This window comes from Arachis hypogaea, chromosome 12 (assembly GCF_003086295.3).
Source record: "Arachis hypogaea cultivar Tifrunner chromosome 12, arahy.Tifrunner.gnm2.J5K5, whole genome shotgun sequence".
NCBI classification, from domain to species: Eukaryota; Viridiplantae; Streptophyta; class Magnoliopsida; order Fabales; family Fabaceae; genus Arachis; species Arachis hypogaea.
In genome coordinates this window covers 108,681,990-108,754,078 of record NC_092047.1, presented here as the reverse complement: position 1 = coordinate 108,754,078, position 72,089 = coordinate 108,681,990, and the positions used below count along the sequence as shown (strand labels likewise).

At 31.0% G+C, this 72,089-nt stretch overlaps 3 protein-coding genes, 2 long non-coding RNA genes and 1 pseudogene across 8 annotated transcripts; 3 read left to right on the top strand and 3 right to left on the bottom strand.

Moving 5' to 3' along the window:
- Nucleotides 1–677: 677 nt before the first annotated feature.
- Nucleotides 678–3,524, bottom strand: LOC112728167 (uncharacterized). 3 transcript variants are annotated; one of them, XR_011868872.1, is made up of 5 exons: nt 3,140–3,524; nt 2,847–2,923; nt 2,139–2,594; nt 1,050–1,111; nt 678–955 (listed from the first exon to the last, which is right to left on the bottom strand). XR_011868872.1 is itself a non-coding variant. In XM_072209683.1 (3 exons), exons 1-3 carry the CDS (start codon nt 3,330–3,332, stop codon nt 2,466–2,468), a joined length of 399 nt encoding a protein of 132 aa, XP_072065784.1. In that variant the 5' UTR covers nt 3,333–3,524; the 3' UTR covers nt 678–2,465. The 3 variants fall into 3 exon arrangements, 1 of the variants encoding a protein (XP_072065784.1); XR_011868871.1 differs by having other exon boundaries at nt 1,050–2,594; XM_072209683.1 differs by having other exon boundaries at nt 678–2,594.
- LOC112728166 (stem-specific protein TSJT1) lies at nt 1,320–3,524 on the top strand. The gene is made up of 3 exons (XM_072209684.1): nt 1,320–1,374; nt 1,482–1,722; nt 1,849–3,524. The coding sequence occupies exons 2-3, from the start codon at nt 1,543–1,545 to the stop codon at nt 1,981–1,983; spliced, it is 315 nt and encodes a 104-aa protein (XP_072065785.1). The 5' UTR covers nt 1,320–1,374; nt 1,482–1,542; the 3' UTR covers nt 1,984–3,524.
- Nucleotides 3,525–8,700: 5,176 nt separating this feature from the next.
- On the top strand, nt 8,701–9,614 carry LOC112729401 (uncharacterized). The gene is made up of 2 exons (XR_003166518.3): nt 8,701–9,136; nt 9,432–9,614. It is a non-coding gene; the product is annotated as an uncharacterized lncRNA (long non-coding RNA).
- A 4,300-nt stretch (nt 9,615–13,914) lies between these two features.
- Nucleotides 13,915–15,126, bottom strand: LOC112730500 (DEAD-box ATP-dependent RNA helicase 36-like; annotated as a pseudogene).
- Nucleotides 15,127–29,564: 14,438 nt separating this feature from the next.
- On the bottom strand, nt 29,565–47,853 carry LOC112728165 (uric acid degradation bifunctional protein TTL-like). 2 transcript variants are annotated; one of them, XM_025778206.3, is made up of 7 exons: nt 47,542–47,823; nt 47,271–47,458; nt 46,903–47,117; nt 30,668–30,893; nt 30,439–30,540; nt 30,225–30,351; nt 29,565–30,073 (listed from the first exon to the last, which is right to left on the bottom strand). In XM_025778206.3, exons 4-7 carry the CDS (start codon nt 30,878–30,880, stop codon nt 29,751–29,753), a joined length of 765 nt encoding a protein of 254 aa, XP_025633991.1. In that variant the 5' UTR covers nt 30,881–30,893; nt 46,903–47,117; nt 47,271–47,458; nt 47,542–47,823; the 3' UTR covers nt 29,565–29,750. The 2 variants fall into 2 exon arrangements, 1 of the variants encoding a protein (XP_025633991.1); XR_003166152.3 differs by lacking the exons at nt 29,565–30,073; nt 30,225–30,351; nt 30,439–30,540; nt 30,668–30,893 and adding an exon at nt 40,309–40,601 and having other exon boundaries at nt 47,542–47,853.
- A 699-nt stretch (nt 47,854–48,552) lies between these two features.
- On the top strand, nt 48,553–54,305 carry LOC140177118 (uncharacterized). Its single transcript, XR_011868870.1, has 2 exons — nt 48,553–48,691; nt 54,102–54,305. It is a non-coding gene; the product is annotated as an uncharacterized lncRNA (long non-coding RNA).
- Nucleotides 54,306–72,089: the final 17,784 nt, after the last annotated feature.

The following is a 72,089-nucleotide window of genomic DNA, read 5'->3' as shown; positions in this document are numbered from 1 at the left end:
CATAGGGTGGAATGGAGTTTTATATAAGATATTTTAAAGAAAATGGGTTTCTGCTAGAAATGAATTAGCTGGTTAAAGGAGCGTGTGATGACGGTTTCTTATTCTATTACTATAGAAGGATAACCTCATGACTTTTTCAAGCCATGTAGAGGGTAGCGTCAATGTGACCTTCTCTCACTACAAGAAAAATCACTTTTAGCAGCCATTTATTTTGCTTTTAGCGGTAATAAAAATAGCCGCTAATACATTTACCGGCAATTAGACATTAGCCGTCTTATGCTTTGCTGCTAAAAGGTTTTAGCGGCAATTATAACATTTGCTGATAAAGACTTTTTTAATGGCCGCAAAAAATATATAAATTTTAGCGGCCATTTTCTTGGCAATTTATATAGCCACCAAAAGTAATTCTAAAATTGCAATGTATTCATTTTTAGTGGGCATTGTTATTGCCGCCAAAACTCATTTTACTGGCAATTTATATAGCCACTAAAAATAATTCTAAAATTATAATGTTATTCACTTTTACCGACCATTACTATTGCCGCTAAAATCTTAAGACTTTTTTTAGTTATATTATACTCATTTTCTTATAAGCAATGAACTACTTTTTTTAGAATCTCAATTATTTTTGCTAACAATTATTATTATTATGAATAATATAAATATAGTGAAATTAATTACTACAAAATGAGATATTTTATTAAACTCAAAATATTAATACATAAATTTCTCTTGAAAAGTAATAAATCATGTTACAAATCTAAACAACAAAAAATATTACAAGCCTATAAACTCAAAATGAGATTCCAACAGAGTTGCCATCTCCCCTTCTATCTCAACAGTAAGATCCATCATCCTTTCCTGACGATCAAATTTTCCTCCACATTTCATGCATTTTATCTACAAAGTATGAGGTGCATGTGTTTACTCTCTATAATTCATAAGGAAAAAGACCCTGCAACATTTGTAAATGTAAGATAAAATTGCACAAGGCACAAAAGAACATATAAAAATAAACAAAATAAATAGAAATTTGTTCAAGAAAGAACCTTGTCACTGTGAAATAGCTTCTTAACATTTGGTTGAACTCTTAGTATTTTCTCCTCCAGAACTATTTTTATGTTACAAAACCAAACACAAATACATTTGGTAATATGAATGAATTATACATTAAAAGAGAGAATAATATATGTACTTTTGGCAAGGAAGCCAGTGGCTCCAGTGATGAGAATGGTCTTATCCTTAACGAAGTGGAGTATGCTTCCCAACTCCATTATTGAAACAGAACAAAGAGAGCGAGAAAAATGTATGACACGTTGGACATGATGCTTTACTAGCTTATTCCCCTCTAAACCAGCCCTCCATTCATCAAAGGTATGTCTCAAAAAAAGAAGAGAAATTACTACCTTTAAAAAATTCATGGCAAGACATAATGATTTAGGATGTGTACGTTTGTTTCAACTTATGTTGCATTGTGACAGGTTGTTTAGTGGTGTGGACAACATATACTGTGTGTTCTTGGGGAGCTTGCACAACCTTAGCATGCTGAACAAGCAATATGGGCTATCAAAGGGAACCAATGAGGCAATGTTCATCTTTGAAGCCTATAGGACCCTCCGTGATAGAGGTCCATACCATGCTGATCAAGTCCTCAAGGAACTTGAGGGCAGTTTTGGATTTGTCATCTATGACAACAAGGATGGAACTGTTTTTGTTGCTTCTGTGAGTTTTCATGTTCCTTTAATTTCTGAGCCCTCTAAAATATTAAGTAGTAGAAATGTGTGATTTTGATAATATAGTGGTGGTACTAATTTGCTGACACATGTTGTTTTGTGTTTGAATATATAGGGTTCTAATGGCCAGATTGGACTCTATTGGGGTATTGCAGTTGATGGATCAGTAGTTGTTTCTGAGGACTTGGAACTTATCAAAGCAAGTTGTGCTAAATCTTTTGCTCCCTTCCCAACTGGTATGCAAATTTAGCTAGAATGCAAAATCACTTGTATGTTGTTGTCACTAGTTATAAAGTAAATAAAAATTGTACATCTAAATAGTTTTGAAATAAAGTAATTAAACAAATAAAATTTACTCAAAACCACTTAATTTTGAACTAATTTGTGCCGGTAAAATAGTCGTACCTGTGCAACATAGCGTGTTGGTACTTCACAACAAGATTTCCCGAGTCCAAGAGCTGTGCAGTTAAGTTATTTGAAGTTTGGAGGGATGAAGATATGTTGGATGACCAAACAACACTAGTGTTTGCGTCATTGAGAACTTAAAGAATTCCCTTGTCACTGAATTTCAAGAGTCCGGACGTGCTTTGAAGGGGTCTTTCTCTATTGGCCACCCACGCTACTGTCGGGTTTCTTGATGCATCTCTGTACCACACACCCAAATACCGACTTGTACCAGTTTTAGGATTGAAGAAACCCAGTTCAAAGCTTCCATCAACTGAAACTAAGGTCTCACCATCTCTCATAGATTGACCCGTTCCCAACTGATATGTTGAAGTGGAAGTTCTCACGCAAGACACTAGAAAGAACCAAATAATTAACATACTGAACTTGCCTACATAACTCAGGAAGGATACGAACCTATTTTGATTTAATAAAAAGTCATTATTCAATAAGAGTCAGGTAAACAATGATGAACATTAGCAAATAAAATGCATGATTGGTGAGTAAATAATAAAATTATAATAATGTAACATGAAAGAACTTCAAAGTTTCTAAGTTTGGAATTTCCACCTGCAGGAAAGAACCAAATACAAACTTTGTTACTCCATAAATATAAATTATCTTATTTGTTGCAATAAGAACATATCTTGGGAGCACCTCTACTATTACCATCTCTGCCTCTGCTAAAACGCCCTCTTTCCCTACTATTATTTCCAGTGTTGAATTGATACACATCTCTGCTAAAGCTGCAATTGGTAAAATTTTTCATGTTCAAAAATAAAGCAATTTCCCTGAGTTTCTCACAACCGCAAATTTGAAATCCTATGTCAGTTGCACAATTAACACAAGTATTAACAAAAATTAGCAGTAGCATCTTCAAATTTGAAAGCTAAAACACTCAAAATTGCTGACAAATAAAATTGGGAGAGAGAGAGAGAGAAAGGAGAAGAGAACTGCCGAACCTTTTCGCGAACATGCAGCGCCGGAATTGGAGGAGATGCAGAGAAGGAGGAGCTTGGAGAACAAGAGCTCAATCTTGAAATTTTGCAGCGAGCATCTGGTTAAGAAGCTCCTCAACCTTCGCGTTGAACTTCCTTGTCGCCATTGACTATGCTTTTGAAGATGAAAGTGATGCCGGTTCCACCGTTGCGACATAGATCTGAGACGAACGAAGAAACGAAGACAGCAACGCGGATCTGAGGCGGAGGATGAAAATAGGAACAACGATGCAATTTGAATGATGGACGATTGTCGGTGATGGCAAGGTCTGCGGCGGTGGTCTGCGATGGAGGGAATGCTTGAGGTTGTGCCGTTGTTGGGTGGGAGAGTCTTTTACTATGTGTTGGCAAATGGCAATTGATGAAAGAAGATGATAAAAATAAAAATAAAATAAAAAATTAGTGGCAATAATGATAATTGCCGTTGTTGATGGGAAAAAATTAGAGTTAAAATAGAAAGACAGTAATAATTTAGTGGCAATAGTAATAATTGCCATTATAAAATATAATAATAATGGTAAATGTATAATTGCCACTAAAATATAACTTAAATAAAATTAATGGTAGTCATTGTATTATGGCCACTAAAAATTTGTCACTAAAACTAATTTTTTTAGTAGTGTCTCTATTTATTTCTTTTTTGCATAAATAGCCTGATCCATCTACTCCATAGAGGAGAACAGAGACACAAAATTGTGGGTTTGAGACTAAATCGCAAATGTCCTATTATCAACCATCTTTTCTTCGCAGATAATTCTATACTATTCAGTTAGGCTATAGAGGAAGCTTGCCATAACTTAATGAATGTCTTACACACGTATTCATTACTCAGTGGTCAGATGGTCAATCTTGAAAAATTCTCTGTGTTTTTTAGCCATAACACACCATCCAAAGTAAGGCAAAAGTTAGCAAGAATCCTTAGTGTTCCTCACGTGGGTAATCAAGATAGATATCTCGGATTACCAGCTGTAATAAATAGGACGAAGAAGACTACCTTAAATTATGTTAAAGATAAGGTTTCTTAGAAGCTGTAACATTGAAAACAATCACTGCTATCAATTAGTGGGAGGGAGGTCCTTATAAAAGTGGTGGCAACAGCCATCCCTATTTACACTCTTAGCTACTTTAAACTTCCAGAGACACTGCTGGAAGAGATTCACCGGATGTTGTTATAGTTTTGGTGGAGTCAGAGGGATATGGAGAGGAGGATGCATTGAGTAAAATAGAGTGTCATTTGCAGACCAAAATCTCAGGGAAGCCTGAACATTAAGGACCTTAGAACTTTCAATCTAGCTATGTTGGGCAAGTAGGGATGGAGATTACAGACAAAGCCTAACTCGCTGATTCACAAAGTCTATAAAAGCAAGTATTTCAGATATTCTGATTTTCTAAGGACTGTAATTGGAATTAACCCTTCATGGGGTTGGAAGAGAGAAAAGTTAAGAAAAGGGAGTGAAATGGAAGATAGGTAATGAGCACTTTGTTTGGATATGGGAGGATCTATAGATCAAGAATCAGTCAGTGCTAGCTACCCAAACAATTCTAACCAGGGACCCACAATTGATATGGGTTAATCAACTCATAACAGAAAGAAGACAATGGAACCAGCAACTCATAATATATCAGTTCAGTTTAGAAATATCACAGATTATCCTACAGACTGAAATTGATGAGGGGCAAGATTTTGTTATCTGGCCATGGATGATGGGAGGAAGCTACACAGCAACTTCAAGATACGAATTGGCCCACCAATTTTATCACAACTAATGCATACTCAATGTCAGCAGAAGAAGCTCTAGATTAGAACACTATTTGGAACCTGAAAGTACAACTCGAAATTAGAGTTTTTTGTGGAAAGTAATGGATAGGGAATTGCTAGTGAGCCAAAGGATCCACGAAAGGATTAGCACTATTTCTCCATATTGCTGAAGATGCAACTTAGCTGAAGAATCTGTTCACTATTCTTTGATTAGCTATATGCAGTCTCAAAGTGCATGGCTCTGCTCTGGAATTGAAGCCCCTAAAATACAAAGCGACCAAGAAACCTGGTAATGGTGGTCTGAACTAGCCGAAAAGATGATGTACAAAAGGAACAATCAGATGAAGACGAGAGAAGCTACAATTTGATATGGAAAATTTAGAAGGCGCGTAACAAATTCATTTTTGAAGGAGAAGCTTTAACCGGATATCACGTTTGAAAATTGGTTAGGAAGAGTGCAATTGAATTTCAGAACTCCTTAGGTTTGTGAAAAGCAAGTCGAAGAAGCTGATGGATGGAACAAGAACTTCGCTACTTGAACATTGCACCTAGTTACTTTATTCTTATTTATTCCTATTTTGGTTGTTCCATTATGTCTAAAGCTATGTTGGGAATCCCCTTTTTGTCATCATGTGAGGTCTAGAGAGTAGACCCAAAAATTTTATTTTCATAGAATGAAAATCTATTACCTTGGATTAAAAAAAAAAAAAAACAATGAACTCTAAATCTTTGTTAGATGATATAAGCTCTAATACTATATATTATAAAATTATTTTTTAAAAAAGTTTAAACTTAAAAAAAATACATAAATAATTATATATCTATCAATAATACAAATTGTTCCATATCTAATTTAGTGACCTAGCCCCATAATTAATAATCTCTATAATTTTTTTTGTGGATATCTTTCCTCCCTTGTTCTCTCCTATTCCTCTTCAGTTTATACTCCTCACTTAAAACTCGTTAAGATTTTATTGATAGATTTGATTCATGATTTCTCCGAGTCAAACATGAATTGCTTAATTATTAATTAGAATAAACATAATCAATGTGTAATTAAGTAGGTCTAAAAATATTCTTAGCCTATGATACTATTGAAAGTATTCTTTTGCTCTGACAATATCTTTTTCTGAATTCCTTCTTGATTATTACTGTGAGGTGGTCGAGCAAATGGACCTTGGACCTTTACTATTAGACTCCTTAGGAACAAATTTTATCAAGCTATGTTTTCAAAATATATATTATAAATAAAATAACGGGCAAATCACTATATTAAACTATGGTGAGGAAATATTTACAAAAGTCAGCCAAATTAAAAACTGGTTCATGAATTAACCAAGAGACATTTGTATATAGTTCGAATCTATCTAATTCGAATCATACTTATTCGAATTACACACACGCACACACCCATTAATTTGAATCAACCTGATTCGAATTACACCGAAGCACGCATTTCTAAGTAATTCGAATCTGACTGATTCGAATTACACAAAGATTAATTCGAATTATACTGGTTGGAATTATACAGGGCCAGGCGTGTATAAATATGGCGTGAATGTGAATTGATCTCATTAGAGTGTGAAAATGGCTAGTGAGGAGAGTTTTGTAGTGTTGGTTCATCACAGAGGATCGATTAAGAGGAAAACACGATCTGGTGTGAAGTTCACCGATAAGGATCCTCTCAGTATTTTTATGAGGTCTACGACGAGCTATGATGACCTTGTGAATTCTATACTCCAGAAACTTGGTCTGCAAGGCGTAAAATGGGTTAAGAAGTTTTTTATCGCATTCCGATCTCAGTGCTGCAAGATATCGTGAAGTATGATTGTTTCACGATCGGTAGTGATGAGGATCGGACTTGCAGGTCATGTTTCATTGTCATCGGCAGTTTCCTGAGGTTAGGACACCTGAGCTGTTGGCGAAGTTGGTTGATGTGGTATCTAGCTCGGGGGGTTCGAACCGAAATACCCACACTATATAGGCACAGTAGCCGATTCTAACTCCAGACCTGTTGGTGCATCTTCGTCCGTCCCTGTGAATGAATCTCTGGTCGAGCCTGTCGCCTCCCCGTCGTTCGCTGTGAATAAACCACTTGCAAAACCACTAACAAAACCCCTAACAAAACCACTAAAATAAACCACTAACAAAACCACATACATTGTCACTAACAAAACATAAAAAATCGGTCACATACAAACTTTACCAACGTCACTTACCATCAAAACCACTAACATAACGTATATAAACAAATGAATAAGTTACTTAATCCCACTTTAAAAAAAAAATACGTACTAAGCTTATCGTTGATGACCCCGGCTATATGAAGAACATCCTGCTTGAGCCTTTGTTGGAGCGAATTTGGGTCGTTTTCCTTGAGATTTGGTGGGGTATGATAATGGAAAAGTGGTTCGAATGAGGTTGGTTCGAACTCCTTTTATAGCCGAAGCAAGTGTAATTCGAAACACCCCAATTCGAATTACTACTAGAGCCAAAAAATGAGTAATTCGAATTAGCCAGATTCGAATTACTTAGGAACGCGTGCTTGGGTGTAATTCGAATAAGGTTGATTCGAATTATAGGGTGTGTGCGTCTGTGTGTAGTTTGAATCAGAATGATTCAAATTACATGCAAATAGAGTTCGAATTAGGTAGATTCAAATTATATAGAAATGTCTCTTGGTTGATTTATGAACCAATTTTTTATTTGGCTGATTTGTGTAATTTTTTACTCTCCTTGACTTATTTAAGTGATTTGCCCTAAAATAACTATTAATTAAGTAATAAGACCTATTGCAGTTCCGTTATTTTTTCTTGAAGGTTAGATCACACTAGAAGTAGAGGAAGGAAATCGAGAATAGGTCCTCTCAATTTTTTATTTTATTTAACCGGATAAAGTATTATTTTTTATTATATATTTTATAGATGAAATAAACAAAATATAAAAAAAGTATTAAAATGTTAAAAATTACACTTTACTTTTTTAATTGAAAAAAAAATGAGAGAGTTATTCTCGAAGAAATTCTACTTATGCTTGGGAGTCTGGTGAGGGCCTCTTAGCGTGCTCCCCAAGTCGGCTGAAACTGTTTAGGCCTAGGTCATGAAGGTGCTTTTTTGGAGCATTTATCAGATTTGCCGAGGATCATTTCGTAATAGTTCTAATGTGAGGTGTCCGAGCAAATAGGTCTTGAATTATTTTTTGTTATTAGACACTAGGAATAATACCTATTGCCTTATATTTTCAAAAATATATGTGAAAAATAAAATAAGTGTTAAGTAATATTTAAAATAAAAAATTATTCACATGAAAATAACTAAGCAAATAAGAATAATATAATTATAATGGTTATATCTCTAATACATTCTTTCAAATAATTTTTTTTTTAAAATTTGATTAAAATTTTACATAAACTTTTTTTTTCTTTTAATTTGTTTTATATTTACTTCCTTTTTTATTGGAGTCTAACGATAACTGAATTCTAGATTTCTTTATTATAAAAATTCTGATATCAAATTAGAGATTAGTTTTTCAAAAAATTTAAGTTGGTAGAATGGAAGGAGACTAATAAATAATTATATGTCTAAAACACTTCTCATTTTCAGTTAATATCATATTTTTAAAAAAAATAAATTGTAACTTTCATTTTCTTGCACCGATAAAATTTTATATTTATCAACCTTGTGTGATATCCAATATGCTATATAAGTTTTGTCACATTAAAACAACATTATTATATAACAATGACCATTTCTCAAAATGTATCGAATTCAAGAGGCAATCAAGCTTAATAAAAATAATAAAAATATATATCCTTCAAAAATAACTCTTCGTAAAACGAGGGGAGACAAACAATATTCTACCTATTCTAAAATCATATTGCGTATATAGCATTAAGAAAGATCTTAGGCCTGTATATGGCTGCATAAAATCCAGTCTTTCATAAATTTGTAGTTCAAATAAAATAAAAGAAAGAAACATATATATCATATATGGCACATGCATTAATATCATTGTTGATTATTGGAATTATTATTTGTACTGTGTTTATTGAATCTCAATCGTCTAATAGTCCTGTTCGTGAGGAGTTTAGGATTAAAAGGTGTATTGAAGATTGCAAATATCGCTTTAAACCTAGTATTGTACTAATTGGGGACTGCATTAAGAGATGTAAAGCTAGGTTTGAGGAGAAGACTTAGTCTGTGGTAAGTATATATACGAGTCTTTATGATTTTTTTTTTATTTTCTGAATTTGAGTCTTTTTGAGACTATATTAACGTATATATAAATATATTATGTATGATAAATTATTTTCCACATTTTTATGAGTATAGAGTCATTAATAAGTCAGGACAAAAAACCCTAAAATATTCACCTAAATTTGTAAAATAGAAATTTAAGCAAGTCATGATGCGCAAAATAGCACCTAACAATATGTGAAGTTATTATTTGCTGCAGGCATGTCAAAATTGAAATTTAAATAATTTTTTTATTAAACAGAAGAAGATTAATTTGAGCAGTTCGACCAGACCAGAAAATCATGATTCACATTTTTCAAGCCTCTGCAGTATGTATGTGTATGCAGTGCATATATATAATTAGCCCTTGAAGACTGAGAATTGTACAATTCAATACAATAAACTTGTAGCAATAATATTTCAGCATAGTTTCATTTTTCTCTGATTTCTTATGCAGACACACACACTCTTTATTTGTTCCTTTATCTATTCTTTCAACGTCTATAATTTCCATATAATCTAAAATTATATATTTGTTAATTTAAAATTATATAATTATTCTAACGATAATTAATAAATATTAAATAAAATAATTTTAGACTATTTAAATTATTTTTTTATTATCTCTGAAATATTATTATTATTTTTTTATACATAATACTATTAACTACTACGTACTGTCATGTGCTTTAATTACGATCAAATTTTAATATCCTAATTCTACCTTCTATAATCTATCAGTAATAATTAACCATTTAAATGAAGTGATTAATGTCAGGAAATATTTCACAAGTAACTGTATAAAATACATTAAAATAATATTATTGTAAAATTATTTTTTTTAATTATTTAAACTGATAAAAAGGAGTATATAAATAATTGGACAATTCATTTAAATAAATTGTTTCACCTTTAAAATTACGAAAATACATTGTTTCTAAAACGAAGACGCAAATGCATTGTTTTACATATCTATGGAAACTGCTACTAGCAGTAGCGGTTTATACAAACACAGATTCCGCTACTGCCAACTGCGATTACGTTGCCTATTCTCAAAGGCTACGCTTTTCTGCACTAAAGGCTACGCTTTTGGCGTTTGGGAATAGGGTGCGCTTTTCATGTGATGCTATCCAGGACCAAAGGCTATGCTTTTCAGTTTCCATTTTTACCAGAATAGGCTACGCTTTTCAGTGCTACTGCATCACTTGTAAAGTATAGCCACATTGTATACCATAGCTACTATATATAAGTGTAGCCTTAAGTCCCTCATTTTTTTTAATTTTCTGTATAACCATAGCTACTCTATATAAGTGTAGCCTTATGTTCCTCATTTTTTTTTTATTTTCTATATATATATATATATATTCTAATAATTTTTTGTGCATAATATTTAGTAATATGATTACATATATAATTCTGTATTTTTAATTAAATGAGTTAAATATTATAAAATAAAAATAAATACATAATTATACTAAATAATTTCTTTAAATAATAAAAATTATCTGTAAATAAAATATATTTATAATGATCCAAAAGTACTAATATTCATACATCTCACACTAAATTAAACATAGCCATATCAAAATAGGCATGAGACTACTTAGAATTTACTACTAATACTCTACGAAAAACTAAAATATTATATTCTATATAAGTATCTTCTAATAAAAGTAATTAGTCTACCATACATGTATCCATTCTCAACATTACTCCATCTTAACCCATAAACCACAATGATAAACAGCTTAATCTTCATTGTCATCCTCAATATTATCCTGCATAATTATATAGAAAAGTAATTAGAAAAATATTTATAATAATATTCGCAATTATAAAAATTAAAAAATCAAACTGAAAATAATTAGAAACCAAACTGAAAATAGTTGTATAAATTATCAAAACTATGTCAACTTAAAAAATAAAGTTAGCACAATTTTTGGTGCTGCTTCAGTTAGCACAAAACTAGAATTACAACAACCAGAATTGCACAAACAATTTTCAGCTATAACAATACAACTTCAAGTATTAAAGTTTCAATAAAGCCAATAACATATAATTTTCAGCCATAGCAATTAACTTAACCATATGCAAATATAAGAGGTATAACATATTATACATATACCTAATATATTATACATATAAAAAAAGGAGGCAAAAGAAATCCTAATATATTATTATTTATTTTAAATAGGAATCTTAAAGTGTACTTTGGTTTTAGTTTTGCAACTGCGTTCTAAGAATTTAATTTTATATGATTTTTTAAAAACCGACTACTGATTTAGTACACTTCAGAAAAACAGCAAGCAGTAACCACTTAGAAAAATCATATAAAATCCATCTTTGGTTGGATTCTCCTAAAGTTTGGTGTGGTTGAACCAGACTTACCCATCTTTCACCCAGTTCAAGTCCCAGAGCATTTTCACTTCTCTAAAAAAAATTATGCCTCTCGAAATATAGTTTTGTTTTAAGAAAAGGGTGCTGTCGCATCAGTGAACAGTCCTGTTTCCAGAAGACACAACTTTCTCTATAAAATTTGAATTGTCCTGAAATTTGAACATAAAATACTATACATCCTAATATTTCATTCTTCTTTAGTTTTACCTCCAAAGAGTTTCAGAGTATTGAGATATGTGGTTTTGAAGTTGCTGTTCCAGAATTCGTACAACATTATTTCTGCAGAAAATGACCATTTTCTAAAAATTATATCTCCCAAACCACACATCTAAAATTCTAAAATTTTAGAGGAATAATCTAGACATCTTAAGGTTTCATAGAAAAATAATTTCACTCATTTTGAGTGGCTAGATTTCTCCCAGTTTTATTCACAAATTGCTGCCCGAAACTGCATAATTCTGCAACATGTAACCTTAGGTTTTGAGAGGTCAAAAATTGATTCCTAACTTTTCACTCACTCTAACATTGCATTCTAACTTTCTTTTACCTATTGTAACTTGTTGGAAAGATTAAATCAGTCCCAAGTGCTCAGGATTAATAAGTCACCATTTTTTCGTCACTTTTCATATTTAAGCATACTCATATAAAATCAACAATTTTTGCATTACTCAATATAGCAATCCAGCCACAAATTAAATCACTCAAACAATTCACATATATTATCGTCAATTTACTGCATCATATATACCAAATAGACCAGCATCATCTCAAATAATCATTAGCATGTATCATCAATTAATTCAATCATGAAAATTGGCTTTTAGCCTTTCAACAAATTCTGCACTCTAACAAACAGAATTTTCAGCATCATCATCATTCAATAAATCAAATACAACATCATTCAATTAGTCGCAACCTCAATTCTATTACCTCGTTCCCGTGGCTTCTCAGCAGTATCACTATCATCACTCCCTCTAAACCAATTTGAAGCACCAAAGCAATTCCCAAAGCTGGACAAGATATTTCCAAACTTTTGAAATAAATCATGTAATCCCACATTATCTATGGATTTAGCTAAGTTCTGCCACAGTACAAGAAAAACAAAAGAATTCACTTTAGAAATGATATGGATCATGACATATGATTAAGTATGGTGTATCAAAGCTGCAAACAAATAGACATATACCTTAACAAAAACATTCCCTCTGCCACTTTTCCTCACATCAGGATCACGACGAGACCACATGACCCTTATCACTTTTTCATGTAGTAAAGAATGACTCTTCAACTAAATTGCACGACTTGCTATTCATGAAAATCAAAGACAACGAATTAAATTAACAGTAATTAAACTACATTAATTAACAAGATAACACTCTTAATATGCAATGATTTTATTTTTTCAATCCTTTTTAGTTAGTGAAAACTTAATCATATGTCTTGCACACTTCAATACATTTGAGATCTGAGTCTTAAAGATAAATTTGGACCTCAAAAGTCAAAACCAAAATCACCCAAGGAAAATCTACACTGTATGTCATGTTTATAACAGTTGCAACAAGCAACTCCCTCATAGAGGTTTGATTATGTGCATCTTATGGCAGCTGAAACTCCTCTTGGCATCAAATGGAACCCAAATATAAGAACAAAAGCATGACAACTTTTGAAGTTGAATAGATATTGTTACTTAGAACCATAGAAGTAACTCAATAATAATGAGATCAGAATCTAAGTTTGCATCTAAAGTAACAACTGTAATTGTCCCCTCATGTTGTTGCCAACCTACAAAATCAGAGTTAATTATCTCTCATCTAAACCCCATAAAAGTCAAGTTTGTAAGCATGTAAGGATCTACAAAAACACCTCTCTAGCAAATAAAATAGAATCTAAGAACAATAACATGAGCAAACCAAGTTCTAGTAATCACAAAGCAGATACAAACAATTCACTCCATACATAGAAAAGGAAGAAAAACACATAATTCATACCTTGATAAGAGCATCGAATTAGAAGAGTAAAAACCTCTTCGGAACTCTTGGAATCGTTATCACACAACAAAATCCTAACCTTGCTTCTGTCAATGAAGCCATCACCGCCACTCTTACTGTTATTACCTCCAACACCGTTGTTATTACTCTCTTTGTTCAAATTCAGCTCCTCCCTCTCCATCTCACAGGAAAAAAGAAACACGAAAAAAGAGAAAAACTTTATGTTAAAGTTGAGAAATTTGAACACTAAAGAACCTCCACAGAAACCCTTCTTCCGAAAACCCAAATTATGACAGTCACAATCAATGGATCAAATTCAAAACCAAAATCCATCATAAGAGAGAAAGTTCACTAATGTTATTAAGAGAGATACCTGCATGTAGAGATAAATACAATGGTAGATTGGATGTCCATATCTTCCATTTTTGATAAAATATGCATCAAATATACCTCCTTGACCTTTTTAGGGATGAACATAGCCTGTTGCTTAAGTGTTTCTACAGTTTTCAGGCCTTCATATGCCTCGTAGACATACAGTCTATCCTGGTAACGCTCAGACAACTTTGCAGATTACTTGTGGTTGTTGCAGAAAAGAACAGATTTTGCCGATTTTCTGGTAAGCACTTAAAGATAAATTTCAATTCCTCCTGAAAACTGACATCAAGAACTCGATCTACTTCATCCAGGACAAGGAACTGCATATAAATATGAAGGTAAAGAGATGCATAACATTTAGATATACACAATGTAGTTCCATATATATATACACATATATAACCTATGTCCTACCTTCCAAGCTTCTGGGACACAGTTCTACACTACAAGCCCTCCATACCTCCATTGAAAATCACAGCATCATTAACAGTAAACTAGAACCACAACAACATCAACACCAAAACCTCATTATCCATTAACAAAACAAAAAAACATCACGATCATTAATACATAGATTAAAATAAATCCACTGAAAGTTGCTTCCTAGAAATTTTCTGACTTTTAAACCCTCCTATAATTTAAAAATTGCAATTGAATTCTTCAAATTAAACATTTTTTTAAGCAAGTCACTCCTCACAAACAGTACTCATAGTTTGAGAAATTATCGTTAGACATTGTGAACAATCACATATTTTTAGACTATACAAACACGAAAGAGTAGAACCTAGTTATTACCTTAGTTCTAGCAAAAACTAGAGGAATATCAGGATTCTCGAGCAAGGCCTTGATCTTCCCCGGCGTGGCAATAACGACGTGGGGCCTGGCAGCAAGCTCCTTGGTTTGCTGAAGCATGTCCATGCCGCCGACAACCACTGCAATGCGGAGGTGGAGGCAGGAACCGAGGGCGCGGAACTGCTCTGGTAGCTGGAACGCCAGTTCCCTAGTGGGCGTCACCACCAACGCGAACACACCGAACAGGTGCTCCGACAGGCGGTGGAGGATCGGGAGGGCGAGAGCGGCGGTCTTGCCGCTTCCAGTTTCATCGATGCCGAGCACGTGGCGGCCCTCCAGCACTCGCGGGATGCAGCGAGATTGAACACGCCAGGGACGCTTCAAACAGGACAAGAGAGCAAACATTGGCGAATGATCGAGGGCCCTCGAGAACGACGAACCATGAGGATTGCGAACGATCACGACGAACCTGGTGCCGATCTTGAGCGCGACAAGCGGCGACGGTGAGATTGATGGCGGCGCAATGGAGGCTAGGGTTTTCACATCCTTTCAAGCTAAGGGAGAGCTGCGAAGATGGACGGATGGCAGCAGAAGCGCAACTAAGGGAGACGAGCAGACAAGTGAGACGGTGACAGTGGCGCACGACGACGAAGAGCACAACGACGGGGAGATTGGAGAAGCGGCTGGGGTTTTGTTATTTGGTGCTTTGGTAGGTGAGAAAGAATGACCGAATGAGAGAGACAGAGAGTGCAAAGCTTCGATGATGAAAAGGAAACAAAATAAAATTCCACTAAGTGTCATATGGCTATTTGGCGTTTTTACATTAGGCAACGCTTTTAAAGCGCACCCAAATCATAACAAATATGTTACTCTTCAAAAGCGCTCCTTTTGTTATGAAAAGTGTACCCATAGATATTAACATAAGGCTATGCTTTAGAAGTGACTTTTATTGTATCTAAGGCTACACTTTTTAAATGATGCCATAATTGTGTTTCCTATTCTCTTATAGAATAGGCTACGCTTTTCAAATGTAGCTTAAAAAAAGTGTGGCTGAATGGGTGTTTTTCTTGTAGTGTAATCCGCGGCTGGCAGCAGCGGATTCTGTGTCTGTGTAAACCGCTACTGCTAGTAGCGGTTTCCATAGATATGTAAAACAATGCATTTGCGTCTTCATTTTGAAAACAATGCATTTGCATAATTTTAAAAGTGAAACAATTTATTTAGGTGAATTGCCCTAAATAATTATATATCTATCATGTTTTTTAACAAATTAAATTTTTCTTAGATTTTTTTATTCGTTTTGTATTAATTTTTTTTTGAATAATAAAAATAAATTTTATATTTTTACTTTTAAAAATTTAAATAAAAAAGAGAAAGGATACGAATGATTATATATTTATTATAAAAAATTAACCATTAGCCATGGATCGTAACTAATTGGTGGCCTGATTCATGATTAATAATCTTTTTCCAATATTTTGTCCTAGTTTTTTCTTCTCTTAGATTTATATTCGGTGGATTTTAGTTTATATTTCTCATTAGAGTCTCATCAAAATTTAATTAATAATTTTTAATTTAATTAATTCATAAATTAATTTCATTATACATTCAAATCTTTTTAGTAATTAAATTTAATTAAGTTGACTTAAACGTAACAAAACTCACTCACACAACATATACGTAAAATCACGCATTAATTCTTTTTTTCTGTGTTTCTTCATTGCATTTTTTCGTGAGTTTTCTCTTTCTTCTTCTTCTATTGGTGTTATTGCTGCGCCTCTTCTTCTTCATCTGATATTGCATTTATTTATTTTTTTTGTTTGATTTTTTCTTCTTTTTTTTTTTGGTTTTATTCCTCTTAAAAGAGTAGAACAAGAAAAATTATGAAAAAATAAAATAAAAAAAGAGGTGAAGAAAAACAAATAAAAACGAAGAAAAAGAAGCAACATAAGATATGGAGGAGAAAGATGAAGAGTTTTGAATTATGTAAAATTTATCAAAACAAAAAACACCAAAATTTGTTAATAATAACACATAAATTTCTAAGTTTTGACGCCGAAATTTTACTACAAAAATATCTTTTTTTAATGCTGCATTTTTTCTTCTTTTATTCTTCTTTCTTTCTTTTTCATTGCTTTTATTTCTTCTCATAGAAGTATTGCTTCTCATATTAGACTTGAATGAACGTGTATGTATTGTATTGCAATCTTATTTAGTTGAATGAATGTAGGTTTCTCTTCTTTCTACTGATTTTGTAACATTATATGTTTTTTTTCTTTGCCTAATTTTTTTTATTTTTATTCTTGTTAAGAGAGTAAAACAATAAGAATTATGAGAAGGTAAAACAAGGAGAAGATCATGAACAAAAAAAAAAAAAAGATAATGATGATGATAATGAAAAAAAAAGAAAGAGGCAAAAGAGTTTTGAGTTATCATTAAGTGAATTGCGCTTACTTTGATGAACTAAGTTTGTTTGTATGTCGTCATCATTAAGTAATTTTGGTGCATTCTAGATTTAAATAAGGTGCACTTTTAGTCTAAACTTGTTTTAAACTGAGTTTGTTTGTGTGTCGTCATCGTTAAGAAATTTCAGTGTATTTTGAATTTGAACTATTATATATATAAAACAAAGACGACGATAATGACAATAACGATAACAATAATGATGATGATAATAATCATGATGGAGGAGGAGGACGAGAAAAATGAAAGAGAAAATCGAAAAAAAATCAAATGGGAAAAGAAAGAGATGAAGAAGGAAGAGTAGGAAGAGGAGATGGAGGTTGTGGTGTGATGGTGGTGACTACGACGATAATAAAAAGAAAGATAAGGGGAAAATGAGAAAGAGGAGGAGAAGAAGAAAAAGTAGCAACATCAGTCAAAGGAGGAGGAGAAATACGAAGGAGAAAGAGGAAGAACGTGAAAGAGAAGGAAAAGAAAAATTAGTTATAATAACTTGGTTAAATTTGATTAAATATTTTATTTAGTTGTAGAATTTTATTCTTTATCAATATTATTCCGAGTTAAACTTAAATTGCTTAATTGTTAATCAGCATAAACCTACTTAATGTGTAATCAAGTTTTTTTTTTTTCGATTAATTGAAGCACTATTGACCACCACATGGGGTGGAAAAAAAGAGCTCAACAGTACAAAAAAAATTAAATAACAACCAGAAAATTCTAAAACATCATAAAAGTAACATCTGAAAATTTTATATCTCACACCTAAAAGCATTACAAAGGAAAAGATTGGTGAGGATTTGGCAAATTATTTTTCCTAATGGCAATGGGGGAAGCAAATTCACCAAAAACGCCTATAATCAACACCATATAATCCTTGGATTGTTCTCCTTATAAGCCAATTCTTTTCACTTATTCAAATGCAGAAATCCCTTTTGACCGACAAAATGGACGCATATTGGGTTGAACTGCTACATGAAATTTTTTAGTTTGTTTCTTTCAAAAGACATTTTCCATAATTCATTACCTTTTTCTGTAGCCCAGCTGATGATGCAAGAGTTATTTGATCTAAATACCACTTTATCCAATGGAATCATTGCTTTTTCAAACAAAAATTGTGCAGCCATTTGAATCCCATCAATCATAGTGTTCTTGCCTGCAGAGAAGGTCGGTTCTTTGTGATAAGTATTTGCTAAACTATCTCCTTTAGGGGCTGAATTGCTGACTCTTCGAATCCGAGCTTTTCCCTTCGGCGAGGTGTGAAGGTGTGAACGATGAAAAGAGAGAGGGTGAGTGTACCTACAAAGGCACTCCAATGCTTAAGTCAGTATATTGTATTATTCGGAACCTCTTTGAAAAAAATACTTTACTTTGCTTTTATATGATCAGCTCTTCGTCAGTTATGGTTTTAGCATTTACGTCGGTTTGGAGAGGATTGATAACGTATCTAATTATTCTACCGTTTAGTTGGCGGTTTTGATTTGAAACGTTAGTCGGCCGAGTTATAGCTCATAAAAGCTGAGCTCATAACTTGGCATCGCACGTTATGGCCGAGCTATAATGTGCGATACCGAGTTATAGGTCATATTTGTAACTGTCATATCACATAGTATTTTTATTCCTGCATTAAAGACCTCACACAGGAAAGTATACACACCATTTTCAGCATTGATAAGATATCTCTCACTACGATGTTCTCTTTTTGCGCCACATACTTTTCACAAATCCACCAAGACCACTCAAAATTTTTAAGAATCTCATACTTGTTTTTGTTAATTGTTCTCTCACCTGAAGAGATTTATTTTTCTGCTTCCTAGCTTTCCATGTTATCTAAACTACCCCATACCATAAATTTAACTAATTATTTTTATTACATTTGACACTTTCTTGATCATACCATAACTCAAAGAACTCTAATATTTTTTTGTCTCGTCCAATAAATCTCCCCAACAGCTAACGCCTCTTAATTGTGTTGAGTTTTCCAAGGATCACGAAATCAAGTAGGTCTACAAGATTTTTAGACCCTCATACTTTTGACGAGCATGTTTCAATAGTTAAATCATTGCAACCGAAAGTTTTTTGTCACTTGCTGCTTGTAGGAAATAATGCACTAACTAATGCTAATATTTTCCAAGGTTAAGAAAATTAGACTACTGGTGAGAAAATCGGTAAATGACTTAGTTCAATGATTTAGTGGTTTAATTATAATTAAACTATAGTTGAATTGGTTTAATAAAATATGAGTAAATGGTCAAACTAGTCACTGAAAAATTACGTGATCTTTAAACTGATTTTCAAAAAATTTTTTTAATCAAATTTATTCTTAAAAGATTTTAAATTAGTCATGTTAGTTCTTCCATCACATTTCTACTGACAGCGTTAATAAAAATTAATCTTGCCATTAAGTTACATAAACTACATCGTTTTTAAGCTAGAGAAGGAATTAAATTAAATTAAAAATTAAAAAAAAAATTTCAAAAATGGAACCACATTGAGGTGCTGCATCTATAGTATCCTCTCAAGCAAGGGAAACCTTTTATGGGTTTCTGGACATACTTCTTTCATGCCCATGAATGTGAGGGTGGTGGAGTGTTGTTTTTCCCTTTTAGTCTTGCTGCCTTGGCCTTTCTCTCTTCTTGCTATATGCACCACCTTTTTCTCTATGCCTCTCTTGCTTTAATTAACCACCATTCATCCCAGCAAAGCTATTAGACCTCATCCTCTGATAAAATCTTCTGTGAGACATTCTCTTAAATATCTTATATGCATTAGGTTTAACCCATCAGACGTTATCGTATGATAAAATTCCAAGATTTTAGGTAGAGAAGAGTTTTTTGCATATTCTGAGCATGGTGTGGTAAAGTACATCGAGTTTATTGTGGTCGTCGACAGTGTCGAAGACATGTGTGGATTTGGAGATGCTGTAGAACCTGCAAAACAAGCTGAGAAGCTTGGTTTGGAACAAGTGCTAGTGGTAGAAGTCGTTCTTGATGACAAGGGGAAGGAATTGGCGGAACTCGGTGAGAGTTGGAGAGCTCTAGGAGAGCTGAAGAAACCGCCTAGCCACCAGTGATGGGAAGAGCAAGCATTGAATAAATGGCAAGGAGTGCGGGATGATATCCAGAGAGACATAATGGAATTTTGAGCGCTGCAGTGATAAAGGCTAGTGGGACGGCGCTGCAGCGGCTATGGAGTTTCAAGAAAGAACGACATCCATGCTATTCAGGCAAGAGTTCGCAACTATAGAGTTTTAGTATTGAGAAATAGATTCATAGAATCAGTAAAGGGGAAGATGACTAGTGGGTGGGGTTTTGGGGGTGGATCGGGTTTAGGTATTTGTTCGGCTAGCCCATGAAAAAAGGCGTAGTGTTTTTTGTGTGTTAGAAATGTAACTTAATGGCCACGTCAGCTTCCGTTAACGCCGTAAGGAAAGTAACAAAAGGACTAATGTGACTAATTTAAAATCTTTTAAAGATAAATTTGATTTAAAAAATCTTTCGGAACTAATTTGAAGATCGCGTGATCTTTTAGGAACTAATTTAATTATTTACTCAATAAAATATATAACAAATTTATTTAAAATATATCCATATACAATTAAAATATATTTTTAACATTATATTAAACAACTTTTTATTGATATTAAATATTTTAATATTTTATTTAACGAAAATATTCTCAAACTAATGAAATTTGGTCTTAGTTCCTTCCAATTTCATCTATGATTTTATCCTAAAACTAAGAGCACAACACCTTAAAAACAGTTTAAAAAAGGACAAAATAATTGTTCCATATCTATTGTCTTTAGCTTGTGTGGTGACTGTCGAAGTCCCATCAAAATTCAAAAAGAGTATGGATGTCTAGAATCGAATTGGTTTGGATTTAGACAAATTTTCGATTCGATCCACACTTTTAACTTAAAATTAGATTTGATCGGATACTAACCATTTTTATCATGTTATCTAATTTGATTTGATCCAATAATTTGCATATCGGATCGGGTGATTGGATTCTCATTTCAAAGAATCCTAACGTAACAACATTGAAAAAAAAATTAAAATTAGTAACTGCAATATTTTTACAATCATACAAACTAAAAAGGAAAATTAAAATAAGAGTAAAGTATCGTTGTTGTCCCCAACGTTTGGGGTAAATTCTATTTGTGTTCCTAACGTTTAAATCGTCCTATTTGTATCCTTAACGTTTGTAAAAGTGATTCAATGTTATCCTGCCGTCAATTATACATCATGAGCGCTTTAGTTTGAGTTTTAAAAATCTCTTCTTGAAGTTAGAATACAAATGTCTGAGATAGAATCGATCATCCACTCCGAAAAATAACTCATCAAAAGTTGAAACTAATTCCTACAACATTTATATAATTCATTTTTCTAGGGACATAATTGAATCTAAACACAAATAGTGGGTATAATATTAAAATCGAACACATTCAAGTGAGACCTAATTGAAAATGAATACATTTAAATGAGAATAATTGAAAAATATAATCTGATTTGTTAGTATAATTGATAGTAGGATAACATTGAATCACTTTTATAAACGTTAGAGATACAAATAGGACGATTTAAACGTTAGGGACACAAATATGACTTAACCCAAATGTTAGGGACAAAAACAATACTTTACTCTTAAAATAATGAACACAATAGCAAGCAGAAGCAAAATAAAGATGGCAAATATGTCGAGCAACGAAGTGAGAATAGAAAGCAGATCTCGACGCTAAACACAAAACAACAAGCCAAACGAAGGAACAACGGAACAACGGAATACTAGGCGTCTAGTGGCGAGCTTTCCAAAGTCAACGGTAAAGAACAACGAAGTAGAAGCAATAGATTAGAGCAGAAGCTTTCTAGCAAAGTCGAATAGAAAAGGAAAAAGGGTAACGACGAGCTTGCAGTGAGGCGACACCAACAACAAAGAACAAAAGAAAAGGAGGTAGCTTAGAGAGCACAGAGCCCAGAGAGTCAAAGATGCCAAAAATGGGAAGGGAAATTGGAAGGCTTCAAAGAAGGAGATAGAGCATGCATGGAGGCACTGAGAATAGGAAAAGATATTGGGAATAAAAAAATTAGTGTTGTAAAGGGATATATATTTTTATTTACATTTAATATTATTTTATTATTTTTTGAATCTACGGATATTTAGATTTATATATCTGACAACCACTATCCAATCCCATTTATCTATCTTATTCGATAAGCTTGCCAACTAGACGATTAGTTCATATCTGCAAATTTCAAATCGGATGCAGAGAAATACTATGGATATACGGATCTGACATGATCCATGCACACCTCTAAAAAGGACCAAAAGCAACCCATATCATTGCCATACTTCTTGGCATTATGGCTCTTTCACAGAGGCTCCTCCCGTATATTTTATTTTTAACTTATCATTTCTACTCTTTTGTGGCAAACAAGTCTCATCATCACTCCTTTTATCTGGAAAACAAATGCTTTCCCATTCCTTCTTCCATAAAAAGAGAAGCTTGGCATATTTGACTTTTATTCTCACTCTCCAAGTATCTTGGCAAGCTTGATGAGCTGGGAGGTTAACCGCCATATGAGATTCTCCAGATCTGGAGGCGACAAAGAAGCAGTTTGGGACGTTGAGATTAGTCGGTGGCAGCTGTGCAAACATGGCTGATTTGGTACAAATAGAACTTTAAAAATCATAACTAGTTTGAATGATTAGATTGTTTTTACAAGCAGGTTCAATGAATTAATTAGAATCTAACAAATGACTAATTTTTTATTAACCTAGTCGAATCATCGGGTCCAATCTGTTCTCAAAACTATGATTTTATTGAATAATAATGCACATTCTTTAACTTTCTCTTAGGATAAATATAATCTTAAGGTAGTCGGAGTATTTATAATTATAAGTGAACACTTGAATGGTGGTGAAGTTGGAGTGATGACCCTGCAACAAATCGCGCAACAGTTTTTCCTCCTTGAGGTCATGTTGCACGAGAAGTGGAGAAGGAGAATCCGGCTTGGTGCGCAAGAATCTCTCATTAATTAGTGGGAGATCTCCAAGCGTGTTTTCCAAGCTATGTTGGGTATGAGTCGGTTGCCCCGGTACGAGGCCCATTTCATGTTGCACTGCTTGGTTGGAGGTGTTTAGGCTCAGGTTGCTAAAGTATCTTTCTCAGACTTTATAAGTCTACTCTTGATGAGATCTTTTTCTAATAGTTTTGTAAGACGGCCTTATTATTAGACAAAATAATATCCATCTCGCTATGTTTTCAATGGAAAAACACTAAAGGACTAGCATAATTTATTGTTCTTGGTCATCATTTTTAGTTACCAGTCTAATTTATTTAATTTAGTAATCCAACAACATATTTTTAATCCTTAATTTTAAATATTTCTAGGTAACTATTGGCAAAAATAAATAAATTCTACTAACCCTTTAGCATTTCTCTTTTCAAAATATATATGATCCGTACCAAAATATCTCGGATACACGATGTTATACCTCGAAAACTGATTTTTAAAGCATTCAAGTTTGAATCCATCAAGAAATTCATTGAGAGCCTTTATAGTATCTGCACGAATCTTGGCCAATACACATAAAGGTCGGTTATCAAGAAGTAAATAAATAAGACCCTGTGCCAGCTATAGAGGACAGGTTGAATCAGATAAAGAGAAAGAGAGAGCAGTCTAGTTTTAGATTAAGCATTCTGATATTTGATACTGACTTGAGCGTCAGAGTCCTTTTTTACAGGTTCCACGCTAGGGTCAGATCAACGAGAAACTCATAGCACAACACTCTGAAAGCAGACCAAAACATTTGACGCCCACCGTGAGGCCTGACTTTCAAAAAACCCCACTTTTGTAATTTGTTATTTTTTGTAGGATCATGGCCGATGATGCTATACATCCACCTCCTCCTCCTCAGACCCATGACGAGCTAGTAGCCATGAACATTGTGCTTCAAGAAGAAGTTAAAAAAATGGCTGGCCTTCTTGTAACACCCTCACTATCAGAATATCACGCTTTCGACTGCGCCACTTTAATAGCTTGGGTATTACGACGACTCTAAATATATTTAATACTAAGATAGGAGTCTGGCTAAAACTTAAAATCGTATAACCTTTTAAAAGACTTTTAGTTGAAAAACATAAATACATACTTACATCCATATATATATATATATATATATATATATATATATATATATATTGACTTACAAGCATTACATAATACAAATCATATCCCACTTACAAAATGTGTAAAGATAAAAGCGAAGAAAAATATAAAATCTAAAACAATACAATGCATCATATAAAATCAAACGAAAATAAACACTTCAAGACATTCTTCATCCGATCCTGAAAAGGAAACACCTGTAGGGGAGTGAGAACATCGTCCTCGAAAGGGTTCTCACTCTAGGATTACAGAATTGCTATAATAAGATACGTAAAATAAAATTGTTTTTAGAATACAGTGATCGTTGTTCGCCTTATGTATCATTTCAAAACCAAAGGTTTACATTCAAAAATTCGAAATCCTTTTTAAAAGAGGAATCCATTTATTCTTCAAAATCCAAAATTGCTATTGACCGCGATAAAGGGAGGGAGAATATGATCATCTTAGGGGGGAAGACATTGCTCAGGAGATCTAAACCTGCTCAAATAGTCTGCCAGGAAAGATTTTTGCAGATAAACCCTTTTTAATTGTCACCGACGAAGTACCAACACTTTTTCTGATTTAGTGTGTTTGCGTATTGGACACATTTTAGACACAACATCTATTGACACTCACCCGACAGCAAGCGTATTTTTTGTATCCAATCGTATCTTAATAAAAAATAAATAAAAAATTCGCCTCCAAACATACTTAGACACACTTAAATACTATCGCATCTATCCAATCTTATTCTTAATATGTATTCTTAAAATGAATTTAGAAATAGTACATATTATTAATTATTAAAACAAAAAATATTTTAATTATTTTATATAATTAAAAAAGACATTAAAAATAATTAAAAATTAATTTATATTTTAATATCAATAAAATATCAAAATATCATTATAAAAAAATATTTTATATTTTATATATATCGTATATATCCATATATCTTGTAAAAATTTTAAATTCGTATTCTACGTATTCCGTATCCATAAATGATAGTTATTGACAAGGGTCTAAAAACAATCTAGCAACACCTGAAGGGATTTAGATTAGTAGAAAAAATTGGATGTTATTAAGCGCAACGAAAGAGGATCTCTTAGCTGTTCAAGGACTACATTGATCCTCCAATGAGTTCAAAGGCAATCAATCTTGATTAAAATAATAAACTATTCTAAAATAATATTTAATACATACAATAAGAATATTTTGTTTCCCTATATAGGAAAATACAGCTTTTCGTAAAGGGTGGAGACATGAATTAAGAGATAATATCTTAATTCCTGAATCATATATATGATCAAAGAAAATTTTAAACCATTACTATATATATATGAAATCTAATCTATCATAAAAACTAGAGAAAGAGAGAGAGATGATGAAGGCATATACACTAGTATTATTGTTGATGATTGGAATGATCATTATTGATACCATTGCTCAATTTGATGGGACTGTTCTTCAATTTCCTCCTCCTGCTTGGAAAAGAAGGGTGAAAGAATGTATTAAAAGATGCAAAGAAGCCTATTCAAAATTTCCGGAAAGCTTAATGAAATGCAAACGGGGATGCATCAAAATGTATGGAGAGAATAGGGATTTGAGTCACGGTAATTAAGTATGTTTTAGTTATTTTGAATTATTTTGAGTTCTTTCGAGTTTATTTTATCTCATATACATATTTGTTGTTAATCAAATCTTTGTGCTTAGAATAGCCTCTTATATGAAATATATACCTTAAAATATTAGCTTAGTTATAAATTTTGGTTTTCTGCACTAGATGTTATGATAGGTTACGCTTCTATATGTTTTATATGAATTATGAGCTTCAACATTGTACTATTAGGTAACGTTTATTTTGAGGTATTGAAACGGAAATTAAAAAATTGGGATTCATTATTATATTTATTGGCTCAGATATTTGTACTAAAATTTTAGTTTTTATCTTTAAAATTTTAGTATTTCAGTACTTTCAAAAGGTGTAGACACATGAGACTGAAATTTTTGGAGACGGAAACTGAAACTTTAATAATATTTTATACCTAAAATATCTCAATTTCAATTAATTAATTCCAACTTTAACTTTTTGTACAAATTAAATTAGAGCTTCATTTTTATTTCAATCTCTGTCTCACACTTTACACCAAATACAATACTAAGACTTATTTCAATCTCTATTTTTTAGTATCAGTCTCAGTCTTTTAATCTCTGTCTCTCTTCCAAGCGTTACCTTATATACTACCATTATATTAGTGAAATTGGATATATTTTCCAACAATTATGTTGTAGGAAATGACATTTATTTATTACAAGTTTGTTCAAGTTGAGATTTAAATATATCTTTGATAGGATCAAATGCAAAAATTATTTGAGCACTTGGTCAAAGTAGGAAGTGCTTCACACTAATGATTTTGGGTATTAATACTTTCAATTACTTTATTTATTCTATTTTCATGTAGCTCAACTATCCTTGATTTTCAATGATATAATTGTTCTTTTTATTATATGCAATGTTTTCTGCCTGGGTTACGATATTTAATATTATAAAATGCTGTCATAAAATTTTTACCCCAAGTGTTTCTTAAAAGTTTATATCCTTTAAATAAAATAAAATAGAGTTTAACTAGATATGTGCTCTAACAAATAGAGACACTACATTATAACATAAATTTTTACTATTGGTTTTTTAACTGCTTAGCTACAATTAAGATTGTTGCTCAATTTCTTCATGCCGGTTACAAAATTGTCGTTAATTTGAGTGTCACTGGTGCATTTAGCAAACCGCTGGTAAAAGTTATTGCTAAATCTTGTGTAACAGTTTTAAAAATATCAAATTGTCACTAATATGAGGCATTTATTATGGTAATCTTTTCTGTTATATTTTAGCAGTGGTTTAAAACTGTCATTACATTATTAGTTTTTTTTTTGGACTATTTTTATATTTAGCAATAATTTTAAACCATCACCATTTTTTAAAGTACTATTTTTTGAAAGTTTCAAACCATCGTTAATCTTTTTCTCAATTATAGTGATAAATTTTACAATTTCCACCAACTAAATATATGTATTTATCAATAAAACTTTCTACGTCAAAGCATTTGTATAATTAAATATCTAATTATTTCATTATTGATAATCAAATTCATCATTCATGTATCTATATAAATTTATTAAGACAAAGAGTAAAAAAAAATGTTAACATAAGACATATAAATAGAGATATACACACAAATTCACACTTCAAACTTAAAAAAAGCTCTTTTACAAGAGAATGTGAGACGAATTTAACAATTCACGTAACTATATATATATATGTATATAGTCTTTATTTTTGAGGTAGTGTTAGTACTTTATGATTCCCTTGTCACATAATCGTCTTCATTTTCTTCTTCTTCTTCTATAAATGTTCAAAATACTATAGCCCATAAATTTTGGTTTACAGCACACAAATTTTAGTATACAACACAACAATTTTTGACAGATCATATGCCCAAAAACGTCTAATCAATGAAATACGCATGTGTACATAAATTTTGATGTACAACATAAAAATCTTGGTATATAATACATAAATTTTGATGTGCAGCACATAAATTTTTGGAGGACTACATGCTCATAACATTGACTCACCCAACTAACAAAATAATTCACAGCAAAAAATTGTATGCTATGTGTAAAAATTTATGTATTATATACAAAAGTCTGTGTACTATATACAAAAATTTGTATATTATATCTAAGAGTGTTAAAAAAATCAGTTTTACTAATTTTTTTTAGTATATGATTAAAAATCCTGTTTCATAGTATACTCGTAAATATAAAATTTCAGTTTGATTAATCCATGATCATATTAGAATGAAAGATTTTATAAGAAGGAGAACAACAAACAAAATTTTTTTGTATCAAGCGTAAAAATAAAGATAAAAAAAGAAATTAAAAAAATAAATAATGATAGAGAGAGAAAGAAGAAAGATTGAGAGAGGGAGGAAAGAGGTGGAGAGAGAAAGAGGAGATGAGAAAGAGGTTAAATCTAATTTTTTAGCATATAAAGTATAAACTAGTTTAAATTGGTTTTATTTTGAATTGGTTTAAAGTGGTGTACTATATTATAAATTGGTTTAAAATCAATTTTTATGTGAAAAAATTGAAACATGAATACCCCTAACTATATGGATAAGTTTGTGCAAAATTTTATGTGCTATACTTTAAAAATTTATGTGCTACATTTTGAAAATTTGTGTGGTATCTGGTATGTACAAAAATTTGTGGACTATATCGATAAGTTTGTATTATATGTAAAATTTAGTCTGTTATATTTTAAAAATTTATATGTTATACTTCAAAATTTGTGTACTTTTTAACAAAAATTTATGTGTTGCAGAAAATACAATAAATACAATGCACACTCTAATTATACAATAAAATATGTGTATACGCGTGTTTTTTTAGAATATCTTTATTGGTAGACCGATTTAATTAGATTTAATTATAAAAAAAATTATACATATAGTATTACTGATAATCATAGATGGGTTTGCTATGGCGCAAATAATAATAATAATAATAATAAAAATGTTTATCAACTTTTTTTTATCATTAATATACGTCTTTTATATAATAATAATCCCGTCCAAATATACACAACAACAAACGTGGCAGATGGCGGCGGCGGTTTTGCGGCGGTTGACCTTTAACCGCTGCAAAACTGAAACTAGCGGCAGTTGAAGCGGCGGCTACATGAGGTGTTGGTAGTCGTTTGTCTTTTAGCGGCGATTTTTTTGTAACCGCCGCTATTTGAACACAATCGGTGGAAGAAATGCTGATTCAATGTTTGCGTTTAGCGGCGGTTGCAATCCAACCGTCGCCATCTTTAACATTTCTGTTAACTTCGATATTCGGACGTTATAATTTTTTACAGACTAACAGAGTACAGACTACTTAATTTCTCACTAATTTCTTGACCCTCGTAATACAAAAATGTTGTCTTTCATAAAATTTAGAGTTTTCCGTTAGTAATTAAATTGAGTTTGCCTGTATTTTAATTTTTGATATATTCTAATAAGTTTATTTTCACAAATACGTTTGATGTTCAGGGAACATCAACCGTATCACTCGTTTTACGTTACAAAAAGTTTATTTTAATAATATATTTAATGAGGTGAACAATCTTGAAAATGAGATTTTTTCATTTAGTATAAGAACTTCTATGTTTGTATTCAGGCATAACTATAAAAGAAATACATAAAATATGTATAAATTAATGCTAATTTCAATTTAGCATGTGTTTATAATAGGCTTCTTCGAACTTAGACCTTACCAATCATAAATCAATTAATTGTAAAAGTAGTGAAATAGGTAATACTGCAATCCGACCATTAAATTAAAGGACACAATGTAGTTTGTTTAAATAAAAAGTCAATTTTTCTCGTCAACATCATATTGACCCGGCCAGAAAAATTCTGTCAGGAATCTACTGGCTTCACGTGACACAGGATCTGATAGGTCATCTCTAAACCATGGTTTTTTGTTCAGATTGAAGCGCTGTTTTGCAACATGTACGCCATCTTCTACTTGTTGGTCATCTGAAGTTTTGTTGTCTTCTTCCGACAGCTTATTCAGGTCAAACTGCATGGACATGTTAATGCCAGTGGATGAGATGTCGTCTAAATTGTCTGCTGAATCAATCTCTGCCCCATCTAGAGTGTCGTTAACTATTTCGCCAGAATATTCAGCTAGAACTGAAAATATGAATCCGCATACAAAAATATTAGTATAATCAAAAGATGCCAATAACTTCCAAGTCATTAGATAGTACTTTAGGGAAGAAAAATGGTATGTGTAATTTTCTAACACAGGATTCAAAACTAAACAACAATAAACAACAATTACCATCTCCGTTGTTGACCGTTTGGGAAGATTCTTTGGAAAAAAGCTGTGTAATTTGCAATTCTATAAATTTCATTTCCTCCTGTGATGCAATATCCAACTCAACTGCATGCTTGTTTGTAAAGCGCATCTATATAATAAAATTCATAGTTAATTATCTTTTTCGGTCAACACTGTGTCTGTATTAAGAACTTTGTATATAATATATTTTTTTAACCTTCAGTTCAGTAAGTATGTCTTCAGAGCTCTTTCCAGATGCACATGTCACAAAAACATATCCAAATTTCTTCTCGTACATTGATCCCCATTCATAAAGTTCCTACAAATATGAATGTTGACATTGCAAATATTAACGCAGCAAGTTTGTTTTTATATTTCAACTTAACATATGTATTGATCAAATAGAGTTTAAGACAAGTTTAATAGGGTATGCTTGATGAACAAACCTGCATGATAGATTCGTTAGCCATTTCCAAGTATTCATTGAAACAAGAGCGTCCTGAAATAGCCTCCAACCAACACCACACATTCATTTTGCGAAACCATATCTCTCTAGCAACAGAAATTGCATGTTCTAATGAAGAGAATGGCGAGGCCATAGCCATCTCTTTAGCGAATGTTGTGCTTGCACAGCATGATGAAAAGTCCTTCATTTTCATTTGCCCTGTTATGCTATCATTTTATGTGCAGTAATATTTAGTAGTGATAACAACTTTAGCATTGATTATATATAATAGTTTGCAAAATACGATAACAACGAACTTATATCTTCATTGTAAGCTAAAAATTTCCAACAAAATCATAAAAAGAATTGGAACACTACTTTTATTTATTAAAACCCACTATTCAGTCAAGATTTAATTGAATTTTGAAAATACCACTCGTGATATAACTATCAATCTACATACGCCATGAACATTAAGCCACACATTAATCATAAAAAGACTGCTGTTAACAATTGTTGACTTTAACCCTAGTTCTGTTATGTAACCTCGTCGATATTCTCAACTGCATTGTCTGCGGAGTCTTCTATATCATCATCCCTGGTCAACTGTAAGTCTCCAATGTCACCTGCCGCTGAGAAGTTCAACCCTGGTTGTGGAGAAAAACCAACTTCAGCTACTTCAATCTCTTCTCCCATGTCATACAAGTCTCGCGGCTTGACATGAACCACTATACTCCATGCTTTATCTACTTCATCATCCACATAGTATACAAGATGAGCCTCTGATGCCAATATGTACGGCTCATGGTCCTCTTGATCACCGGTGTGTATCGAACGAGAGAAGTTAACACTAGTCAGACCCAAGTGATCTTGTTTTAAGCCCCTACTAGTAGTCGTATCCGCCCAAACACACTTGAACAACACGACTGAGAATCGAAAACTGTAATTCAACTCAATTATGTCTACTATTTTGCCATAGTATGGAACACTACCAACAGCCACTTTGTTGTCATGCATGCTTGCATAACTTCGTGTATTAGACGAGACATATACTCCACTATTTTGGGTTTTCATCCCTTCCTCCTTTTCCATAGTTCTAAACTTATAACCATTGACATTTTATGCCCCGTAACGTGTTGCTTGAAGTATCGGTCCACATGCAAGCCATTTAATCTCATCTGGATACTGGGTGCTCTCCATCGGAACCTGCTGTCATATAACAACCATTCTTAAATTCATGAAATGTCATTTTATTATAGTAAATATTTTTAGCTATCGAGGCAATTGGCATAATGCATTGTATATTTTCTCACCTGTTGCTTGAACCACTGAACAAATTCCTTGTGCACAATGCTATCTATTTTCGATTGCGACCTTGTTTGATCTCGTAGCTTTCTCTTTGTTTTAGCTCTAAATGAACTATATGGAATTCCAAAACATTATTTGCAAATAGTGCACAGGTTATATGATATATATCCGAGGTTTGAATTAGTACATAAGATTACTTACTCAATAAAGTCAGTAACAGCCTCGCAATTGACTAGCACGTGACGATGTGCTTGCAGTCGTTCCATCTGACTCAGCTTAAAATATGTTGCAGTCCTTATCACCTTTCCAACTTTTAGAAACATGGTTTCATATGCATTAGGGAGTACTCCGCTAGGTTGATCGTCAACTCGCACCGGTCGATTCATTCTAGTCTCAATGTTATCCAGATATCTAGAGCAAAAAGTTAGGATTTCCTCCGATAAGTACCCCTCCGCAATTGAGCCTTCTGCTTGAGCCCTGTTGCGCACATACTGCTTCAAACGACCCAGATACCTTTCAAATAAAACCAATTCGTATGCTTAGGATCATGAATTGTGCACAAATGCATGTTATAGATATGGTTATATACATACTAACCTCTCTATCGGATACATCCACCGATAATGCACTAGGCCACCAAGTTTTACTTCTTCAACAAGATGAACGATAAGGTGTACCATGACTGTGAAGAACGAAGGAGGAAAAATCATTTCCATACGACACAGGGTATGAACAACATGATTTTGGAGTTCATCAAGCTGTAAAGGGTTTATGGCTTTCCCGCAGAGTGCTCGAAAAAATGATGAAAGATCGGCAATTACGCTGTCCACGGGGGCAGGCAGTGCATTCTTAACCAGAATTGGAAGTAAATGCTCCATCAGAATGTGACAATCATGACTTTTTAACCCAGCCAACTTACGCTGTCGCAAGTCAACACAACGCGTAACGTTGCTAGCATAACAATATGGAAAGACAACTTTCTGGAGAGTCTTCAGGAATGTATCCTTCTGTGATTTTGACATTGTAAATATTGCAGAAGAATATTTTCCACCATCGCACGGCCACAACTCTGGCCTTATACCCATGCATTGTAAATCCTTTCGAGCTTTCAAATTGTCCTTTGACTTGGCACTATCATTTAATACGGTGAACACTACCTTATCGTAGACATTTTTCTCTATGTGCATTACATCGAGGTTGTGGCATAGCATATTATCTTCCCAGTATGGGAGTTCAAAGAAAACACTCTTCTTCTTCCAATTTGAGTCAAACTGGTTGGCATCTTCACCACTGCGTCTTTTATGTCCTATCACGTTTGGAACCTTTCCGTATGACACGTGAATATTTGATTGTTGCCTCAAGATATCTGTTCCAGACAACATCTTCGGGGATCCCTATTCTCTACTTGGCCATCAAATTTTACCTGGTCTTGTCTAAATTTATGTCCCTGACTCAGAAATCGACGATGACCCATGAAACACCATTTTTGACTAAATGTGAGTCGCTGTACCCTAGCATCCAAATTACAGGTAGGACATGCTAAGCCGTTGTGCGTATTCCACCCAGATAAGTTTTCCAATCCTAAAAAATCGCTAATAGTCCAAGTCAACGCCGCATACAGCGTGAAGGTGCATTGGGTATGAGCATCGTATGTTTCAATGTCATCCCATAATTGCTTCAACTTATCAACCAAGGGCTGCAGGTAAATATCTATATCATTACCTGGCATTTTAGGACCAGGAATAATCATGGATAGAATGAAAGAGGTCTGATTCATACAAAGCCATGGAGGAAAGTTGTACGGGATAAGAATCACCGGCCAAACGGAATACTTTGTGCTCATGTTTCTGAAAGGATTAAATCCATCACTAGCCAAGGCCAGGCGAACACTACGCGGATCCGATGAAAAAGCAGTATGCTTCGCATCAAACTTTTTCCATGCTTCAGCGTCCCTCGGATGCCTCAAGAAACTGTCATTGTTGTGACACTCCTTATGCCATAACATGTCTTTAGATGTCTTGCTGCACATGAATAACCGTTGAAGCCACGGTATTAGAGGAAAGTACCGAAGAGTTTTTGCTGGTATTGGTTTTCCATTTCTCTTAACATGAGTTTTCAGCTTGATGATAGAACCCTTTCGCGCCTTTTGCTTCCATCTTGAAGTCCCGCATTGTTTGCACTTGATCAATTATTCCTCATCACCCCGATATAACATGAAATCATTTGGACATGCATCTATTTTCTTGTATTCAATTCCCAGTTTCCTAATCGTCTTCTTGGCTTCATAGAATGTCCTCGGTAGTATAGCGTGCTCAAATGCAACTCGCAACAAATCTAGGATCATTGACATTGCCTTGTCACTAACACCACACATACACTTTATGTGGTAAAGCTTCACCAAGAATGATAGCTTCGAGTATTTTGAGCATCCGGTGTATAATTCTTGCTCGCCATTAGCAAAATAAAAGCATTAACATGGCACATAGTGTCAATAGAGATGGACATAATCAACCCAGGTCATAGACTTTATAATCATTAATTAAAAGACAAAAAACATGTACAACCAATGATACCAAAAAATTATGAAGAAGATAATCAAAGCATTTTCAATAAGTTAATTTAAATATTAGAAAAATATTAGCAAGTAAAATAATTATTTTGAAAAGATATTAGCCTAAGGTAGGAGTGAAGAACATAATTTCACATGCAGAATAAATTTAACATATAGAATTAACACATGTACCTGGGTGAATGTGACAATGAAACTAAGAAAAGATAAATTAACAGTAATAGATGTTGATTTTAGGGAATGGAATTTGAATTAAAGAAAATAGTTCATAATAAAAATTTCTCTCTCTTAGTAGAAGAATATAGAAGTATTTATATAGCCTTTACATGACATTAAATATATCTGTTCATATTAGGATTCGAATTCCTTAGAAAAAATAACAATAAATATTTAAAAAAATTAAATTCAAAAAAGTTTAAACTTATTGCGTAAGCATTCTAAATTTTAATATTTGAATTAAATTTAATAAAAAGCTAAAATTAAAAATAAGACCAACAAAGAATTCATATTTATTTAATCAAAGCGGTTAATCACTTAACAACAAATAATGAATTACTAAGCTGAAGGATAATCACTTAACACAAATAAATTTTATAAAGGTCTCACTTAGTGTAACGGCACAAGTCAGGCCCAATATTCCAGGAAAGATTTTAGTAACAAATCCAAAATTTTAGCTTTAATATCTCCACACGTTTATACCCCTCAGCACACAATGTTTCACAGAAAACCCTAACTTAATCTTCAGCACCTCCTCCTCACATTCATACGCCTAATTTGGGGCCGCAAGCAGTATTTTATCTCGTAGCCGTTGCGCCAGAATCTGCTATATACTCTGCGCTGCGTGCTTCTGCTATTGTTGCTCCTCCTCTGTTACAGCTTGAAATCCTGTTTTGTTGACCAGATTAATACGCTCATTGTGTTCCTCATTTCTCTTGGCTGTACTTGTATAAGGTTTTCTATTTTCTTCGGTTGGTCTGGTCCTTGTTGAGATCACTCCTTTGCTGATTTTGTGGTGAGTTATTCCATTATTCTTAATTTGCCAATGTATCCAACGAAACTTCTATCATTATTGTTTTATTTAACAAAATTTAAGTGCTTAAAAAATTTGCTGTATATTTACTAAGTCTATGAAAATTTATAGTACGCCTGATGTTAGATTTATGGGGTATTGGATAGTCACAATATTTTGTTAACCCATTGAAATTGCTGAATGCTTGTAGCTATTTTACGTTTCCTTTGATTGAATTCATTGTTTATTTTTAGTTAATTAGGTTCAGTCAACTATTGAGCTTTGTTAAAGGATTCCTTCACTTAGAATAAAACAGAAAAAACAAAAAAAAAAACAAATTTTAAAGTTTGATTAATATTAAATATATTTACTTTATTTTCAATAAATTATTTAATATTTGTTTTAATTGACCGAAGACCTTTAAATGTGATAAAAATTACATATTAAAAGAGAAAAAGTGTATGGTACGTAATGAAGTAGCTGAAAGCAATACTACTCTCAGGTTCATTTTCCTCTTGAAGACAAACCCATTTGGTTAATAACACTATTATGTAAAAAAGTTTGGATTTTGATGCATCTTAAGTCTTATTCCACCAACTGTTTGTGATAATGTCAAAGACACCAAATGTGATGATAGAAAAGTGATATGCTTTTAGTTTAGTTTCTATAATCTGTACACTTCCATTGTAACATCCCATAAGTGGTACAAAATTGGAAAAATGTTTAGTGCAAGAAATTTTATGAGGATATGGTTGTTAGAATTGTGTTGCATGTTGCTTTACTCTTGAATGGATAGACAGAATAGTGGATTAGACTACTTTATTCTTAGTAATTCTGATAGTATTTTGCTGACTGTGTGGAATTGCTCTTTCTAGGTTTATATACTCTGTTTCTGGATAAGAAAACTTTTCAAAAATTAGTATTTGGATTTTTTTTTAATTGAATTAGTGTAGTCCTCTGACAGAGTATTAGTTTCAAGGTGAATTCTATGGTGTCTAAACTTTACCAAATTTATTTTTTAGAGAAAATTTTAACTATTTAAAAATGATTTATTTTTATATTTTTTAAATTAAATATTTTTAAACCTTTTTTGCAAACTAGACATCACCTTTTAGGCACCATAGGAATCACCTGGTTTGAATGAAAAATTAATTACCGAACTTCTTCTTTTCCTGTGACATCAAAATTCACTTGAATATATAGTTTTCAGAAAGCAAGGAAGAGAGGATAGTTAGAGAGTTTGCTGTATTGATGGATGCTTGTTTAAATACGGTGAGACTCATTTACTAAGAAATTTTTTTATGTTTGAACACACACATCTTTAGAAAACTGTGAATAACATATCATAAATGGTGTGCTCCAAATCACAACCCTTCCTTGACTAACTTGGATTGCGATCTTTGAATATATTTTTTCTCAACCACTTCTCATCCGATTTAAACTCTTGTTAGGAAGCTCATCTTGTGTGCTTCCTTGTACGGTTTTCGTGTTGTCAAATCTATGGTGACATTTTAATTTGCAAAATTTCAATAATAGATGTGATTTTTATTTAAGGCATGTAATCTGTGTAGTTACACTGAAATTTTAAATTTATTACATTTTTATCATTGGCTTTTGGTAGGTTTTTACTCTCTAATAAGTGTTAGTAGTTTGCTTGAAGGTTTGGAAATATGCCTAAGAAACCGCGGTACAACTGTATCTCCAACGCTGGCACTGACAAAACTCAGCATATCAATGCTGGGACTGAACATGTTGCTGAGCCTGCCCAAAGTTCTTCGGATGATGAAGATTATAATCCCGAGGCTGATGAGGTTGACTCATGGGATGATTACGTTGATGACTTATATGCTGAAGAAGAAGCTGTACCCCGGAACAAGTCCAACGGTCGCAAGGATACGGATTATTGGAATGTTGTTGTAAGCGGTAAAATTTCTATCTTTGGTCTGCATTATTTAATCATAATTGGATGACTTTGGTATTCTTTTTAATTTTAAGGTAACACTAATGCAATTAATCCTTCTAATTTGTTTCTTAGATGATGGCATCACAAGAACGATGAGTTTGAGCGTCAAGGAGGCCATAGTACTTCCTCCCGGCAGAAAAATCATTTTGGAGTTAAATGAAGAGTTGCAACCGATCGATCAGGCGGCTGGATTATTGAGTGGGTTTCTAGTGAATCTGGGTGCTGACTTTCAACATTTTCCCATCAATGAAGACAGTTGGAAGACAATGGACAAAGCTTTAAAGGAACATGCATATGAGACAACTAAGATATGATATTAAAATTTAGAATTTATTATGTTAAGTAAAATCACATCAAATTCTTACTTTTCCATTTGTGGACGTGTATCGCATTGTGTGTCAAACTTTTAGCGCACCTTTCGGTATGAGGAGGATGACAAGGGAAAAATAAAGCGGGTAATGATTCAAAGGCTAGGAAAAATCTGGAAGGAAGCAAGAAACCACTTGTTTCACAAGGTTTACGACGACGAAGAGAGTTTCGAAGTAAATGCCAAGCGTAACCCATCAGGAATAGATGCACAACAGTGGAGATGGTTCCTTAACTATCGTTTGAAGGAATCTACGAAGGTAATTAATATTAAATTGGTACTCCATTTAATGTTGCAGTTTTTAACATTTTTAATACCTGAATAAAATAATTGATAGAAAGTGATATAATTAAAAAGCCAAAAATCAGTCAAATTAGTTTCAAACCTTAAAAAATAAAATCCGTGACACTATGAAGGCATCATTACTTTATACAATTCATTGCACGATAAACTGTATTTGTGTATTTATTTATAGGAAATGTGCAGACAAAATTCTCTAAATCGGTCGAAGCAACTATATACACATACTGGGGGCTCTAAGACAACAGCAAGGCTAAGGGATGAAAGAGGTAATTATGTGTGTATTATGTTTGATACATATTTTTTTGGTTTGTTATATTCTTTTGTAACATGTATGATTGGGTAAATATTTTATGTGGTTGTAGGAGAAAAAACAGCAAAGGCACATCAGCAGAGGAGAGATGTTTATTATGACTCATAAAAAAGGGATGGCTCATATATGAATGATGATGCGCGTGTTGTTGGAGTAAGTATTGGTTAAGAATGATTTACATCTGTTACTCTATTCATGTTGCTAACTTTAAAAACACATAAACTTAACTCTGGTATGTCTGTAGGAAGCGATTGCGAGTATCGAGAGCCAAGGTGGAACCTCGAAGGAGATTTCTATTACTGATTCGCTTGTGCAAGTCCTTGGAAAGGAGCATTCAGGACGAGTTTGGGGGTTAGGTTTTGGACCATGTCCAAGCGAAATTATTCGTAATACTCCACAATCAAACCCTAGAGTGCAAATTGAGGAGTATCAGAGAGAAATTACAGAATTGAAGGAAGTGGCAGCAGAACAAAAGACAGAGATTACAGAATTGAAGGCAGCTGCAGCAGAACATAAGGCAGCAGCAGCAGAACATAAGGCAGAGGCAGCAGAAGACAACGCAAAGATACAAATCATGGAGAACCTGGTGAAATACATCATCTAACAGCAAGGACATACTTTGCCACCTGAAATTGATGCACAGCTGAAGTTTTTGGGGAGTGGAGCAAAATAGGGATCTTAAACACAATTTTTTTCCTTGTGAACATTAACTATTTTCGTTTGTAATCTATATATATATATCAGTTATAAATCATTGTGTATTAAGTCAAGTATTTTTTTACTGTAATTGCAAACATAATCAGTTAAATTAATACATAATATTTTAAAATTAAAATATTTTTTAAATATTGATTGTGATATGAAAACAAAATTCAAATAATCAATTTAAATCAAAACAAAATTGAACTTTTAGCGGCGGTTACTATGGGACGACGCAAAATCCTAACTTTTAACAAAATTAAAAAGCGGCGGTTATCTACCCGCCGCGAAATGGGTCTAAAATCAGTTCTAAAAGATAGCAGCGGTTGCTAACCGCCGCAAAATGTTTTCGACGCTAAACACAGTTTGGCAGCGGTTATTCCGGCAGTCGTAAAAAACCGCCGCTAAAGGTTTACTGGCGCCCTTACTATCAGCGGTCAACCAACCGTTGCAAAATGTCTAGCGGCGGTCAAAAAACTGCCGCCATCCGAAATTCCAACCGCCGCCATCTGCCGCGTTTGTTGTAGTGACTTATTAAGTGGTTCGTATATAATCTCATCTCATGAATCACAGACATCCACACACAAATGACAAAACACGAAACATATGGATTAACTAATTTTAAATTTATGTTTGAGAGGGGACAGCATACCATACATATACAAAATATAAAATAATTTTAAAATTATTTTCTTATATATTTCTTTTAATTATATAGAGGTAAGTTTTGTATTACTAGTTAATAATATACAGACTATTTTAATTTTATACCGATTTCAAACATATTTTAGTAAAGAATAGTTGGATATGTCAATGGCTTTAAATTAAGTGTGTTCAAAAAATATTTTTATATTTATTAAAATATGATTATATATTAAAGATATATTTATTTGATGGATGTCGAATAAGTATTATGTCTAAAATATATTCGACATATAAATACGATAAATTATGTTTCTTAAAAGAGTTTAGTTATCTAAGTTCTAAAAACATATATTAAATTACAAATTAAAATTTTTTTATTGAAAATATAAAAAAATTAAAATTTTTATTACATTTATTTTATATTTAATCTTTTTAATAATAATTTTATTATGTACAATTAAATCACGTATTAGCTAGACCCTTCTTAAAATTATATAACACAGATGCTTCTCAAACAACTCTAAAAGGCTTAAATACGTACATCAACTTCAATCCAAATACAGGCTGTTGTCCTCCATTTAAAATCAGAACCATCCTTTTTTTATTGTTAACCCGTATTGAATGTGTTTTAGAATCACAAATGGAAGTGTTGAACCGTTGACTGGTTGGTTCAAATTATTCAATCAAGGCTCCTTGTTGACTCATTAACCAAATAGTGTTGACCGGCACTGTTTTATACTACTCTAGCTTCTCTGTGCATGCCTGCATGAGCAAAACCCATCACACCTTAACTTATCACTTATTATCACTAATCAATAATATAACATATACTTCAAAAGATAACTATTTGTCTATTTCAGTTCTTAATTGATTATTATTAGGGCGGCATATAGTATTTGATGCGCTTAATTTTACATCTTCATCATAACTAGGATGCTATATAAATGCCTTAATGTATAATGCTATATTGTCCATCAACTAACACACTAAAACATACACAGATTAAAAACTGCTACTCTTAATTAATTACATATTCCCCCTTCACAAAATATTCTATATTGCTTTAAGGTGTTTGTTTTTATGATAATAAATTTATACGTATTAGTACGATAAAAATATAGGTAAATAAAAATATAACATATAAATTATATTATCCATATCAATATTTAGTTTTATTTTAAAAAAATATATATTATATTATTATTTTTATTAAAATATTCTTATAATTTAATAGAATTAAAAAATATCGTTTTATTTAACTTTAGAAAAGACCTAAATATCTTTTTTTTTATGTTTATTACCTTAAATAAATCAAATTTTAAAACTCAACTAACTTTTAGTTTTTTATATTTTCAAATTTCAAAATTTAGGCAAAAAAACAACAAAAAGTCAGAAACACATTAACAAAGATTAAAAAAACAATTATTCTTCATCTTCTCCAATTTTTTCACATATGGTGTTCTTCATCGAATTCTTCTCTCCTCCTCTTTTTCACTCTATATTTATCATATCTCTGCCATTAATACCACTCTATAATGGTAGATTCGAATTTTCAACCGAATCAATTTAGCAATTAGATCCGTGAAGCACTAGAAAGCAATACCAAAGAGATCGAGATTAATTTTGATCTAGTGATGGCGAAACGCTCACAACCTTAAAGTTTTAGGGCGAGGCCACACTCTACTCTCTTTATTCGCCGCTATATTTATCTTGTCTCATCAAGATTTTGAACTTAAACATGCATCAGAGCAACGCTACTGAACTAGTGTCAAGTCTCTAGTTATCCCGTTCTTGAAGAATTCTACTTTGATGGATTATGCGAAACGATGAGAATTACCACAGCTCCTAATGACAGAAGTGTGATAGATATAGAGTAAAAGAGAGGAGGGGGAGGAAGGAGAAATCCAATGAAAAATACCATATGTGAAAATTTTGGAAAAAATGAAGAACAACTTTTTTTATCTTTTTCTAATGTGTTTTTGACGTTTTGTTTTGTTTTTTAAATTATTTAAAAATATAAAAGATTAAAATTAATTAATTAATTTAAAAAGATAATTTTTGTGCAACGAAATATTAATTTTAGGTATGGTGTACTATTTTTTTTATTGTATTGTTTATAAGAAATACATCAACTTTTGAATAATTTTAATTTTAATTAATGTAATGATGTTATATCAATTTTTAAATAATATAAATTTTAATTGATATACTATAATACTATATTATATTACAAAAAAATAATTTAAAAAAATTAAAATATGTATTATAATATTGTATTATGTTTGTTTGTTTTTTTTTGGCTATAAATATCACCTTCTATGTTCGCATAAAATTGTTCAAAAGATGATGCGTTTTTAGTAGATAATATAATAATAGAAAATAATAGTATTTAAATTCTACATCAATCTATTTTTATATCTAGTTTCACTTACTTTTAATATTAATGTTTAATTAATTTTTTTTTTAAGTGAAACATTGTATCAAGAGTGTGGTACTTTGTATTTGTTGTTTGTAGAATTTGACACTATATCTATCGAGTTCTATTATATTTTAAATTGTGTAAAAAAACGCGACATAATACGCATAGTGTTCTACTTAACCTAAAAGTTTAAAGATTGTTTAGGGGAATGGACTAAAGTAAATCAAATCGGAGGATGTATAAAGAGGAAGCAACACTCTAATACTAGCCATGACAGCAATTCAGGTTCTTCTACTCCTCAACTGAGGAAGAAGCTTATGCCTTCTTGGCTACTAGACGGCCTATCTAGCCTCTCAATGAATGATAAAAGTCAACAAATAAAGAGAAAATAGCAACTAGAGAGATGCTTAATGATATGTTAAAATAAATCTCGGAGGAAGCGTGGCTAGCCAACACAGATAATGGTTCAGCCATAATGCTGGAAGAAAGCCCAATACCAATGAATAAAGGCAATGTGGTAATTAATGCTGACAAATCAGCTTCTCGTCCCAAAGGGCTAACTTTAAAACAATTAGCTTGAGAAAGAGCCCAGATGATACATGGTGGGGCAGCGGGTAGCAAAAGAAGAATTTTCGAAAAAGAGTACGTTGAGGGGAACAAGAAGATGTGTTTAGAGGAGAATGCTTCTACTCTTGGGAGTGGTGGGTGCCAGCCATCAATTGGCATCCAAAGAACCATCAAACTTCTAAACTGGAATTGTCAGGATGGTTTAATTACTCTGCCGATCTATATAGTAGTTTTACTAAATTTTCAATTAGATCTCTATACTTTTTTTTTCACCAACACCTACACTAACACTAGAACCTATAACAACATCAACACCAGAACCAATCATTGTACCAGCACTAGAAACAGAATCAACAACAGTAGAATTAGAGCCAACATAGAGCTTGATTTTGTTGACAATGAAAATGGCTATGGCCTTTATGGCACAGAGTCTTCTGCTACTCAATATTCTTCTCCTAATAAGGAGATTCCAATCACAACAACAACCATCTTTGAAAATGAGCTTCTTGATAAAGATCTCACTTATGAGAGCTTCAACAACAACAACAATAATTGTAACTACAATCCCAACAGCTACAGCAAGAATGAGGTGAAAAGAAACAACAACAATTACAACAATGAAGAAGAATTTAGGAACAATTACAACAATGGCTATAACAACTACCGAGAACAAACGAGAAAGGAGCAGCTCGTCGGCGACCTCCTCCAACAACAATGGCAGCAGCGATGTGACCCTCTACCTCCTTGCTCTTCCGCAGCCTCGACCTCTTTCTTTCTCCCCGTAATGTGATCTCTCTTTTGCAGTCTCTCTCTTTTTCTGTCTTTCTCGGTGCGAAGATGACGGTGTCGGAGGCCACCTCGAAGATCGACGCAGCTGATCTGGGAGCTTTTCTTTAGTGGGTACCCCAACATGGGAACTTTTCTTCAGTGGAAAACGCAAGAGTGGAGCTCGGGAGAGGAGGAACGTGGAAGGAGGGGTGTCGAAGTCAAGCTCAGGAGGTGGAAAGAAAGCTCGTCTGGGAGGGATCGGGGAGGAGGGAGGGGAAAGGAGGGGTGCGCGGAGGTGGGAAGAGTGAGGGTGGGAGAGGGAGAGGGAAAGGCGAGAGTACAGAAGGGAGACAGAGAGGAGGAAAAGGAGGACAGTGTGAGGTTAATTTTGTCTTTGTAAAAACAGAAGGGGAAAGATAATTAGGGATTTAGAAAAAAGTTAGGGTATCTTTAATTTGAAAATAGAATATTCTGTTTAATTTTCAAACGTTTTTTTGTTACGATAAGGATTTAATTAAAAAAATATATTAGTTCAGGGACCCAATTAAAAAGAAAAAATGTACAGAGACCTAATTAAAATTCGGTAAAATTATAAGGACTGACAGAATAATTAAACCTTGTCAGGATTTAGGGAGACCACTAACAATCCAAAACCTTAAAAGGATATGCCAATCCCACTCCCCCGAGGTTGTGTTCCTCTGCGAAACTAAAAACCAACCTCGACAGGTGAAAAGTAAGCTCAAAACTTGCAAGTTTGTAGAATGGTTCATTATTAATAATCCAATCGGGACAGCTGGTGGTCTAGCCTTGGCGTGGAAAGAGGGGTTGGATGTCGAGATCATTTCATGTGGAGAGTATTTCATAGCAGCCAAAATTAAGGAGGGAGTTAATAATAGTCACCGGGGCTAGTAGGTGTGTATTTAAGCACTTTAGAACAAATCAAATTAGAATAGTTTTCATAATTAACTACTTTTCTGCAGCAGTTCCATGATACAATTGTTTTGATGGGGATTTTAATGTTATTGTGGGCCAACATGAAAAAGCGGTGGTAGCTTAAAATTGGATATTTTTACTGCATAATTTACATGTTTTACTGATAGCAATAGCTTGCTGGATATGGGCATGAATGACAAAATTTTCACCTGGTCCAACAAGCGAAGCGGGGCAGATCTGTTATGGAGAGACTTAGTCAAGCTCTATTGAACAAGAGATGGTCTAATCTATATCCTACAACATCTCTACAAAGGCTCCAAGAAAATGGGTCAAATTATGCTCTAATTCTGCTAAATACTAACCCCCTAATTGAGAAAGCTAAGCGTCGGTTCAAATGGCAGGAAATGTGGTGGGAAATGATAATGTCCGAGCAATAATTACTAAAACCTTGCAGTCAATGTACGAGGGATCAGCCATGTACATCCTATCCCAAAAAATGAAAGCATGCAGACATAGGATGGTGCAATGGCAACAAACTTCAAATGCTAATTCAAAAAAGGAGATTGATGATTTGACCAGATAATTTGAGGCACTTAGAGAAGATAGGATTAATGAAGGAGAGCAAGTTCAAATGCTGGAGAAAATATTAAAATCGGCCTACCTAAGAGAAGAAAGTTATTGGCTCGAAAAATTCAGGATCAAGTGGTTGAAGGAGGGAGACAAGAATACTAAATTCTTCTATCAGTCGTTCCGATCGAAAAACCGTCGTACCGAAATCTGGAGGTTAGTAAAATCTGATGGAAAAATGACTACTACTAATGCAGAAATAGCTGAAGTTGCAGAGGATTATTTTATGAACATTTTTTCTTCCACTAATACTGCTGATCCTATGGGATTCCTTGCGGATTTCCCATCCAAAGTAACTCCAGCCATGAATAAAAGACTATTAAGACTAGTTTTGATGGAGGAAGTTAAACGAGCAATTTTTAGCATCCATTCCCAAAGTGTCCTAGGTGACGATGGTTTTACTTCTAAATTTTTTTAATTTTATTGTGACATATATAGTTGCTGAAGATGTTTTTAAGGCTATTAGAAATTTTTTGTGAGTGACAGATTACTGAAATTCTTTAATCATACTCAAATTTGTCTCATTTCAAAGATTCCTAATGCAACTGATATGACTAAAATTAGACCGATCAATCAATCTTTACAAGTTTATCTCAAAAAATTTTGGTCCAAAGGACTACAAAGTATTATGAATAATCTTATTTCTCCTGATCAAAGTGCATTTTTGAAAGGGAGATTAATGATAACATACTCATAGCCCATGAATGCATGCACTACTTGAAAACCAAGAAAATAGGTTTACTGACAGATATAGCTCTAAAGTTAGACATGAGCAAGGTCTATGATCAAGTGGAGTGACATTTCTTGTGGTTTATGTTGGAGAAACTAGGATTTAATCCTAGATGGATTGGTTGGATACAAGAGGTGATGATTACAGTTTCTTACTCTGTGATTGTTGAAGGTCAACCCTATGGCTTTTTTAAGCCACATAGAGGCATCCGTCAAGGTAACCCTCTATCCCTCTACCTCTTTCTCTTTTGCGCAGAAAGTTTATCCTTCTTGCTTAAGAAAGCAGAGCAAAACAATCTCATCTCAGGTATTCAGATCAACAGGAGATATCCCTCTATAAACCATTTACTATTTGCTGATGATTCAATTTTGTTCGGTAAGGCAACAAAAGATAGATGTGACAATATCCTAGAATTGCTCAATTCGTATTCAAATTTTAGTGGCCAACAAGTGAATCTTAATAAGTTGACAATATTTTTCAACATAATATCCCTTCTGATAAGCGATTATTGCTAGCTAAAAGACTACGCATCAGGAATATAGGAGCCCAAGACAAATATCTTGGGTTATCATCTACTGTCAACTGATCCAAGAGGGCTACTTTTAGCTCAATCAAGAAAAAAGTCAGACAGAAAGTTCAAGGTTGGAAGAGAAGGCTGCTATCTACAACTGGTAGACACGTTTTCATTAAGGTGGTAAGAGAAGCTATTCCTATTTAGTCACTTTCTTGCTTTAGGATACCAGATTCTCTTCTTTCTGAATTCCATATCATTATCACTCAATTTTGGTGGCGTCAGAAAGGTTCAAAGAGAAAATGACATGGATTAGCTGGGACACTATGTCAAGACCTAAGGGTGAAGGTGGGCTTAGATTCAAAGACTTAAAGGGCTCAAAACCTAACTCTACTTAATAAACAATCTTGGAAAGTAATTACTCAACCTCAATCGCTGTTAGCTAGAATCCTAAAAGGCAAATAGTATCACTACAACAATTTATTACATGCAGAGTCAGGAAACTCACCTTGGTGGGATTGGAGGAGTTTACTGGAAGGCCGCAGAGTGCTGGCCAAAGGCTTGTGCTGGAAATTGGGTCAGCTGTTAGCATCCACAGTTCCACACCTTAAGAGATCCTTGGCTCGCTCCTAATCACCATTTTGTACCTCTTCCAAGCTCTGTTGTAAGCATGCCCAATCATTCTATGGACAGAGTCAGTGATTTGCTCCTTCCAAATAGAACCTGGTATAAAGAATTAATTCATCAATTTTTTTCTTCTCAGATACTGCACAACAAATTTTGGCTACAAACATTTCTAATAGAAAAGATAAAATCTATTGGACAAAAACAAGAAATGAAATTTATGAAGTCAGTTCCGGCTATCAAATCACATACCTGCTCTTCCATCACTCAATTGTATTTTGCCCGAATCTAATGCAACACAAAGAGACCTGGAGTCAACTCTGGAAGCTTCCTCTTCTCCCAAAAGTCAAAATCTTTTTTTGGAGAAGCCTCCACAAAAAGATCCCAGTCCTTAATAATCTCCATCGTCAAATCTACTCTATTTCACCAATATATCGATTCTGTAATAGAACACCAGAGACAGTGAATCATTGCCTGTTTGATTGTGAGAAAGCTTCAGAAATTTGGAGAAGAAGCTCTGTACCTGGTTCCCAGTCAAGCAATGATTCAGACTCCTTTTGGCATAGATGAAAGCAAGCTATGACAGTCTGTAAACATCAGAATCAAAGTAGGCATTTGATGGTGGAATGGACAGTCTTGAGTTAGTGCATCTGAAAGACACGCAATAGAGCCATTTTCGAAGACAAAAATGGTACCCCTAAACAGATCTTGGAGCATTGGCGGAAGCTAGTCGATGAACTCCTCTCCAATCATTAATTAAAGCACTTTTCCTTTCTTTAGTTTCATTACTTCTTTTAATATATCTGATGTGATGTTAGCTTTTGTTGAGTATTTGGGAGAACTCCTTTTTTTTGTTATTTATCCTAGTCACGGATGAATTTTTATTTGGTGGATACTACAATGAAGATTTTATAATTGTTTTCATATGAAAATATTTTTTTTTTACTCTTAAATGATAGATTGTAAATTTAGATTTTGATATTTATAAAAGTGTTATCTCTATTTAAAGTGTGGCTAAATAATAACTCATATTTTTAAATAAAATATTTTTATAAAAAGATATTTTTGTCATTTTCATTTGAATACGTAGTTGCTTTTCTATTTTATCCCTGTGAATAAATTATCTTACCTTTAAAAAAAAAAAAAAGACCATTCCTCACAATTTCATTGAATTCAAAGGATATCAACAATAACTAAAATAATAAACTATTTCTAAAACAACCGTTAATTGCAATGAGAATATTTCGATTTCCTTATATACATTGATAACGTACGTCTCCTGGTAAAAGGAGAAGACACAAATTAAACTAAGGCTAATAAGGGATAAATAATATCTGCATTTTAGAATTTTATTGCATAATAATATTAAAGAAGTGTTTAAATTACTATAAAGTCTGGTCTATCTTAAATTTGTAATTGCAAGATGAGAGAGAGATATGCACTGCTAGTACCATTGATTATTGGAGTTATTATTTGTGTTGCTATTGCTGAATTTGATGCCACTACGCCCTATACTCATCATCCATCACCTGGCTTCCCTCTTTGGAAGCTAACGCTTAAAATGTGTTTTAGAATATGCAGTGTACACTATTCAAGATTTCCGGAGACGTTGAAGCTATGCAAAAGAGCATGCATTGCTAAGTCTAAGGAGGATAAGAAGCACTTGGAAAATGGTAAGTATATTAACTTATTGTTAATCATATTGAGTTTTTGTATGTGATCTTTTGTTTTATACGAATGTTTGATCTAATAAATTGTCCTTTTTTTTTACGAGTGCCCATAAATATCAAAACAAAATTAAAATATTAGAAAACAATAAAAAATAGCCTAAATTAGTTTAAAATTATTTTATTTTATATTTTTAATTATTGTGAGAATAATTAGGTAATACTAAATGTAGTAAGTATATAATTATATATATTATATACAAAAAATTATAGATGTTAAATTAAATAAGATAATTTTAAATTATTATCTTTTTAACATTATGCTAGGAAAACATTATTTATTCATGTGTATGTCACTAAACACTACTGTAAAAGAGAAATTTAAGCAATTTCTAGTATTTAGTAGGTGATATAAAATCTAAGAATCCATGGAGGATGGGAGTAACTAGAGAAGAATTGTAAGATCACTGAATTTCATCATTCGCTATATTATTGATAAAGATAGTCACACAAGGAATAATGAATTCTGCTTTATAGAATGCATGATGAGTATTGTTGTATACAAGGAGTGTTTATTTATTGATCGGGTAAAATATTTTTTTAGTTCTTAATTTTTTGGTTAAATTTTAATTTTATTCTTAATGCAAGGAAGGTTTTATTTTTGTTCTAAATATTTTATTTTATTTTTTGTCAAAATTAAAATTTTTATTCCAAAATATTTTTATTATTATTATTTTTGTATTTCTCTTATATATTTTTCTATCATTTTCGCTCTCAAAAATTATTAGACTCCCACTATAATCATTAGAATTATAATTTTTGTCATTACTTAAAAGAAAATTATAATGAAAAAAAGGATAATTTTGAAAGAAATTTTTTAATTTTGATTAATTATATGACTAAAATAGGATAAAATAAGATATTTGAAATAAACATAAGACGTTTTAAATATCAAAAATGAAATTAAAATTTAATTATTTCAAATGTTAGAGATTAAAATAATACTTTATTCTCTTTATAAATTAGAAATACAATCTAATCTTAATAACAGAATCAACTTATGTCAAACTAAATTACTATGAAGGCATAAAAGGAGACAAAAATCACTCAATCCATTAAAATACATATATAAACATAATTATCAGAATCGAATCGGTTAAATTATTGGTTTATTAGTTTATTGGTTTAACCAATGATGAGTAACTGATTGAACTAGTTGATTTGGTCCTACGTAAATAAAAAATATAAAATAATCAAAAACTTAAAATTAAAATTTAAAATACATATTTTTACTAATATTTTAAAAATAAATAAAAAATTAAACTTAACAAATTATAATTAATAAGTTATAATTTGATTATTATTAAATAATTATATAAAATTTTAGTTTTTTTTATAATAAAAATTTTTTATTTGTATTTTTATATTAAAGTAACTATTTTTAATTTTCATGTTTATAACTAAAATTAAAATAAATTAAATAGAAGTAAATTATTTGATAAAAATTTTTTATATGTATTATAATTTGTATATTTAATAACATAAAACATAATAGCTTGGTGGTTGTTTATGCATATGCATGCTATATTCCCAAAGGAAAAGGGTTTGAATCCCATTCAATTTAGTTTGGAAAAAAGTTCCAAAATTATAAGCGCTGGAGCACAGTGAATTTACGGAATGCTAGAGCATGATAAATTTGCAGAATGCTAGAGCGTCATAGATTCATCCGCATCTGCAACCCAATCGATTCCGTTGGTATAGTTTTCACTAGGTTTGATCAGTTTATGTTGGGTTTGACTAGTTTATACCGATTTTATATCTGAAACGGTTCTAATCTTTGACCGAACCAATTTAGAATTCGAGTAATTAATTTTTCGGTTGAACTGACTAGGACCGTCCGATTTTAACAATTATGTCTACAAGAGAGATGTATCAACGTTCTTATAAGGAATACTTTGTTTGTGAATTGTCAATCAATGTGTGATATTATTAAGAGTGACAAATGGACATATTTGTTCCACCTCGGCAAAGTCTATACCTTTAAATGATGTGGGTTAGTCTGTCCTATTTAAATTTGTAGTTCCAACTTTTAAAATCATATCTTGCTCTACTTTAATTTTTGACGAGTTGAGAGATTATTTTTCAAAAAGAAATATGAATTAGAATTTATAAGCTAAAATTTGAGTAGAAAAAATATTTTTTTCTAATAATTTAAATTAAAACCTTATAGTTTAACCTAGACCTAAATTCATTACAAGAATATTTGTAACAAAATTTTTATAATAAAATTTGAATTATTACAAATTATGTTTTTTTTAACAAAAATTAGTTATTGTAATAGAATAAGAATATCTAGTAACAAGAAGATAATTTGTTACAAACTATTCTAATATTTTGTATTAACCTGGTTTCTTTTAATTTGTTATAAATTATGTTGATTTTTGTAATGAATTAGTGTTTTATTACAAAATTTTATAATGTTTTGTAATAACAAAAGATTAAATTGTTGTAAAAATTCAACATATTTGTAATAAAATATCTATTAGTTTTAAAAATTCTAATTGTTTTGTAAAAAGATTTATTTTATCACAAAATTTAATATTATTTATAACAAGTTTTTTGTTTGTCAAAATTATTTACTTCAAAATATTAAAACTTTAAGAGCAAAAAAATTGTTTATATATTTTTTTGCTGAATAATTTTAATTTGTTTCAAAAATTTAATTTTTAAAAATATTGTTTTGTATTAATTAATTAAGTATTTTTTATAAAAAAAATTAAATATTAAATTATTAATTTTTTAAAATTATAGAAATTATTTTTTAATCTTTTAAAAAACTTAATATATTTAATCAGTTAATTTTTAAATTTTATCTAAAAATAAATTTTTTAAATTTAAATGATTAAAAATAATTAACAATAGTTAAAAATTTTGAGTAAAAACTCTAGTTTCTAACTCTCACCTCTTAGTCTTTCACTCTCCCTCCCAATTTTAACCTAACTTTCATACACTCGGTCACTCACTCCCTCCCTCTTTCTTACTCATTCACGTCGTAGCCCTAACTCACACGTCGCACTCTCCTCTCTTTTTTATACAATCACCACTTCTACTCTTCTCTGGTCTCTGTCATCGCTATCCAATCCAGCAGCCATCATCGTTCTCACTCTTTGTAAGACTCCAAATTTTTAAAAGTTTTATTATGAATTAATTTTAATTTATTTTAATTATTCAAGACTTTATTTTTAAATTTTTTATTAAATATAACTAAATCAAGTTTTGATAATTTGAGTTTAAATTAATTAAGGCTTTTATGTAATTTTTTATTTTGAGTATTTCATATATTTAAATTTAAAAGTTTTAATAATTGAAAACTAATGAAAATTTTATATAATTTGTTTATTTAATTTTTAATTAAAACAAGACTTTCTTTTTCTCTCTCTTTTTCTCTCTCTCTCAAAAAATAAAAAATAAAAATAAAACCTTACCTTAAACCAAATCCTATCAGAGTTTAGTGGCTCAGTTGCAGCCACCTTCAAACTTCAAAGCCCATTCCCTCTCTATTCGAGCTCACTTCCTTTCTTCCCTTTTCATCACTTTCCTTCCTCTCAGCCCTCACTATCACTGAAAGCAGCAACCCCCACTCTATTCACTGCGTGTCTCAACTCAGTTTCTGTAACAGCCCAAACCACCCACTAGCACGATATTGTCCGCTTTGGCACACAAGGCCTCACGATTTTGTCTTTGACGATAGGGATGATAGCCGAAACCCCCCACACTCACTCGTCAAAACGCGTCATGCTAGGGAGAGGTATCCACACCCTTATAAGGCATGCTTCGTTCCCCTCTCCAACCGATGTGGGCCTTACAATCCACCTCCCTAAGGGAGTAGTCCAGCGCCCTCGCTGGCACATCAATCCGGGCTCTGGCTCTGATACCATCTGTAACAGCCCAGACCACCCGCTAGCACAATATTGTCCGCTTTGGCACACAAGACCTCACGGTTTTGCCTTTGACGATAGGGATGATAGCCGAAACCCCTCACACTCACTCGTCAAAATGCGTCATGCTAGGGAGAGGTATCCACACCCTTATAAGGCATGCTTCGTTCCCTCTCCAACCGATGTGGGCCTTACAGTTTCTCTTCACTGTATGCGCCGTCTTTGCTTCTTTGCTCTTAGCTATGGGTCCTCATTGCTCCGCTCCTGACTGTGGATCGTTGCTACTACATCACTCCTCGCCATGTGTCGTTTCTACTTCTTTGCTTCCTCACGAGTCTTGCTGTTGCTTCTCTGCTTCGCATCATGTCTCGCAGTCGTTGATGTTCTATTCCTCGTTGTGTCTTGCTGTCATTGCTGGGTAGTCTCTACTCCTCTGATTTTAGATAATTCTGTCTCACACTCTCACCGCAAACTTACAGTCATTTGACCGGTTTAATAGTCGGTTCGGTTCTTACAATTTTAATTTTTGGAGAAATAAAATTGATTAAATGATGACCAATTTTTAAGTAATAAAATGGATTAAAAACAATGGTTGAATCCTCTTAATGGATGGATTAGGATTTGTGAATATCTTGCATATTCATTGATGATATAAGTTGTGATTATTTAATTGCTCAGACCATTTGATGAATGTCGCAGTTAATTTGGATAAAGTAGAGTGTGTTCTATTTGTTGCAGTTGGTTTGGTTGGCTTATAATTAATATAGTAAAACTTTGAAAATAAATAAAGTGTTTGTTAATCATGTTATGATCGGTTGAAATTTGAAATTTATCTCACAAATCTAAGAAACCATTAGCATTAGATTTTAGTATATATTAAATAGAATTGAGTGGTTGGTTATTATGTTGAGTTTATGATTTTTGTGCATAAGGGAGAAGAACTTGAATAGATCATATATTTGATCGATGTTGATGATTAATAACTTGTGGAATGAGAGATTGGTTGGATTTGTGAGAACTGTAAAATTAAATATGTCTAATTTTTAGGAGAGGTTATACCAAAATTTTTTCAAGATTCATCTATGAACGTTTTCTAAATTTGAATTGAATCGGTTTGCTTTTTCAAAACTTAGAATCAACTAGCATATTTCTTCTTTTGCTAATTTAATTTGTCTGAAACCTTTTTTTATTGTGTTGTTGGTTCTATGTTAAACATAGAACAACATAAAATAAACTTTTGCATATGGATCTTTTTATTTTATTTTAGTTGTCTTATGATTGCAAATGTTCTATTATTTGATTTGATAGAATTAGTTGTATAATGATTAATGGAAGTATAAAGGGTGAAAATATCTAAAATTTAGGCAGATTTTTATGTCAAAATTTTTCTAACAATTTTGAATAAAAATGAATGGTGAAAATTGTAATTTGTGTTATATGTTGTTTCTAATTTTTGTTTTGATTTTTTCTGTTTATAGGAGTGCCAAAATGATGACAATATGCTAGTTACAAGATTCAATGATATTTTGATATATTAATTATATTAATTTATGTAAAACTTCATTCTAACTTGTGGTTGAACTTATAGAACTAACATTGATGTTATTTTGTTTTAAAACAATCTTAGTTAAAATAAAAGATGCTTAAATTATCTATGTCATTATATATTATATCAATATTAACTTGTTTAGTAAATTAGTTAATATATCAATTAATTAAAAAATAATGCAATTTGATAAGTTATGTGTGTAATCTATATTAAAAAATTGTTACAAAATAAATGGTATTTTTGTAACTAAAAGAATAAAAAATGTTATAAAATCAAGTTATATTTTGTAACAAAATGTTATGATAGAAAAAATTATATTATTACGAAAAATATTTAATAGGTCAAGAATTGTTACCACTTTTATAACAAATTTTAATTTTTGTATAAAAAAAATTATCACAAAATATTACTTTATATTGTAACAATTTCATTTTTTCTTACAAAAATATTTTGTAACGAAACATATGGTAACAACTCTGTAAGGCTATAACAATTTTTTTGTTATAAATTTCTTTTGTTACAAAATTCAGATTTTTTGTTATAAATACTATTTTTGTTATAGTGATTTAAAAAAATTAATTTTATTGCACTGTTAGTGTAAATATTTTACACAATGTTGCAATTATATCTATTTTTTATGACTATTCACACATTAAATGTAAAAAGTATTTATTTTTAATAATGTGGTGTTACTTTATTAAATATATGTGTAAAACTATTTTATACTGACATTATATTAAAATTAAATTCTAAAAAAAATATATAAATAACAAAAAAAATGACAAATAACAACTCTACAATCTAATATTTTACGTATTGTGTATTTATAATTTTTTAAAAGTCAATGCTGTAATATTTAAAAGGTAGTGCCTAATTATAAAAAAAGTTAAAAAGTAATATTTAATTTAAAAAATAAAAAAATAAATAATTTTTAAAAAATTAAAATTTATTATAAAAATAAATTAGATAAAATTTAGACAATCATTTATATACACTATAAAATTGATCTTTTTTAAATAGTTGTGAATGCAAATCAACCCCCCCCACCGATGCCAACTTGACTTTTTTGTCGGATCAAATGGCTCGGCTTGCACAGATTGTGATACAAAAATATTTAATAATAAAAAATTAACAAAAAATTATTAAAATTTATTTTATTTAATATGTATTAATTTAGTAAATATTAAATTAATAACTTTTTTAAATGTTTTTTTTTTTTTGGTTTCTATAATATTATCGTTTTAATTATTATTGAAACGGTACTAATCGAAGGCTAGGTGATGCATCAAATCTCAATATCAGTATTTTATTAAATAATTTTTTTTATATGACTATTCACTTATATATATCTGTCAAAATTTATTTGTATGTAAATAGACAAATAATATATACCACTCGTACATATACGCCTACAAAATTATCGATGCGTATAAGCCTATTCGCAAATGCATATGAAACTGCCCATATGTACATGATACTTTTCACGCATATACCTATTGGTGCTATATATTTACTTATACTTATCGGCACTATTCACCTATTCATATACTGCACTATTCATACATGCATATGGATATGGGGAATCATATATGCAGCGTATATATTAATACTATTTACATATACTTGTCTATAACTATTTACTTATTTTTATCGACACTACTTTTGTTGTAAACGTATTTTGAAAAACACACATGATGATATGTAATCTATATTAAAGCTAATTATGTTTTAAAACAATCTACAACTATTAGTATTATTTCGAAATTGCAAGTCAAATATTGTGTGTGACTACTAGTTTATTTGTAATTAGATTTGGTATCTTGAAAGGTAATACACAATATTATTTCACTAGAAAACCGTGACTAATGTCGTAGATGCATTCTCTCAGATCCCAATTTATATAGGTAATACTAATCTAATGCATATGCCATGTTAAATTTGTTAATCTGATTGGTACACAAGAAAAAAGAATAACCAATAAGATAGAATTGTCCGATGTATAATATATTAATATTTAATTCAGGATAAAGCATTCCCTTATTAGTTTACATTTTGAATTATTTATTCTGATTGATTATTTCAATAAAAACATATACTTTGGCATAGTAATTGTATTATCTTATGTAAATTATAGGCATATTGTTTATGACTTCATTCATTGAATTAATAATCCAATATTTTCTTATGTTTTTCGAATCTATTTCGTTAGATAATCAACAAAGATCTAGTCAATAATAAACTAACAAATATTTTTAAATTATATTTTATATTAATTAATTATTATTAATTAATAATTATTTAAATTTTATTTTTTAAAAATATAAAATTAATAATTATTAATTACAGTTATTTAAAATTGACTAATTAAAAATTATTTACCTATATTTTTCTTTTTCTAATACAATATAGTTTACTCAAATTCTGATCGGCCAACTTAAATCCACAATAAATACATGTTAGTTCAGTGAGCTATTATTTTTCAAGGTTTATATATGTTTTGTACTAAAACCATACCAAGTTTTTTATTTTGTTTAATCCTCTAAATGCACTACAACAAAAATTAATTTTAACATTAAAATTTTAGTGGCAATAATATAATAATCACTGTATCTCTTATTTAACTTATTATTTGCCGCAATTATATATTTATTGTTATTATTATATCTTATAATGATAATTATATATATATATATACTACTTTTTGCGTATATTAAAAATGTTTTTATTGATAATGATATAATTGTCGTTAAAATTTTTTAACAACAAAATATAAAATGGCTAATATCTACTTGCTAATAAATATATCGTTGGTTCTTTTATTTTATCGAGCATAATGATACAAATCAAACATAAATAAATGTTGTATTTCTGTTTCTAAATTCATTTATGTTTTCTTCTGCATGTGACAAGCAAGTCTTCTCAGACAAACTTAACGAGAGAATGAAGCATGTGAAGATGAAACATAATTTCTTTCATCAAGCAAGAAAGAATAAATAAAGTGATATGATCATCAGCATCAGCTGCTTCTGAATCACAAAAGTGATTTCTAAGTTGCCCCACCAAGCAATCTTTTTTGTCTTTATTTGTTATATATTTTGTTGTTATATCTTTGGAGTTTAATTATAAATCAATAAATAGTGAGGGAATAATTAAATTATTCTCATTTTTAGATGATCCAAATTTGATATTAAAAAGAATACCATGCTAGCTACTCGCTTTTCAGTAATTATTAATGAGATTAATTTCATTTCATATATATCAATTTAACAATGTCATGTAAATAAAAACTTATTTATTTTTTTAATCTTTTTTGTTAGTCCTAGTTAGTATATAAAATAATTAAAGAACTTTGATTACAAATTAAAGATATATTGCATTGATGCTAAGACCAATATGTTAGGAACATCAACATGACTGATTTACATATATTAAACAAAAGAGAAAAAGAAAAGGCATGTATTAATAGTGAACAAGTTAACTTGAACATTGATCTTTCACTTATATATATATATATATATATATATATATAAAAGATATAGAAATTTTGATGAATAATGGGTGAAAAAGTTGGGTAGTATCCATGAATAAACTATAAATTATCCTGCCAATGAAGGGGAAAAAAAGTCTTGTTTATGACTGTAATAACTAACCATCTAAAAAAATATAAGTACGTCAATGAATTTTTTTTTATTTGTTAGTATTTTGGATAAAAAATTTAATAGTAAAAATAAAAATAGAAAAAGTATAGGGTACCAACATATTATCTGCTAACTTATTGCCAACAATAATTAATTATTATATTTTAAATACATATATAAAGAGACACATCCAGAAAATATATCTATAAAGACACTTCTATTAAACACAACTATAAAAAAAAACATTTTTATTAGACACATCCACGAAGACACTTCCATGAAACACAATTATAAATAAGAGTTGGCAGAAGTTGTCAGATATGCTGTTGGTAACGTAGCGGGACCGATAAAAATAATAAAAAATATTTTTTTTAGAAGTTATAATTTTTTTTTAAAAAAATTTACTTAAAAACATTATTTTTAACATTATAAATAAATAAAAAATAATTTTATATTATCATATTTAAATATTATTGTTAAATAAAAAAATATTTTTACATAAAAAAATTACTTGAAAATTTTTTTTCCGTAAAATCTCGTCCAAACAACTTCATATTATCTTTTGAATGGCCTCCTGCAACACATGTTCTTGTGACTGGTGCTATCCATCATGTGGAGTTTAATATTATGAAATAATTAGCTTTAACATGCCACTTTTATAGTGGCATGGATAATAGTGGCAAAAAATTAGCGACCGTGTTCGAAATTGGATAATATTTTTAGTATTATTGAAGAAATTTAAACCAGATGAGTTCATTATTTTTGGCAGCCTTTTCACTTGCATATACTTTATACACAACCAGTGATATTGTTTGTATCTGATACCTTCCTTAGACAACAAATCCTCTCATTTTACTCTCATCAAGCATCTCGTCAAAAAGTGAGATAAATACTATAAAATAGAGTTGGTTAGATACCTAAAGCAAAATAATGTTACTTTTCTACCATTTAGAGTTTAAAGTTAGTAATAATAATAATCTCGTATGTGTATATATATATATATATATATATATAATATAGGAATTAATTATAGTTAAGAATATTCTTAAATTAGCAAGTATTACTTGTATATAATATCAAAATTACTCTAATATTTAAAAAATTTAGCCCATGTCTATCTTATTACCTCTCTATCTTTAGAAGAACAAAAATTAATCTAAAAATTACATAAATGTTATCTTGTATTTAACTATTTTAAAATAAACAAAGACTATCCTTTTTTCTCATTTTATTTTTTTCCCACAGTTTGTTCACAAAATTTCGATTATGTTAGAGCAATAACTAAACGCAATTAATTAACACAAACAAACAAGTTTTTCTCTTTTTCCAAAAGCATTTAAGAATTTGTCTAATGTATAAAGGTACCTATAACTACAAGCTAGCTAGTGACAATAATAATAGTAATAATAACAAAACACACACACACAACAAAAATGGAGGAAATAGCAATGATTCAAAAGAGGTTTGGTGATGAACAAAGCACACTATTGGACCAATTTGAGAGGCTCTCATTTGAGGCCATGCTTAGAAGAAGCCTCTCAGAGCCAGGGTTACCAAGGTCATTATCCTCATCAGTCTCTCATCCTTCATCTTCTTCAAAGTTCTTCAGTGTTGCACCAACAACTTCAACTCCACTTGTGACTCAACAAGTGAAGCAAGGTCGTGGTCACGGTCGCGGTCGCGGCCGTGGCCATGGTTCCGCATTCCATAGGGTCCTCAAGAAATTGATGAAGCCCTTTATTTTTGGAAGCAAAAAGAATCATAATAAACATGCTCCGGATCCAAAGAATCCAATGTCTTGGAAGGAATTCAGCAGGTCATTAAGGTTCTAACTAATTATTGTTGCTAAGTTTTAATTTGTTAGTAACATTTTTTATTTCTTGGTCTTTTTTTGTGTGTTGTTAAAGTTAATGTCTTTATTATTGTTATGTATTTCTTTGTTTATAGACTTGTAGTCAAGTAGCACATAATCAGATTATTAATTACAATGAATAATGAAATGAAGAGAAGCATATGGTCTCAAAATGAGCAGATTTTTTTTTTTTTCTGAATTTTCAAAGTTTAACCACATAATGGAAATTATTATTGTTACTTTTTAATCAGATATCACTGTCCCGATCCTGGAATTAGTTTTTGTGCTCATATTTGTTTATGAACTAAAAAGGAATGTCTAATGTACTCATTTTTTATTCAATCCCACTAGGTAATTAACAAGGTCTAACCAACAACAAGCAAATAAACATTTTTTAATTATACCCTATACTAATTAATTATCATTAATTAGTGATTATTTAAATTTTATTTTTTAAGAAATATAAAATTAATAATAATTAATTACAGTTATTTAAAATTCACTCGTTAAAAGTTGTTTAACTTTACTTTTTCTTTTTTGTTCGATATTGTGTTCATTAATGTTATTACTTGTTTAATTTTAACTTTAAATAAAATTTTATTATAAAAAATTAAATTATTACCATTTTTATTTAAATCAGCATTAGTCAACATTTTACTATTTTTTTAACTACGGTGCAATAACGTTATAATTTGGCAAATATATAGCAGTAGTTAGAGTGGCAAGTGGAGAAGTCCATCCCATCTCGTCTAACAGCTGGTGGTCAAGTCCGCCAAATTTTTGTTTTTTTACTATTAAGTATTAAATAATATATAATTTTATAACTATTTTAATAAATTTATAATTTTTAAAGACATAAAAAAATTATAATTTCTAAATTTATAAATATTAAAGTCTTTATAACTATAAATATGTAATAAACATAATCATAAACCAAGTTTTTTGAAATAAAATAATAAAATTAATATTATTTAAAGTAAAATAAATATTTTTCAAAACATATAATTAAACATCTATAAGTTTAGAACATAATCAATCAAACGTAAAACATAATCCAAAATACTAAATTAAAATATTTTCAAAAAAAAATCTTAAATCTACTGAAAAAATCTGCCCGTCCCGTCCCGCTAAAGTCCACGATTTAAGTAGTGCGAATTAGATAAGTTTTTGATGTGTGTTGATCTCAATTTTTTAGTCTGACCTACTTTTTTTAATAAATTATACGAATTGACCTGACAAATTTAGCCTCATTTACCATCCCTAACGAAAATTACCAGGGTGATAAAGATGACTTTTCTTTTATTTTATTAGCATTCCGATTAATGCTTTGAACATCAAATGTGACACACATAAAACAATACTTTAATTTGGAAAGAGAATAATTAGATCGTTGGTATAATTTAAAAAAAAAATCTATATGTTGAAAAACTGAATGACTAAGGATTCTTGAAAAATGTTAAAGCATCCATGCTTTTTATTAACATTAGCAACAGTACTTTAGTCAATATCTTATTTTTATATTATTAAAATTTAAAATTTAAAATTTAAAATTTTAAAATTTAATCTTTAATATTTAAAACTAATTAAATGTTAATCAAAAATAATAAATTTTGTTTGATCATATAATATTGTCGATTGTTCGTCGTTTTATCATTTATCTTTGTGTTAGAAATTGCATAATCTTTCATGACAATAGATAGAAATTGGGTTCCAACTATTTATTAAATGTCATTTATATAAAACAATTTGATTGAATAACTGTAAGTATAGTGGCGTAGTTTGAAATAAAATTTTGGGAGAACTAAAATTTAACATAAAAATTTAATAATAATATTTATATTAAAATAAAATTTATAAATATAATTATTCTTTAAGTTTATTATTAATAAGATAATAAATAAATAAATTTTCAGATAAAAAATATAAAATAATTTATAATGATACTCTTCGAATCTTTAATGATTTAAAATATTTAATAATTAAATCAGAAGTGTTAGTTCAGTCTAAATCTAACATGTTTTTAATGTTTAAAATTAAAAACTATTGTACAATAAAAACAAGAAATGAGAATTGAATCTAAATATTTTAAGTTATAATAAAATATTTAAACCAACTAATTATTTTTTAAATACTACTAATTTTTTTATAAAAAATTTGAGAGAGTTATAGCCGTCTATTGTCTCAATTAAACTCCAACCCTATGTAAGTAGATCAAAGTTAAGTTCTAAACTAAATTATCATCAAATTAAATATGTTTACCTCAATCATAAAGTTCAAAACACCGAAATGGACCCAGGTGCCGATCATATCAAAGTAGGTTAAGGATGTTATCCAGAATATTTTCTTCCAATATTTATTTGTAAAGGTCAAAGAATTTATGCATGCGTGATGTTCTTATCATTCATCAACGACAATGGTAGCATTAACAATCAATAATGTGCTTTATTACTTGCAAATGTTGGTGAGACTGGAAAGTGCGTGGAAACTGGAAACAGGAAAGATTCCTCCAAGCAAACAATAATGTACTACGACCGCTATTATGGGGAAGAAAATTTTTCATCAACGTTATACCTCTTACATATATTTAACACAAAAATATTTAAAAAAATAATTTAAAACAGTTTAAAATTATTCTATTTTATATTTTTTAATTATTACTGAAATAATTGGATAATAATATATTAAATGTAATAAAATATAATTATAAATGTTATATATATAAAATTATAAATATTTAATTAAATTAAAGAAAGTAATTTCAGTCTTAATTTTTTTTCTTTTTTAACATTATTGTATTTAACATGTGATGTTGCTGCGTGAGACTAATTTCTTAGAATTTTTTTAGTCTAAACGCAAATTGATTGATTAAATTTGAAAGCTATCATACTCTAACAAACAAAGAAGAAGGAGAAATAATAGAAGGGTTAGAAAATCGAGAGAAATGAGAAGAAAGTAGTACGAGTGAAATTTTTAGCATTTGGTTTGAGAGATATAAATACTGAGATATAGATATTGTGATACATGTTTATTATAAATATATAAAATTTGTGTATTAGTGGGTGGAACATAAATTTTTAGATATAGACACAATTTTTTTTTTCAATTATACTCCTTATAGATCTTCTTTTTCCTTCTTCCATTTTTCACACTTTATCTCTCCCTGCAATAATCTTCTTCCTTTTTTTACTCACACCCAAACCACTATCTTCACCTTTTTCCTTTCTTTCTCCAACCAAACAACTGTTGCCTCTCTTCCTTCCCTTCTTTTTTTTCTTTTTTCTTTGTTCTTCACTTCTATTTCATCACTGCCGCCGTTGTCTTTTGCCGTGGTTGTCTCCAATTCGTTTTTCACGTTATCTCTAGATTCGTTGTTTTTCTTCTCCTTCTTTAAATCCGCCACTTCGCTTCTCTCTTGCTGCCTCTCTACTGTCGCATCTCTCTTACTCTCTCTTTTTGCCTATCCTTTCTAAGATTTGTTTTAATTTTTTTTGTAAAAAAAATTGTTGAATTGATTATTAAATAAAATTCTTGGTGTCATTAATAGTTAAATTTATTGTTGAAATTATTGAAATTTTTTGTTATTTATTTTTTGTGGTTGATGAAAAGTCTAGTAACAATAGTAGCGAAGGTAGATAATGAGAATATTATAGACTTTTTAATAATTTATGTGTCTTGTGTGTTAATGTTCTAAACATAATATATATATATATATATATATATATATATATATATATATATTTTGTGTCTATGTCTTTTTTATTTATGTTTTAATGTATATGTTCTTTGATATACACTAACCAAATACAATCTAATATATAGATGAATTTACTGCTAAAAAATTAATTTTAATAATTATTTATTTTGTTTTTAGAAATAATAAAAATAATTACTAATATATTTTACAATAATAATTAAATATTAATTATTTTATATTTTATTGCTAAAAAAATTATTTTAGTGGCAATTATGTAATTGCTAGTAAATATCTTTTTGGTGAACACAAAAAATATTTAATTATTTTTACAGTATGTATAGTAATAATAATAAATATATAATTATCACAAAAATATAAATTAAATAAAATATATAATGATTAACGTATTATCATCGTTAAAAAGTTATATATATATATATATATATAGCAACTCATAGGACAGCTGGCACAATTTTAGTGCTTAAAGACTCTAACTGAATCTAATTAAGTACCTTCTAGATTCATTTATTATCTTAACCTTCTTTATCTAAATTAATCAATACTCTATCAAAATTTAAGGCAAAATTTAAGTGAAAATCATAATTTCAATATACTAATCAGCTAAGTTTTTTATGGTTACGACTACGTTGATGATATATATATTATTAGTCTTATTGTATATACAATCAGAAAATTAATTATAATTGATGAATTTATAGGCAGATTTAATCTCTTTTATTAATGAATTTTTAGTTACCAATAAAATTATCGATGAATTTTATCTCTCTATAAAAATTTTATCGAAAATTATTTATCGACAAATTTTTTTTGTCTGTAATTTATCGACAAATTTTTTTTGTTACTGACAAAATTTTTCTTCGATAATGGTTTTCCTTTGTCAAAAAATCATCAGATTTTTCGACAGATTTTCTGTTCGTAATTTACCGACAAATTTTTTCTTTTACCGACAGATTTTTTTTTTGTGATCGTCACTTCAATTTCGCTTAAACCGTCTGATTTTTTGATAGATTTTTCGTCGGTAATTAGAGTCTGGAAAAGCATCTTCAACTCTGAATACAAACGTAGAGAAGAAGCAGCTCGTGCCACGGAGAGAGGAAGAAGCTCGTGTTTTATTTGTGTGGAGTGTGAATGGAGCTCGAGAGAGAGGGGGTAGGTTAGGTTTTAAGTGAATATTTTTTTATGAAATATTTTAAATTACAGATAGATTTTCTGTCTGTAATAATTTAATAAAACGCAGTATTTTTGTTCATTTAAATACATACAGATTTTTCGTCGGTAACTATTTTCTACAAAAAAAATTAATTTTTTCGACAGAATTATCAATAAATTATCTTTTTCGTTTGTAATTTATGCTAATTTATTTTCTTTTGTTTCCGATAAAAAAATTTCTCACAAAATTTGTCTGTATTTCTGTGGGATAAAATTTCTCGAAAATATCCGTCTGTAATAAGTAATTTTCTAGTAGTGATAAACTTGAAAGTTAAGAGTGAAACTCAAACTCAAAATTTGTAAGTGAAGATAGAAAAATGATGTAATTTGAGTTATAGTTTTTTTGGTAACTTATGAGTAACTTTGAATAAGATAAATCTATAACTATAATTAATTGAAAATTATTGCACATGTAATAATGATTAGAGATATAATTATTTATGTGATATTTTTTTATTAGTTTAAATTTTAAAAAATTATAGTTTTATGATATGATATCATAATTTCTATAACTTAAAGTTAAATTTTAATTTTTGTTGACAAAATTTTTTTTAACATAACACAAATAAATTGTCAAATAAGTTTATTACTCATCTTATTTGACCCTACTCGTTAAATGAAATGTCAAATGATTATGGATAGAAAAAAAATAAATTTTTATTATAGTTATGAAATATTTTTTAAAGTCGATTCATTTACAATACCAAATTAACTCTAAAATCAAGAAAAATTACTTTTCATAACAATCAAGTAAATAATTTTTTAAACCAATTTTTTATCAACAATCATACACCACTCAAGCAATCAAACAACCAATAATTCAATCTAGCAAACAACCACATCCACAAGACAAATATAATTACAGAAATATATTTTTTGCATCAATATCTATTTATAATTCTGTAATATAAAATAAATTTTAAGAAAAATCCCTACTTCAACTCGTCGAAACTCGAAAGCTATATAGCGCGTCAAAACCCCTTCTTCTCGGCTTGTAACCTCGGCAGCCGCAACCTCAACTCCAACCCACTTCCGCAGCAACCACAGCAACTCAATCAATAACCAATTCATCACAAAATAACACCATTCAATCAAAGATCATTTTTTTGTAAATTCATTAATGCTCCTCTGAATAAATTTCTTAAGTCCAATTTAAAACATAAACTCTTTTTATAGATAAAATCGACTTTAGGATAATACTTCTTTTAAGTGATTTAAAATTATAAAGTAATTCTTTTTCTGAATAAATTGAACTCAAGATATATATTTTTCTCAATTAAATTAAATTTAAAGCTTACTATTTTCTATAAATTTGAAACTAACTTTTTTTTTAAATAAACTTCAAAGAAAAGAAATAACATTTTGATTACTAAACAATTAGAGTAATGTTACTATAAAAAGTGAAATGTTGGTTGATAGAGTTTTGGAAGATTATTCTGATAGAAATAAGAACTTAAGAAGTTAGAAGAAGAATATTCAGTGAATATAGGTTAAACAAGTTGGTTGATAGAGTATGACAAAAAGTAAATTAGTTAGTAGGGGTGTAATCGGCTCGGTTTGGTTCGGTTTTGGACCGAAAACCAACCGAACCGATCTGATCAGTTTTTCTAAGAGGCCAACCGTTCGGTTGGCTGCTGCTTGACCAACCGAACCGAACCAAACCGAACCAACAGCGATTTGGTTCGGTCGGTTTTTTCGGTTTTTTACACCTGCTTAACTGAATTTAAAATGCTATAAAATGATATTCAAAACCTTCAATAAACTAGAATAACAAGAGTTTATCACATCCAAATCCAATACAAATTCAACTTAATTAAACATAAAACAAAGACAATTAAAAATGTCTAGCAAAACAAAAACAATAAACACAAACAACAACAATAAACACAGTTTAAACCGAAACATTCACTTTTAAACAAACAAAAGCCAAACAGCCACCATGTTTAATCAGAATCTACACCAGACTCATCCTCATCTTCTCCGGTTGGTGCAATTTCTACAAAAATAAAACAAGAAAATCAATATAGATTATAAACATAATATAAATTATAAATTATAAACATAAACCATAAAGGGAACTACAAATTTCTTTTTTGGTTGATATCAATACCTTCCACCAATAAAATAAACAACCTCTATATAAAATAAACCAATATCTTCCACCAATGAATCCACTTGACAAAAGTGCAGAGTTAAAGAAGCAGAAAAGTGAACAAAAAATAGACCTTTGGTAAGACGGAACAGAGATGCAGAGATATCCATCACAAATAAAAAGTGATAAATAAATGTCATAAGATTTTTAAAATAAATTCATTCTCTTTTAAGTGATATCTAAACTGCTAACATTTTATGTGTGATAATTGATAACCATTCCAACAAGAAACTACCTTCTTTTTTAATCTTTTTCTCTGTTTACGTTAACCACACTTCTCATATAATAAATTGCTTGAGTTTTAGAATTTAATAATCATAACTATGTAATACTAAGAAATGGTTAAAAAAGTATTGTTAGATAATAGAAAGGCTTATGCACATCATATGCCTACAAGTACAAACCTAAAACAAGTTTTAAGCACTGCTGTTAACACAATCGAACTATTTTAGTTATTCATCATGCATCACTATCATATCACTTAATAGTACTGGCAAAGTCATAAAATAGTTGACCAATATTCTCAAAGATATCATGGCCTCTTTTCAGCATCTTTAAGTAACATTTCAGTAATATACTAAAACTCAATATTTACTTTATCATGTAAAAGGCAACATGAAAAGGCAGTTCACCACATGGTTAGCAGCTTAATCAAACAAATGATAAATAAAGGAATCACCTGCAACTTATGGTTATCACCAAGAATAAGAGGTTGCTGATTCACCCCCAAAAATAAGACACATTCAACACAGCAACATTTTCTTAGATCTAATAACTCTATAACTTCATTTTTTCTATTCATTAACTCTGTATATTTTTAAATAAGTCTTCTAAATCACTAAACATACAATTAGAAACTCACATAACAATACAAATAAGCCAATGATCAGTATCACAAGAACAAGAAAGAGCAATCAAAGAGACTCACTAGTAGTTAACAAAAATAACACAGCAACATTAACTAAAAAACAAATCACTAAACATTTGTATATTTTCAACACAGCAACATTTTCTCAGATCTAACAACTCCAGAACTTCATTTTTTCTGTTCATTAACTCTGTATATTGTTAAATAAGTCTTCCAAATCACTACACATACAATCAGAAACTCACATAACAATACAAATAACCAAACACAAAATCTAACATATGACGAAGACATAGTTATGTTTCGTTTTGGGTTTTTGCAGGAGAGGGACTGGTTGTTCGGCGGCTCGGCCTCTGGAGTCTTGCTCGGCGGCTGGACTAGTTGGACGTTGGAGTGCTGCTCGAGTGCTCGACTTTGGCTTTGTTGCTCGGCGATCCTGCGACGGTGACCCTGCGACGGCGACCCTTCGACGGCGATGATGAACGACCTTGAGGCTTCGAGCGACGATTGCCGAGTTCTCTGTCTCCCTCAGCCTCTCCTTCTCTCAAGTATGGAGCTCGGAGGTGGAACCGTGGAACCTTCGAAGAATGGGGGAGAGAGGTGTGGGTGGCTGGCAGACTGGGTAACTGGGTATAGGCTAGGTAGGGTTCGCGGCTGAAGAAGAAAGGGGAAGAAGAAAGCTAGGTTATTTTTCTGAGTTTCCTTTTTATACCTAGGTTAACGGGGGCAACTTAGTAAAATCACACTCCACTGAACCCTCATCCTTCGGTTCGGTCTGGTTCGGTTCGGTTTTAGCAAAGACAACCGAAAACCGAACCAAACCGATCGGTTTAGTTCGAAAAAAACCAAAAAAACCGGTTTTTTCGGTTTTCCAATCGGTTGTTGTAAAATTCGGTTCGGTTCTGCGATAATTTTCGGTCCGGTTCGGTAATTTACACCCCTATTAGTTAGAGCTTAAACAAGTTGGTTAAAGTGTGCACATGAGATAGTTAGTTAGTTTTGTGCGCGTGATGATCCAATCATAATGTGACAGTTGGCTACGCCTTCTGCTATCTATATAGTTAGGACTCAACTATCTCTGTAATAAACTTTTATTTCTCATTCTAACGGAAATCAGATCACTACTCAATTTTCTTTCTCTGTTTTCTCTTTTCTTTATTTCTTCTCTTTCTCTTACTTGAGCCTTATAATTTTTATTGACAAAAATTATAAATTACCAAAAAAATTTATTATAATGTCATTTATTCCAAAAACTATTAAAACGATAAAAAAGATGCATAAATGCAATGTATATGGTTTTTTTTTTAATTTAGTAAAAATATTTATTTTATCTAATTCTACTCTTCAACAAAAAAATTTTAAAAATTATCTTCATCAAATAAAAATGATCAAACACGGAGAGAGATATTTTAAAAGGTTGTAGAGATTGAATTTTGATATAATTTTTTATATTTAGTTAAAAAAAATGAGATACTAATATCATCATAATTTCGTAATTTTATAATATTAGGTCATATTTTTTTATAATTTTATTTATAAAATAATAAAATAAAATAAAATAAAATCAATCAAAATATCAAATTTTGCCTTAATTTTCTTTTATATATTTTCTTTTACATATTATATAAATATTTGGAAAAAATCATGTATGAGTCGTTTACCACTTATAAAATAATAAAAACATTTGTAACATTTTTTTTGTATTAAAATAATTTTTAGCAAGCTAGAATACACTACAAGAAAAACGTTGGTTATTGTCGGATTAATCAAATTTTTAGCAAGCTAGAATACACTAAAATACATCTGCCCTAAGTACCTTACCATCGGATTTACCGTCGTCCTATAGTTGACGGTATAAACAGCATTGAAAACCGCTTATCAGCAGTTTTTTTCATACGACGCTAATTACCGGTGAATTTTCTGATGATATTTTCAATGGATTGTCAAGCTTGGGTTGATGATTACTGTCACTAACTTTGGCGCTATTTCGCTTGAAATGGAAGAAAAACTTACCATCGGATAAATTCAATGGTACATCCACCGGTAGGATTTTTTTTTTTTTTGTATCGTTTAGCCACAACTAACAGTCAAATGAAATTGAAAACAATTGTTATCAGAAATCTAAAATTAGCATAAATCAACAAATTGTTTTATTAAAAATAAATGGTATGAATACAATAAAATATCACAGAAGTAGAATAATGTACCATAAACAAACAAAAATGCATAAAACCCTAACCCCTACGGATATTGATAATCGTCGTCGTCAGTGTAAGACCCAGAACTATTGAAAAATCTTATTATGAATTGATTTTAATTTATTTATTCATTAAAGACTTTAATTTCAAAAATTATTTTATTAAAGCTAATTAAATCAACTTTTGATAATTAAATTAGAATTTTTATCTAATTTTATAATTATTAGATAATTTCCATATTTAAACTATAAAGTTTAGTAATTGTAAAATAATAAGAATTTATATGAATTGATTTAAATAATTGAGATTTTGGAATTGAATACTTTATCTTTTACAAATAAAGAAAATTAATTATATTATCTCTAATTCTTGGATTATAGCATTTATTTGAAAATAATTTGTAAATTGATGAACAAATAGTATTTTTATATGTAATTATTGTTGGACTAAAATTAGTTTCCAATTACTATATTATCCCTATTTTTATTTAAAATTACCAAAAATTACTCTTACCCTTTTTAATTTACAAACCCTAATTTTAACATAACAAAACCCTAATCCTAACATATTTTCCCTCTCCTAGCTACCACTCCCCTTCCAAATGCGCACACACATGAACCAGGAAAGGGAAATAGAGGAGAGCTGCGCTACGAGGGAGAAGAAGAGAGAAGGAGAGGGGAGTTCGTCGCTGGCAAAGGAGGGAGCTGTCCGCGCCGCCACCACCCAGCACAACGTCGTGTCGTGTCGCCGCGTCCCACGTTGTTGCCGCTGTCGTCGCACACCAAAGAGAGAGAGAGAGAGAGAGAGAGAGAGAGAGGGTGAAGAGAGCGCGCGACGAAAAAGAAGGAGGCGGTACTTGTTACATCACCGCACCTCATTGCCGTCACAGGAAATCTGGTCGTCACCGTCGATCATCATTGAGCCGCATCGGAAACAGAACCGTGAATGAGAGGGACGTAAGGTAGGAACCCGATGAGAGAGAGGGCACGCGTGCGTACACGAGGGAAGGACGGCGTTGCTGTCACCGCCATCGCTGAGCTGTCGCCGCCGTCGTGAAGGCTCCGCCATTGCCGTTGCTCCTGCAAGAGAGAGGTGAACGGAACGGGTAAGAAGGATGAGTATTTCCACCACCATTGGAGCTCCGCTACTGCTGTTGCTATCGTCGTCGCACCTCTGGCCACTGGGAACGATATTGTGGCTGCCGGAACCTTTGTTTGAGCCGCCGTCGTTTGGTGTGGTTGTTTCTCCTTGGTTATGGTAAGCGTTTTCATTCCAAAACCGTTGAAAATTAGTATTCTGTTATGTTTTGCTATAGATTCTGAGGTTTTAGCAACGTAGGGTCGTGTTCTGGTTATTGCGAGTTGCAATTGAAGTGTCGCTGTTGCGGGCCCAGAGAAAAATGAGTTTGTGACAAGTTTTAGAGTTTTCGAGTTTCAACAATTGAGGTAGGGACGCTTTCCCTAAGCTTATTTTATTCTCAAGAATTGTTATAATCGTTATTGATGTAAATAATATATTTTTGGTGATTATGTGAGTCTTATGGATTGAATTGAGTTATTTTGTATAAATGAATCAATTTATTGATTGATTAAATTGGTTTCTGATTTGTGATATAATGATTATTGAGCGTTTGAATGTCTATTGATGATTGAAGTTGAATTATTGTGATTTATTGAATTGGTTGTTCGAAATTTTGGGTTTTTATTGATTTCCTTGAGTTAAATTGGAGTTGTTGAGATAATTATTTATTGGAAGTGATTTGATGATTGATTGATGTTTGGGTTGGTTTGGTTGGGACCCTTGAAGGGTGGGAGAGGAGATGTTGCCAAAATTTTTATAAAACTCCGCTATTTTTGTTTGAAGCATTATTTAGAAAAAAATTTGATTTAAGAATCATATTATTTGATTTTGACTTCTTACGGAAAGAGTCATATTTTCAGTTCTATTTATTGAGAAAAGAATAAAGTTTTGAGTTTTATTTACTAAGAAAGGAATTATTTTTGAGTTTGATTTATTAAGAAAAGTATTATGTTGAGTTTAATTCATTGCGATAAGGGGTTTTGTTTTGAGTTCGATTTATTAAGAAAAGGAATATATTTTGAGTTTAATTCATTAAGAAAATTACTATGTTTTGAGCTTGATTTCATATAAAAAGAACTATGTTTTGAGTTTAATTAAAGAATTTCATTTTTTGAGGTTTGGGTGAATCTATAGAATTTGAATCCGATTGGTGAAGAAAGATGATTTTGGATTTTTGAAAAATTATTGAACTTGAGAATGAAGTT

Bases quoted from the DNA above. Each gene is read 5' to 3' on its own strand.
- LOC112728165 (XM_025778206.3), bottom strand. From the start codon at position 30,880: ATGAAAATGAAGGACTTTTCATCATGCTGTGCAAGCACAACATTCGCT. The intron at 30,352-30,438 runs GTTAAAAAAATA...TTTATTATATAG, and splicing joins ACATACTTACTGAACTGAAG to ATGCGCTTTACAAACAAGCA. The intron at 30,074-30,224 runs GTAATTGTTGTT...TCATATTTTCAG, and splicing joins AACGGTCAACAACGGAGATG to TTCTAGCTGAATATTCTGGC.
- LOC112728166 (XM_072209684.1), top strand. From the start codon at position 1,543: ATGCTGAACAAGCAATATGGGCTATCAAAGGGAACCAATGAGGCAATG. The intron at 1,723-1,848 runs GTGAGTTTTCAT...TTGAATATATAG, and splicing joins GAACTGTTTTTGTTGCTTCT to GGTTCTAATGGCCAGATTGG.
- LOC112728167 (XM_072209683.1), bottom strand. From the start codon at position 3,332: ATGTCGCAACGGTGGAACCGGCATCACTTTCATCTTCAAAAGCATAGT. The intron at 2,924-3,139 runs GTTCGGCAGTTC...TACCAATTGCAG, and splicing joins CGCTGCATGTTCGCGAAAAG to CTTTAGCAGAGATGTGTATC. The intron at 2,595-2,846 runs GTAATAGTAGAG...AAATCAAAATAG, and splicing joins TTTTAGCAGAGGCAGAGATG to GTTCGTATCCTTCCTGAGTT.